Source organism: Centrocercus urophasianus, unplaced genomic scaffold (genome assembly GCF_019232065.1).
Source record: "Centrocercus urophasianus isolate 14NV4802_14NV808 unplaced genomic scaffold, USGS_Curo_1.0 seq_11, whole genome shotgun sequence".
Lineage (NCBI taxonomy): Eukaryota > Metazoa > Chordata > Aves > Galliformes > Phasianidae > Centrocercus > Centrocercus urophasianus.
This window is the reverse complement of record NW_024884253.1, coordinates 43,464,473-43,536,561: the sequence shown is the minus strand read 5'-3', so window position 1 is coordinate 43,536,561 and position 72,089 is coordinate 43,464,473. Positions and strand designations below refer to the sequence as shown.

Sequence of the window (72,089 nt, the reverse complement as noted above, 5' to 3'; positions counted from 1 at the left end):
GTCATTGCAAAAAAACAAGGTGCAGTGAAACATGGTCTGAAGTATAACAGGAGCTTAAGGGGGACATAATGTATTTAAATGCCAGACAAAACTGTTTATCACTTTAAATAACCTGCATAAAATCAGAACAGAGAGGAAGAAAAGCAAAATGCAATAGGAGAGAGCTAAAAATTGGTTTAGATGTCTTTCATTGTAGTAAACTTACTGCCACCTGTTTGCTTAGTAGTAAGTTGAATCTACAAATTAGTTTAAAAGGTGACTTTCAAATAATATTTAGCAGGAGGAGATGCTGTGGAAAAAAAATCTTAAATCTTTCAGAGTTATTATCTTTCTTGTGTGAGGGTGTTGTGTGGCCTCTGCAGCCATTCAAAGTGGCCAGTGGTTCCCAGCATGCTCAGGGAGAGCTGACACACTGAACTAATCTTTAATTTATTGATGCTCTACTTCGCTGAGAGACGTAGTATATCGATAAATGGCTTTAGTTAAGAAGTGAAGGTCTAAGAAGCAGTGGTAGGAGCTTGCAAAAGTACATCAAAGCTTACAGAAAATAAAATCGAGAGCTTGTGGGAGAAAATTGATGTCTAGGAAGGACAGAAAGAACAAACAAACATCACAAACTTCTAAGTAAGACTTCTGTACAAGACAGTGTTGTTGGCCATCTTAAACACACAATTTGCAAGCTTTTGTGTACTTCTTGGTTGCCCAGCAGCTTATAAAAATATTGTTATGGAGTACCTTTCAGTGATGAACGATAACAAAAACAGTAGACCTAAACTGAAGGAAGAAATCACTGTCCTGTCTGGTAACTGATGGGTTTTGTGAGATGATATACCTCGAATCACTTAACCTGCTACTGCAACCAGCAGCACTTGGAGGTTTGTTTGCCTTGATGGTAAGCTCAGCACACATAGAAAGAAATAAAAGCAAATCTGAGTCAGTATTTGTGGCCTTTTCTTGTAACTCCTGTCATCTTTTTTTCCCTCTAAAACGGTTAAAAATACAGGATGTGCACATCCATGTCAGCTGCAGAAGCAGGGACCTACCTGCAGCTGGTATCTCTATATATAGCTGGCACAGTCCTATTTTCTGCGTGTGTGAGCATTGCAGATCATTCCCCATGTCCAGTTTGTGAAGAACAGAGAGCCAAAGAAGTCAGAAGGACTGGACAGCAGGCGGACCCAGCAGGTCCCTCTCACAACCCTGGGCAATTGAAGGTGTGTATCATACAGACATACATCCTTCCTGGCACAGAGAGAAAGATCTCCCTTTTAAAGGTTGTTACAGCATTGTTTCTTAAATCATCATCTGCAGATGTCAGTCCTTGAATAATACGTCATCCTGTCTGCGTAAAATGCATGACACTGAGTGGTGACTGGTTCCACATGGCAGCTTTCCACCAGATGCTGCTGCCTCTGAAAGATCCCTTCCCATCCTGGGGAAGAGGACCTGATGGAAGAAGGTGGTTCATGGAGATTGCCTTGCCAGAGAAAATAAAAATGTGGTAAAATCAGAAGCATTGATTGTCCTGGGGTCCACTGGTGCTGCTGCTGTTGGCATTGCATGGAAAGCCACTGGAGATAAAGGGGAAGCTGCCTCAGTGGAGGAGCTGGGCCAGGGCACTTGAGGAGACAGGATTTACTAGGTCTCAGGTTCTACAATGATTTCAAATGCCCAGCATTTGGTTCTTCATCTTCTTGAGGAACATGTTGGTGTGTGGGAAAAGCAGGTAGTAAAACAAGCTGGAGAAGCTCCGGTGTTCCAGTGGAATTCAGTCCAACACAGCCCAAGTGACCCTTCTGTGTTTCAATGGAGATGGACCCCTACCTGGGGACAGGAACTCCTGTGTTTGTGGCTGTCCTCAGCCCAAAGACACCTTTGTGAAGATGCCAAATGTGAAGAGCTCACACCCTCATGCCACATCTGTCCGTGCTTTTCATTAGTCCTGGTTCAGTGTGTGAAGACACTGAGATGGTTTCCAGAAACATTTAAATTCCCCATACAGCCCAGATAGCAGGGATACACTTCAGAGTTTCATGCATAACCATCTCAGTGATGAGATCTTTGATTTAGCAAAAAAAAAAAAAAAAGAAAAAGAAAATAGTGGTTGCTCTTGGTTTCTCTTCTCCTTCTCATACTTCAGTGTCCTCTAAATGTTCTTTGAGTTTCCCTTCCCTCCCTCCAGCTTTTCCCCTGACATAGCACTTTTCCCCCAGCCTGTGCCATCTGGAGGATGTTCTGTGGTCTCTTCTGGGCTTCCTGCTGCTACTCCAGCTCTCTCCCTTCAGCTTCTTTTTTTGGTAGTTTTTTCTCCAAAGGAGCTAACAGAAGTGTCAGCTGGGGGAGTGAGATGTATCTCTGTTAACAGCTGCTCCTGAAAAACCTTCAAAACTGGTTAGTCTTCAAAGGTTGGTGTAGGTTGTTCACCCAAGGATAGCAGCTCTGGAGAAGCCCCAGCCCTGTCCTTTTTCACTCTGATGATTTCTTGAACTCCAGAGAAAAATCCTTCACTACATTAATTTTCTATGCCAGACACATCCCAGCTGATGCAAATCACTTATGCCCCAACACATTGTTTTACATTCAGAAATGCAAAGGCACTCATTTATTGCAGATTTCACCTGTGCACTGCCTGTGTTAATGCTGCAAATTCATTCAACACGTAGCTCTTAATGTCACAGTCTTCCCTTAGCATTTTAGGTAGGACGCTGGCTCAGACCTGAGGATGCTCAGCCATGCACTCATCTGACTACAGAGGTCTTGGCTGTCTCGGGCTTTCAGACACACTGCGGTGTTGCTGCTCAGGCTTTCACTTTGAATCAAGTCAGCAGTTATAGATTTCTGCAATGTCTTTGCAGTTTCAAAGCTTCCTCTTGAATTTCATACTCAAGCAAAGCTGCCAGTGAAAACAATGAGCCGATTGCCTGAGTAATGAGCATAAAATTGGAGCCGAGGTCAGGAAAAATTACTGTGGGAGAAAGGCTGTGATGGCTGAGTGTATGCAGCACTCCTGTTAGCTCCCTGTCAGAAGACTAAACCTTTCATTCCATAGATCTTTTTATAAACCCCCCTAGCTTACAATTTTCTCTATAAAACAACCACGGATTAAATGTGGCTTTTAAAGAACAGAAGGAAAGGAAACACCCAGTACCTGATCCGTGTCTGAAAGGCAAAGAGGGAGTTTTATATGAAAAAGAGAAAGTAAAAACTTTTCTATTTCAGTTTTTACTGAGGTTCTGATTTTAAGTCATAGAGTATTTCAGAGAATCTCATATTCAGCTCTTTTTTTTTCCAGTGGTACCTTTTTAATCCTGGATTTCACTAGTAGTTCATCACTCCTCTCCCTCACTGCCCACCCCAACTCACTGTCAGTGCTTCTGGCTGACTCTGTTCACAGTCCTCCCTTGCTAAGCTCCATTCTGTGCTGAGACTTCTCCCCACTGCAGCAGAGCCCAAAGCCTTAATGTAACCTGGAAGCCAAGCAAAGTCAGCTGCGAGAGACCAAGTGGAAGAAAATAAAAGGCACAGGCCACGTGCACTGAGCACTTTGCAGATGGTCATAGCTGGGGTGCCAGCAATTGGAAAAGCAAAAATGCACCTGAAAACAATGTGGTATTTTAATCACTACGTACATATATATATTTTAGTATATTATATATTATATTAATTACACAAGATCTGTTGTCTGTATTAACCATTATCATAGAATCATTAAGACCTCTAAGATCATCCAGTCCAACCATCAGCCCATTCCCACCATGCTCACCAACCATGTCCCTCTGTGCCACATCCACACAGTTCTTGAGCACCTGCAGGGATGGTGACTCCACCAGCTCTTTGAGCAGCCTGTGCCAGTGCCTCACTGCTCTTTCTGAGGAGAATAATTTTTTCTTAATATCCAACCTGAGCCTCCCCTGGCACAACGTGAGGCCATTCCCTCTCGTTTTAACGCTGTTACCTGGGAGAAGAGGCCAGCACCTGTCTCACCACAGCCTGTTTCACTGAGTGGTAAGGTCCCCCCTGAGCCTCCTCCAAACTGAACAATCCCAGCCCCCTCAGCTGCTCCCCTTAAAACTTGTGCTCCAGACCCTTCACAGCTTTGTTGCCCTTCTCTGGAGACACACTGGAGCCTTGCTGTAATGAGGGGCCAAAAACTGAGAACAGTACTCAAGGAATGGTCTCACCAGTGCCAAGTAGAGGCAGAAAGTGATTCTCACAAATAATTCTTGCTTTTTGTTCTGAACGTTTAATCATGCCTTGACAGAATTTCCAGGAGCTGACTGAAGAGCCTGAGTGTTTGTCAAAAGTAACATGAAATCTAAACCTGAAAAAAATGAATGTCCTTGTAGTGAAGGGCTTTAAAACCATTACTGTCCCCTCACAGTAACTGAAGTGTCCAAAACAGGGAGGGAGAAAAAAAATTTCTTTTGTTATTCCGCATCAAAATTAGAAGCTGATAAATCTGATTGCTGCAAACCATTCACCTTTACACAGATGAGATGATCTCCAACCAAAATGAGGAAGTTGTTTATTCTAGTCCTTAGGAGCCAAGTGAAATGAAAGACAGATATTAAGAAAAACTGGAAATTCACACCTACTATTTCATTATGACAATAGTCCATGCAGTCCCTTTTTTCCCATATTCCAGGGCACTCCCTAGAATGCCATTTGCAGCACTTTCTGAAGAAGGGCGCACAGAAATCAAACAGATCATTATTTTTTTGCAAGAAGACTGGAGGGAAATAATGCCTCATTTCAATAGTAGTAATAATTATAATAATTAATACCAATAATGATTCAGAACAACTCCAGCAGAAATGCCCAGTGTAGGAAACACAGGAAGCCACACTCACTTTAGAGATCCATGAAAAACCTCTGCTGAAAGTTGGTGCAAATTTGACTTACAAGTCTCAAAAAACTCTATCTTTTATCCCTGATAATGTTTTCTGAACAGCTGGAAGATAGGCTGAACAGGCTGCAGATTTATGTGCAACTAATCTAACCATGTAATAAATGTCTGTACTCCAAATGTGTATATTAAATAGGGCAGGGATCCCAATGACACACAAGCAGTCCATATCAGAAGAGGTGACAGAAGCTTTCCCACCACCTCATTGCTTTCAGCGGAGTTCCAGGAGGAAGTGAGCTTTCCACAATCACATTGTCTGTCAGTCAGTCCTCCCCTAATAATTCTCCAACCCATTAGCAAGTTTCAGACAGATATGAAGAGAGCCATAAAACTCTCAAAGATATTAAGTTCCTATGAGTTTCATAAAAATGAACTGCTGCATGGAGGAGAAAAACACTGCCTCCATCACTGCAGAAGGACATGCAGTGGGCACAGCCTCTTGAGCCAGCCTCAGCCCCAAACTCGGAGTCCTCCCTGAGCTGGGGATCGTTTGACTTGGAAGGGACCATGAATGCCATCAGGACCAACTCCCCTGCAATGAACAGGGACGCCTACAGCTACATCACGTTGCTTATAGCCCCGTCCAATCTGACCATGAGTGTCTCCAAGGATGGGGCATCCACCATCTCTCTGGGCAACCCATTTTAGTGATCCACTGCCCTTATTGTAAAGCACTTCTTCCTTATATCCTATCTAAAATCTTCCTTCTTTCAGCTGAAAACCACTTCCCCTTGTCTCTCACATGGCATGGAGGCCAGCCTGCCTGCCTTCAGAAACACCTGGGCAAAATTTGTTTTTTTAGTTCCAGTCCTACTCAGCTATATTCATGCAATGAATCTCAGCTCTGGACAAGCCATAACAGCATTTTTCAGTGAATAAAGTGGATTCAACCAAAAATCTCTCTTAACTTTTCTTATGGTACTCGATATTTCATGCGGAAGTCTATAAAACAACGTTTTACCCTAATCTTTTCAGAGCCACCAGGAAAAACAGCTGGGACATCCAAAGCAGGCATACAAGAGGGAGCTAGGGAAATTCTATTAAAGAGTTCATTAATAATTGATACGTAAGAACATTTTCTTGTGGAGGCAGATTAATCTTAAATTCCTTGCAGGAGGAGCACAATTCTGAAGAACGATGAGAACGTTTAGGTGACTTCCCTCAAAATGCAAAGGGCAGAGTATAGGTGCCTCACCATAGTGGGTTTTATTAAGAAGTGGAAAGGAATAGAAACTGTTTTTCAGAAGACAGTTATGCAATATGTCTCATGCAAACAGTTGCTGTTACAGAGGAAGCCTTTGGAGAGAAGAAGGAAGGCAAAAAAGACCAGCAGCAGTGGTACTGGCAGCAACAGGCTCCCTCTGTCTGGCTGACAGTTCTGGTGAGGCAGGAACCCCACTGGGGTTAGAATGTCTTCAGCTGTTTATGGGGATTTGCTAATTTATATATTTCTTTTTTGCTCTTTGAAGGGGGTGAACTGCACTCTTTCACTGTTGACTGTAGGACCCACTTCTTTAAACAAGCCTAGGCAAATTTTGATGCCCTTACAGCCTAAGCAGACAATTAATAGGACGTGTATGTGTAAATTCTTTTCCTCATTCCTCATTCAAATTCTGATCCCTTCCCTCAAGAAATGTGATTGCTGAGAGGTAAGCGCTATGTTAGTGTTTTCTTTCCAGGTAAGACAAAAGAAATATTCCAACCTGCTGGCTGACAGGCATTGTCAGCCCCTCACTGACCTCTCTGCTGTGGCATACCCGCTGCATGGAAAAACAAAGCCACCTTCTGAAACAGGGCTGCTTAAGGATCATGTGTGGGAAAGGGGACAGGGAAGACTCTGAACGGACAAATGTTTGTTCCTTTCTAGAGATCTCTGTGCTGCTCTCATCAAAACCAACTGCGTTGAGAAGGCTGCTTTTTTTGCACCACAGGAGGTGTGGAGTTTGCTTGCTGCTGCTCCCCGTGAACAGCATCACCACCACAGAACAGCTGGCTCCACAGCTGGCTGTGTGTAGGCTGCTACTCACACCTTGCTTCTCTGTGGTGGCACCTTCAGTGGTCACCATGTCACGGCTGTACCACAAATGGCCAAAAACACTGGAACAGGTGTGAGAGTGCTATCCGTGCTGATCCTGCACTGCCTTCTCTCACCTTCTCTGAGAACCCAAATTCGTTTGTATGTCAGGATGGGGAACAACTAATTTTATCACATGCAAATGTTCGCTTACAGTGCTAAAGAAGGGGCGGGCCCGCGGGGGGAGGAGAAGACAAAATATTAAAGGTAATAAAAGGAATATAACCAGTTGGAAAGGGAATAAAAGTACAGAAAGGAAAAGTAGCACTGAACAATCAGGGGAACGGCTTCCCAATAGTGAGCTCTAATAGGCCATGAAGGTGTCCCACAGGGAAAGGCTAAGAGCCATATCGCCTGGGACATTCAGAAGAAGACGTGATGAAACAGCAATAATTACGCAGCCGAGAACAATGCTCTGCAGCTAAGGGAGCGATAGGCAGAGATGATCCAGGAGATGCATTCCACCTTCAGGATCTCTGATTCACCTGTGTTTTGCTTTTAAAGAACTCACCTGACATGGAAGTGCTCCCTGCCGCAGCCTCGGTCTGGGATGCAGAGAGTTTGTGTAATGCCTTATATTTCATTACCATTGGTTATAATTTAAATGCTGCATTGTTCCATAGTAGCTATGTGATGTATGACAGACTAATAAACACAAAATAATACAAAAATGAGTATTTTATGTCGTATCTTCCTTCCTCAAAACCTTGCAGATGTTTGGGTCCCAGTGATATTTCTTAGAGGATGGAGCTTGCAACTGCTATAATTAAGCAGTGCTGTACCATTAAGTCACTCGAGAGGAAATTAGGAACTAAACTAGCGCTGTGTGCCGAGGAAGCCAAAATTGTAAGCTGAGATCTTTATTCAGTGCCTGAAAGTCTGCCTTTTTCTAGCTTGCTTTCAAAGAGGTGTTATTCCTATTGCACACCATCAGAAGACGTAAAAAGTGAATTAAATCTGTATTCAATGTTTATTTTGCATGTAAAGTGGGATCTTAGATGGTGGGAAAAATATGTTTTTGTCAACAGCACTTTGTTCTGCTATTACTGTATTAGTTTTTAATGGGCAGAAGAAATGTGCTGATTTGGAGGCTTTCCAGGGGTTTGGCAGTATTCCATTGTGTCAGCACTGAGTAAAAAAGATGTTATTCCTTCTTGTTACAGTAAGAACTGGGTAAAGGTAATGTCACTTCTCTGAGTCATGCTGGCAGAGCTCCATCTGCAGAGAGGCAGTTTGACCAAAACAACCAGAGTGTGAGACGTAGAAATAATATGTGATGGGAGTGAACTCCCAGTAACCTGTTTGGGACAGATGCACTGACACAGCTCATACCCACTGGCAGAGGAAAGGGCTATCTCCCAGACAACACTGAGTGATTAGATCTTGGATAATCCACTGTCACAGGAGCCTTGAGTCAGAGGACTTGCTAGCACATATGGAGGCTTACAAAGCAGAATAAAGGTTTTCTGATTGCTGCCTTCAGTGCTGATTCTAAGGCACACAAGGTGGCCTTTCTTCACAGAGTTCTGTTTGAACATTTGCTTTTGTTTCCTACCACATCTCTGGTAGACAGCCATCATCTTTATTATCCATTACCTGCATCCTCATACAAACTTTTACTTTGTCTCTTTGTCTTTCACAGCCTCCACACAACCTTTCAATTGGACCCTTGACTTTGAAGCTGTGGCCATCACCCAAAGAACCATAGTGCTTTTCTTATTTCAGAAAATCTGTGTAGACCCCAACTTGTCAGAGCATTGTCCTTCATCTCTCCTTTTCAGGTGACGCACTTTTTACTCACTACAAAGAGGAACACCAGGAAGGTATTGATGTACATTTTCAATTTAGTTCTTGGACTGATCTTTCTGCACCTAAATTGCCACCTCAACAAATTGCTCTTCTCACTGCTGTTGACATATGTCTCCCCTGATCTTGGACTTGGCTACGGTTTGGCAGGTTTTGTAGATGCAGCTATGTATTCTGCTGGTTTCCAGGTCTACAGGTACTCTTCTTTCCTCTGCACTTACCTACTTTGACTGGATCGGATTTATGTAAAGGGGAAACCACCCATTTGTCAGTGTGTACAACAAATAAATAATTATACCTTAATCTAAGTGATCTCAAAGCTCTGTGCGTGCTCACAAAGCTACTCATGAATTCATGAATAAGCCAAAAGAAATGGAAAAGGTGCCACTTCTCTGTCACAGCACTCCTGAGACCATATTTCAAAATGGGATTTTATAGAGCAAACTAACTGCATATCAACATCAGCTTCCAGCCACCATGAACATCATCCCATTGTGTACATTGCTGTGCAAAAATATAAAATATAACATAAGAGAGTCCTCTTATTCAGGGCTATATAGATTAAAAAACAAACAAACAAACAAAAAAACTTAACAGACAGAGATACAGCAAAGAAGTCTTATTCAGAGGGTTGAGTCCACACCCAGATTAACCAGTGTATACTTACCTGCTCTGTCTTCCCTTACTGGGAAGTGGCACTGTCATTTTGACGTGTTTCACTAACATATCAGCACAGTCAAGTGATGGTGCCAAGTAAGTAGTTAGAAAACTAAAGCAAGAAATGAGAGGGGGAAGGTGAGGACCTGGACCTCTCTCTGACAAGCAGTGCTGCAGGCCTTCCAGCCCTCTCCTCCTAGGACGCATGCATTTCTCCAGAAGAAAACAAGTCTTTGTGTAGTTTACAGCAGGACACAAAATACTCCATTATTTGGTAAAGTCAAATTAATCACACCGGTGATTAGAATGCCAAGCACTGCTCAAAGAGTTTTGAAAGGCAAGAACCTGCTTTGTCTCATACAAAGTCTCTGCATAACGGGGGGAGGAAAAAAAAAAAACAGTTTGTCAGCTGCTTCCTTGATTATGTTCAATAAGAGTACACAGGGCTGGTTTTATTTTCACTTGGCAATTTCTGTGTTGCTATGACTTCACTAATCTCCAGTCCATAAATCATTTGAGTAAACAATACACCAGCAAGCTCAGATCCAGAGGAAATTTCTCCAAGGCAAGTTTTTCATCTTTCTGCTTTTCAGGAGAGAGCTCAGGAGACCCTCCTACATGGGATGTCACCAGGAGAAAAAATTCCTGACATTCTCGAGGTTTAGCTTTAAATCATATCATTAGGTGTAGGTATTAAAGTGAATAGAGAATAGCACAGTATGGTCAGCTGTATTTCTTTCTCACTCTGAGTTCTGCTCCCTCTTGACCCTTACATGAGGATCCTTCTGTTGACTAGAGGGTCTCTGTTTCTCTTCCCACTTCAAAACCCTTCCTCCTAGCAACAGAAAAACTATCGATGTGTGCAGGCTTTCAAGGCAGCCTGTAGCTGTGCTCCCTTGAATGTCAAAAGGGGTTGGTCTCACAGCTACAAATCAAATGTCATTTTACTTAATAATGTATTTCATAGCGGTCTGTATCTCGTCCGAGTTATTTAGGTGCACATCTATCCTTTGAGCTTTCTCTACAGCTGCAATCCAGTGCAAATAACCCTGGGATAGGGGAAACGTGCATCAGCTTTATAACACAACACAACTAAAAAAATAATCCTACTGGGAAACACACTTTATAGGAATCAGAGGCAGAAAAAGCAACATGCAGAGATGCCTGTACACGAACAGATACTCAGCTGGCCTAAGTCTCTGCTGCCTTGTATCTTCCTACTAACACAGTGAGAATGAGCACAGAACACACAGAAAACCATGAAAGATCCAGAAAGGGACAGTCACACCATTGCCCACTTTGTGCAAACTTCAGTGGCTACACGATGTGAAAAGTGGAAACAAAGGGTGTACCCACTGCTTTGTTCACGAGGGAGCTACATAATGAGAGAACTCTGGGATATAATCAGAATTTGAAAAATCTCTCTCGCAGGCTAGGAACGAAGCTTTTCTATTCCAGCCTTTGGAATTCCTCACGTGGATGGACCAATGGTGCAATGGACTGACTGGAGAAGGATGGCATGGCTGCTTTGTAATCGTCTTCTGCTGAGTGAACTGCGTATCTTTTCTTTATAATCAAAGTATGCTCTTAATAACTGACGTGCAAATTGACAGGGGAGTTACTTAGTTACTTGATGTATACAGATCCATGCTTTGTTATGATTGGTATATAATGGTATGTCAGCCAGAAGCTTTAATCTCTCAATATTTAGTTTGCCCACCTGGAAAACTTGCTTTTATTTTTCTCATAGTCGGTAGTGAAGAAGTCTAAGGAGCTCCTGACACATTGTGCATACCCTTCCTGCTAATAGAGATGAAGTAACTTTTGTTTTTAAATAAGCACTTTGCCCTTTATTCTCAGTCATTTCAGTAGAAAAAATGTCTTAGGGTTATCATGTCAGGATCAGTGGTTTCTTTCTGACCACCAGTTTTCCTAATTCTCTTCCATCAAAGGATCTGTCTTGATTTTTGCAGGGCATCCTGATTGTTCCTGGCTGTATGCTGCCTCTTCAGTGCAGCAGGAGGCAGACACCAAGACAGCCTGTGTGCGGTTCTGTTTTCTTCTCGTCTGCCTGAGTGCATGGCTCAATTTCCTTCCTTCTCAGCTCTTGGCTCTATTCAGCATTGCTCAAGGCTCACCACGCACAGGAGCCAGCGAGGCTTTCCGGCCTGTCAGTTTTTGAGAGAGTTTGCACAGACGTTTCCTTGGGAGAGTCTTCACTTCACTCTAATAACAGTGAGAAATCCCCTGTACGGAGCAATTTAAAGGATGCTAAGAGGGTGGAGACCTGCAACTTAGAAGTCCTCGCACAGAACAGGAAGCCCCAAGACGCAAATCTCTGTTAGGCATATTTCCCTTTTGCTTCCCTTCTTTCACATGAGATGATCTGCCAGAAAATATTTCTTCAACTACCTTCAAATGTTCATCTTCTTTTTGACTACCCCAAGGGCAATCTCAGTCCCTGTTTTATTATCACCTTTTCTTTATGATTTTTTTTTTATTTTTTTATTTTTTTTGCCGCAGAGGCAGCATAGAACACTCTCCAAATAAAAGCACTGTTGTTTCATCCAAGGTTGCCAAAGGAGTGCTTTAGGAAGAAAAACAGGCAACGGGGGTCCCACTGCAGAGCGAAGCTAAGTGACATGCCTGCAGCCATGCAGTGGTGCAGCACGGCTCACACTCACACTGTGACTCCTTGGCTTCCAAGCTGAGATTTGTAAACTAAGCCAGAACAAGCAGGAGAGCCAGGTGGGAAGATGGTTATCCTCAGACAGATGACTTCAGTGTTGTCAAAATACCCACTTCAGGAGGAAGTTCCATGTAAAAGATATGAGCTGCTCGTCCTGATTTCAAGAAAGATATTACATGGCCTCAAGTTGTGCCAGAGGACATTCAGATTGGAAGTTAGGAAAAATTTATTATCCAAAAGAGTGGTCAGGATCTGGAATGAGCTGGAACAAGGTGCTGGAGTCATCTTGAGTTACCTGGAGTCTCTGGAGGTGTTCAAGAAGCATTTAGCTGCTGTACTAAGGGACATGTTTTAGTGGGAAATGGTGTGGTAGGTAGACAGGTGGGCTCGATATTCTTTTCCAACCTTGGTGATTCTGTGATTATATTGGTATTTTTTCCCTTCTTGCCATCATCCTGTTTCTCTGAAGACAGTTTCTTATATGTAGTGACTTTTATTGTGGGAACCCTATACAGCTTTGCTTAAACAGGCACTGTGCTCTGCATCCCCTGGGGAGTCAGAGGATGTAAGCAGGATGGAGATGCTTAGATGCTATGGGCATCAGCTATGGGCACCAGCCGGGCTAAAGGAGAAAGGAATCTTTCAATGAAAATGTTGAGTGCTATTCTTTCCTTCGGGTTTTCTCTCCTGTTCTTTTTGAATAATTCCCCTGAATGCTGTCAGTGTTCTTTTCACCCACCTCTCTCAAGACTGGCTCTGTCCTACCAAAATAAACCAATGAAAACCAATTTAAAAGCAAATGAAAAATTATTGGGGAAAAAAAAAAAAAAAAAAAAAAAACCAAAAAAACAAAAAAACAGAGAAAGATGTTTATTTCTGTAATGAAGATAGGATGAGATTCTTCTTCCCTAGAAGTCTTCAATTGGACAAAATTTTACTGCATGAATATTTTTTTGGCATTACAAGAATCATTCATAAAATGTCTATAGATCTGTTGGGGGATAATATATTTCTAAGTTAAACATGAAGGTTTCTTTTTAAAAAAAAAACTGAGATATTCTTTCCAATATTCACTTTCTAATTGGAATCTGTTGTAAGTAAAGATTTGTTTAAAGCTAATTTTAAGGCAGAATTTTGCAAAATTAAAAGAAAACAAAACACTTGCTTGAAGTCTTGCTTAAAAGACTTATATCCTTCTGGTTCATTAGTATGACTGACAACTGTGTACAAGTGAGAGGGTTGGTATATGTGTACAGTCAAGTCTTAGTCGTATTGCTGCTCACTGCGATGCCATTTGTAACTTACGTTCCTCTTCTGTCTACTGTTGTTTGAAGCATTTAGGTTTAATACAGTCAAGGTACTCTCAAGAAGAAGATGCCTGGTCTGAGTAGCTTGTGAACCAAGACCCAGAGCTTTACCCTACCAAAAGGCTGCACCTTCTGCCAGTCTTGCTCACTCCTAAATGATGAGTAGTTGCACTGCAATCAGTGGAGCCGTGCAGAATACTGAGCTGTGGTGGCCTTCCCTGAGTGTAATCCCAAAGTGACAGCCAACACAACAGCACCATTCTGGGGCTGAGGGTGGCAGGATCCCATCCCAGCACCAGTGAGCAGCTCCTGGGCAGCAAGGTGGGAGGGAGAATGCTGGAAACTGAGACAGAAATGTTGTGTTGGACAATTAAGCACCAGATTTAAAGCAAACCAAATGTTGTATAATCACCAGCTAATTTAGATATTTGTGCAGTTGATTGAAAATATGCAAGGAAAGCAGCATTATTTAAAATTATTTTTAAATGTTTGGAATTTATTAGGGTTGACTATGGAAAAGAGATAATTAAGGATTCTAAATATAATTAATGTGCCGAGTTATAAAAAGCGCTGCTTAGGTTAGGAGTTTTCCAGCAGTTAGCAAAATGGTTGACACTGTAATGACAATTTTACATTTAAAGATGTTTGCAGTTCACATAAATATGTATTGAAAAATAATTTCACAGTAGGTACATGACGAGTATACCGCCGTCTTCATTTTAGAACTCTTGCACGTGAGCAAGAATAGAGAAGAGAGGCCACAGAACAGAAGAAAGTCCAGACCATCATGTGACATGGATTTCCCTAATCTTTGGCATGGGCAGAATCCCTGCTTGAACAGGCAAGGTGAGATGTTCATTTCTAGATGTGTTAAACGTTTCCTTTTCGACTAAAAGGTGACACACAAATAGTGCAAAGGAAGCAGAGAAGTGCTTGAAAAAACAATTTTATTATTACATTTTTACATAATATAATGACTAGGTAAATAACATTTTTTTAACTTTGATTCTCTTGAGAAAATCTTACTCAGAATTTTTGATCATTCACAGTTTACAGCCCTAGAGGAAGGGAAGCATCCTATAGCAAGAGGATGTCCAGTTTAGGTCCAAGCAAAATGGACCAGACATCTTCCTGATGGAGGTGAAGTGACTTCTGTTTGGTTCCATATACATCCAGTATCAGCCAGCTTAAGAAATATTTGGTTTTTAGACCCTTTGCGAAGTTCACCACTGTGTTCTCTCCTTTTCCAGTGCACCTGAAGATGAATAAGGACAGGGAGACTGTTGTGCCCTGGGAGGGCAAAGTCAGTCTGGGCTGCATGATGGACTGCATAAGAGCACTGTGCTATCCGGGTTCCAGGCATCGTGGACCTTCTGGAAGGCTGTGAAGCTCAGCTGAAGGTCTATTATGATCTTAAAGTCTTCAGACTAGACTTTCAAACCATCTGCTGGCAAAACCAATATTTACTTGATAAACCATCTGAAAAAATGCCCAAAGAATTGCAAAGATGAGAATTGTATGGAAAGCTCAAACTTCTCCATCCAGCACTGATTTCCAGCAGGTTATAGGCACCTCAATGTTTGTGCCACCTTTTAAACTGGCATTTAACATATAAAATTATCAAAATGCGAACTTTCTCATCAGGTACAGTGAGATATAGTACTTCACCCATCAGAAGGAGTAGGTTTACCAAATTTCCCCAGCACTGTGCTATCTGGTCTTTGTTCAAGTAGGATGCTCATCAGTTCTCTGGAAGAGTAAATTCAGACTGCACAGAATGTAGATGGCACGCTGAAGTCTACAGCAGGAAATTCACTCTCCTCTAAAGGGAAAATGCTAATACTGTAAATAAGGTTTCTGTTTATCATGTCAGGTAGGTAAAAAAAGAAAATAGAACTTATTTCTGGGTGGGTGGATCAGAACTGTGTTTCCTTGGTTTTTGTTTGCATGTTTTTCAGGATCCTGAGTCTTTGCTATTGCCTGGCTGACTGCTGCACCTGGAGAGATTCCCCCACATTTAGGGTAATCACTTGGCTTCCTGGAGAAAAAGAGCAATCAGGGTGAGACTTGTGCAACCCTAACAAACTGAAATCAATCTCTCCAGTTGTGGCTTTCCGAATTCTTTGTTTTCCTTATTCTCCAAGGCAAGGAACATGTCTGAAATCACAGAAAGTGGATTTGATCCACAACTTCGCTCCACAGGCATTTCACTACTATATTTTGGTGGTGGTTGAGGGAACACAAGAGCTCAGAAGAGCGCCCAGCAGCACAGCCCAGGCCCTTTGTCACATGCAGGTGGTGAGATTCCAAAGAGTCACAAAAGATGTTCAGTTCAGAAAGGATTTTGTTCCCATTTGTATTGGCTGTACTCCCCTTCTGTTATCCCTATCCTGCTTACAATGATACTGATATAGAAACCAATGTTTGTTTGGTGAAGTTCTTACTTCTTACCTATTTCCCCTCTGAAATCACGAGGTGAACTATTTGTAGAAACAATATATTTGATAAATACACTCCTTTTTCTTTTTCACAAATTATGTAGGAACAGACATCGATTTTTTATTACTTTGTTCATTATCTAAAGTATTTGTCAAATTGTTTACAATAATATCACATGCACTGTTACCAAGCGGCGTGTCACAGCCATCATTAACAATTTTGACTTGGTGATTTACCTTCTGGAACTGAATCTTGAATAATTCTTCATGTCACTTCCAAATCCCTAAGACACTGTTAATTTGGTTTGTGGAAGAATCTTCTGCTCCCTGCCATGAATAAGGATGTCACTGTGCTAGGTGCTGCATAAACACAGCTCAGAAAAATCTTAGCTCAACGCAGAGTGCGAGTTTGCGAACAGAGGGGTATCACCAGAAAGCCTCGGCACAGAAAGAGGCCTTATGGGTGAGTAGGATGGACACCGGTTGAGCGGCCAAAGTGCTGCCAAACATTTTGTAGGCATCACAGCAAAGAAGAGTTCTAAGGAGAGACTAGAAAAACAATGAGGTATTTTATGTAGGTACCTAAATCATTTTGTTTTATCCATTTATCTGATCATATTAAAAAAAAAAAGTCCCTTTTATTATTTAGCATTGCTTGAGTTCTTCCCAGACCTCTCAGGCTACCCGCACGAACAACTCTGGTATCAAAAGATCCAGAAAAACAGATGGTACAGATGTTTATGATCTCCACTACCACTTCTTCTAATTACATTTTCAGAGAGTAAAAGAAATCACAAGCACAATCAGAGCGAATATGAGAAAACGTATTTTCTCAACCTTTACTTCAAAAGTCAATTTTGTAATTGCAGACAGAAAACATTCACAGCTGTAATACCAATGCACTTACTGTCCAAAAAGGAAAGAGTCTGCATAAAATGACAGGGAAAGGATCTACAAATGAAGAATCTTCCCCATAGTTTTCCACAAGGAGTTCATGGCTCTTTAAAATCAATAATCACTATTTCAATATATAAAATAGAGCTTCATCAGAATCAGGCCCTAGCCTGCCGTATGTGACTGCTAGGATTATATAATGGGAATGTTCTTATAGATTTTTGTAAAGAATCGGATCCCAGAGATCTTTAAAATTAGGCACTGAGGTTGACCCAGTTTGGTGGAAAATGCTCGCCAGATCCCAGGGAAGAGCACTGCCCAGGGAGAAGCCTCAGGAGGTACAGTTATTTTTAGCCTTCCGGACCTACACAACAAAGAGGAAATTCTGGAAACCCCAGGTAGAAAAGAGGTATTCAGCCTCAAGCTTTTAGAAGTTTCTCCTCCACCAGATCTTGACCCCAGCAGAAAACCTGTCAGAAAACTTTTTTTTTTTGGATTAAGAACAACTTTTGGTGTAGATCAAAGCTGCCATCTCACTCTTCCCTCCGCAAGCATTCAAGACAAAAGGAAAACAACATTTCAGGACATAATTCAACCAAAAATTAGAATACTGACTGCCAGTATAACAAGACAGAAAAGGCCTTTCATTTTAGGTAGAATTAAGAAAGTTAAACTCATAACTAACCTCAGATCACAGAGCGGCTTGAGTTGGAAGGAACATAAACAGCGGCATACCCACGCTGTTTAAACAAAAAGATTCATTATGCTCAGAGTTGGCTTTTGGAACAGTTTTCTAGCGATTGAGTATGCATTGTCAGATGATTCAAACAAAATTTGATCTGGGCAAGTATTCTGTTGAAATTGTAATTGAATTTTCTTTTAATCTCATGCAGGTTTCAGCCCTTCTTATAAATGTGACAGGACCATTAGCTGAATAGGTTTTATTGTACATGCTGGACAGCATTTCAGATACAAATTTAATATTACTCCCTTGCAAGTAAACAAACAGGCATTTGTGTTTCAAATCAGGTGGGGATGAGATGCTTATGTTGGTATCTGATCTTACCATATGAGTGTGTATATTTTTAGCTGCTCTGAAATAGGAAGAGGGCTGAGTACACATTATATGGACAATCTAGTTATATTGTACTTGCCATTTATGGATTACAATCCTCACTACTGCTCCAGCATCATCACACCATACCAAAAAAAAGGCTAGACTAAGGCTTCAGCAGTCATCCTTTCACTGATTCCTAAGGATGGAAAAGCCAGAAAGTGCAAAGAACAGGAGAGGTGGAACACAGATGTGTATCATGGGGCTCATTTCTGAAGACACCTCTAAAACCGCAGGGACACACAGGATGGGAGCACCCAGAAAGTCCAAGCTGGCTTACAGCCCGGTGGTCTGGCATCTCATGCAGTCATTTTAAGGCCACCCTGTACTAGTCAGTGCAGAAATTTTACAGCATGAGACTTTGGAACTCACAAATCCAGTGGTGCAGCACAGGAGAGAACATCTGGAAACTGATTTCTCCCCTCCTCAATGCTCTCCTGTCCAGCACTGCCCCAGCTGTTTGCTCCTGACACTTAGGGTGCAGCAACCCAACAATGAGCAGCTCAGCGCAATTGCACCCAAGGGAGTTCTTCCCACTGCCATCTCCTGTTATTGCTGCTCATCAGGACTGTCAGGTATCCCAGGACACTACATGGGACTGCTTTGTGAATGGGTGTGGACATTTGTTGTTCCATAACAAACAACAGATAAGCAACACAAGTTTTTTCTATTTTCTGCTAGAGAGAGATTAATTTCCTGGTTGTGTTCAAGCCTTGGCGCAAACAAGAAGGCGGCAATGCACTGTGATACTGGCAGTAAGCAGTAATGCCTTCAGCTGGTATTGCCAATGAGGACACGGACAATTTCTCAGATGGAAATCATTGGCCTCACAGCCATGTTTTGTTAACAGAGCTGAACATTTCTCATTCATTGCTAACTGGCTTTGTTTGAGTTCTTATTTTCAGTGGAAGAAAAATTATTCTACAGTCAGTGCCTCAGACATTAAGTTTTTTTGTTCTTTTTTTTTTTTTTTACATAATAACCTTTCCTCTTACAAACTTTGTACCTACAAATTTTAGTGTTGCCATCTTTGCCTGCAAGCATGAGGTACAATCCTGTCCTGTTGATCCTCTGTTGCTTGCCTTTGGAAAGAACAAAAAATGTACATGACAGCAGAGAGGATCATGGGCAAACTTCATTCTAAGTCAAGAAAGAGTTAGGTTTCATCGATCTACAGCTTGGCATTCAATTCCTGCGTCTGAATAGAAAAAAGGCATTTATAACCTATTAAAAACCCAAGGAAGATTTTAGCCTTTTTTTTTTTTTAAACCATGTTGGAGAAATCAGTCTTTCAGAATAGCCTGGGAGTTGTGAATAAAGAAGAACTTTGCTATGTTTATTTAGAGAACCTAACCCCTTGGAGCCAGCATTTTCACTAATGCATTTTACATTAGCAGGCTGCATCAGGAAATCCTGACTTTTGGTGCCAGGGGGGTAATTAATATCAGATCATGTTTGCAAAATGGTTGTGTTTATGTGGGAATGAAGACTGAGCTCTAACTGTCAGGATTTGAAGTACTCAACTTTGCTATGGAACTTCAACTATTTGCTAGAGAGAGAAATGCTGAAATTGAAGTATGAGGTCTTGGCAGCTCAGCTGCTGAAGGCAGTGCAATCTCTAGATTTATGAAGAGAATTCTACGAGTGTCTGAAGTGGTTTTCTTAGAAATGCTATGGAGTTGTAGGTAACGTGGAAATGGTTGTTTTGATCCTGGTCTTGGATGTTTCAAGGAGTTCCAAAATATGCATAACGTGGTTGTGCCACACATGTTGTCCCACACCATTTCCAAGTTCCTATGTTTACTAGCTAGGCAATATTCACCTATGATCAAAAAAAATTTTCTAGGTATTCTTGAGAAGATGTGCTTGCTTTGGCGCTTGCGCTAGTTAGCATGGTCAAGGCAGTAGGTGCAGCAATTAAGTAACTAGCCTAAATGCCTCCTGTTCAGCTGAAAATGGAGAAAGGGTATCCAGTGACCATCCATTAGGCTCTCAGTAACAAGAAGAGAAAAAAAACATAGAAGATAGTGGTGCTTAAGAACACTCTGTTAAGTAGAGAACTTGGATTCTCACATTCTCTGAGGGCCTTTTTCTCAACACCAACTGGGAAATGTGCACTGATGCTCAGAAAATCATTCAGGAGTATAGGCCCTGCTGAATCATAATGACCTCAAAGAATATTTTGAGATTAAGAACCATATAATAGTCCATCTGAATATAATACAATTCACTTACTGGTTTCCAGGCTCTAAAACATCCATTTCACTGGGATGTGGAGCTGGCAGCTCCTCTGCAAGACCATGTGTTTACTCCCTTCCCATCAGATCCTTTGCTGGAAATTCATGGTTCCCTCAGCGGCAGTGGGGATTAAAAGTAAAGATGTAATCTACGTTAGAGCTAATATATGTTTGGTACAATAATGAGCCAATATACTATTATGGATCTTGTGGTCAGCTCACTGTGTTTCATAAATACAATCAATACATGTTACTCCCCTCTGACATTCACCCACCGTCATTTCTCCATGCTCACCTCTTGCCAGTAGTCATCTGGGAATAATCATCCCCACTAACAACCTACTGCTAACGTGCCCACTGTCTTTCCTCCCGCCCTGAATTGATCCAGTATAGGCACTAAAATAACAAATCTGGACTGTATCATTATTATATTACCAGCTCCTTGATCCTAAAACAGGAATGACAATCTAATCACGCTCTGCAAGTATAGCAAATGTGTATGTATCTAATAAATTGTTCCTCATCAGGTATTTGTGCAACTGATTTTACTGAACTCTGGGATTTATGCCCTAAATTTGAATACTCTGCAGCAACATTGCCTACAGCTTTTATTTTCTGTGTAGTAATGGATCATCCCTTCTTTATCTAGCAATCTCTCTGGGTACCTACATTTCATTGTGCTCTACTATCTTTTTAAATTTCATCCTTATCCTTTTGGTGCACTTCCTCTTTTGTTAGAAGATGCTGATAAGCACTTCATCCTCCACATTGGGTAATTTGCACTCCTACTTGTAGTATAATTTCTTTAAGGACTTGCCAGCTCTCCTGAACTCCTTTTTCTTCAGACTTTTTTCTCTGTATCGTGTTTCCTTTTCATCACCTGAGATTACAGAGGTCTTCTTTGAGGAAGTTTGCTATTTCTTAGGCTTATTAAGGAGAACTGAACTCCGTGATAAATTTTGACCAAATTTGACAAAATTCTTCAAATGCTGACAGAGTTGTTTCAAGTCACTACATTCCTGTAAGGGTCACAAACCTACCTACCTAGGAGAAAGAAAGTTTTGATAAGTACTTCAATTCAGCAAAGCCTGTTGTTATTGGTCAGTAGGTATCAGAGAACTCAACCATAAACTTAATTCCTCATACTACTATGTAAAAATAAGCAACATTCTCTCTCTTCAAAAATTATTTGCTTCTCTCTCCCCTTCAGTTTCTAAGAGTGAACTCATATCACTTCATGATTTCTTACTCAGGCCACACACTGAGAGATGATTACTATTCACTGGTGAGAAAGCACACAGACCTTTTCCATTTAGTTGCTTTCTCCATACCTTCCATATCAATGCTCTGCTAAGAACCTGCCTGTATTTTGCTGAATTCACTTCCTAGGAGATGCTTGCATAGCAACACTTCTCCACTACAATCAACACAAATGATTCAGCATGGTTAGTCACAAAATAACCTCGTGCACCTCAAGCAGGTCTAATTTGAAGTCTATAGCAAACTCTCACCACAATGACAGCATTTGCTCTCTTCCCATTTATTACTGGCACAAATTCACAACTGATCTATTGTCTACATACCTCAGAGAAGATATACTGCCTAATTCACTGGCAAAAAAATGTCTTCTTATTACTTTCTTGTCTTTCCTGGAGAAAAGTTCTCTATATATTAATATTCAAGCCTTATACATAAATGAGAATCATAAAACGGCTTGGACTGGAAGGGACTTCAAAGCCCACCCAGTCCCACCCTGTGCCATGGGCAGGGCTGCCACCCAGCAGCTCAGCTGCCCAGGATTCCATTCAACCTGGCCTTGAGCACCTCCAGGGATGGAGCACCACAGCTTACATGGGCAGCTGTGCCAGCGCCTCACTGTCCTCTGGATTAAGAATTTCCCCTTAAATCTAACCTAAATTTCCCCTCTTTTAGTTTATTCTTCTTTTTACTGCATTTATAGACAAGCATTTGGAATTTTAAGCATATTGATTCACTATCCTCATTCTTGTTCCTCCTCTATCTCCTTTTCAGCATCTTTTATATACATAATCTGTAGTTTCTAATGCTTTCTGTCTCCAGGCACCAACATCTGAGTCAGCAATGTGCTTTGTCACTAGGAAGACTAACAGTATTCTTGGCTGCATCAGGCAAAGCACTGCCAGCAGATCAAGGGAGGTGCTCTTTGCTCTCTATTCAGCACATCTGGAAAGCTGGGTCCAGTTCTGGATTTCTCAGTAACAGAGAGACACAGACACATTAGAGAAAGTCACACAAAGGGACACTAAAATAAATGATGGGACTGGGGCACACCTCTCTTGTGAGAAGAGGCTGAAGAGCTGGGGCTGTTCAGCATGGAGGAAGCTCAGGGGTATCTCACCGATGTCCACAAATACCTGGAGAAAGGGAGCGAAGAGGACAGAGTCAGGCACTTCTCACTGGTGCCCAGTGCCAGGCCCAGAGGCAATGAGGACAACTGGAACACAGAAGATTCCCTCAGAACATCAGGAAGCACTTCTGTGCTGAGTGAGAGACAGAGCATTGACACAGGCTGTCCAGAGACTGTGGAGTATCCTCCTTGGGGACCTTCAGCAGCTACTTGGATATGTGCCTAGGCCCCCTGTTCTGGGTGTCCCTGCTGGAGCAGGGGCTGAACTTAATGGACCCAGAGGGCCCTGCCCAGTTCAGTCATTCTTAGATTCTGTGACTTTCAGTAGCCAGGGACTGACTGTGCATTGGGAACTGTGTGGACCTGTAGCCCTGTATCCACTCCTGTTCCTCAATCCCTTTCCTCAAAGGAAATCAATTGAATGGAACACACAATGGAGGGCTACCACGATGGAACATTTGCCCTTTCAGAAGAGGCTGTGAGACCAGGGCTTGTTCAATCCAGTAACAAGGTGGCTTCAGAGCAGTCCTAACAGCAGTCTCTTAGCACCTAAAGGAAGGCCAGCAAGTAGACCACATCAGGTACTTCATAGTACTACATAACAAGAGGATGAGAGACAACAGGCATAAACTGAATCAAAAGTTCAGATTGGATAAAAGCAGAAAGTTTTTACTCAGGGGAGTCAGGTAGTGAAATATGTTGCTCATATAGACTGCCCACAGTCTTCATCCATGTAGGTTTTTCAACATCCGAATTAAGACATAATCAAAAAGATCCAATTTCATAGTCAACCCCGCTTTAAGCAAGAGGTAGGACCAGAGATTTCCTTCCAATATGTCTCTTCCAATATGTATTAGTCTATGATCTGACTTTTAACTTTCTGAGAATGCCAACAGACACCGAAATCTTGGTAAACCATCAAGTTTTCTCATCTTCTCCCACTCTGGTGAGCACTGGTTATACAGACCCTCCCTTGTTCTTATAAATCTCCTGAGTTACAGTAAGAAAGCTACTATGATTACGGATGGTTTTAAACGTTGTTATCTCTTCCTCTGCTTTCTCATTTGCTCAACTCTCCCTTTACTCAAACACTGTACATACGTATTTTGCTCTCAGTTGCATCAGTGTACAACGACATGGATACATTGACCCTTTACATCATGCATAGTTGTCTGCACAAGCTCACGACCCTATTCCAAAGGCTGTTGCATCCATGTACGAGGAGGAAAGGGACTATCAGTTTCCTGCTGTTAAGATGTTGTTAACACCTGCAGAACATGGTGGAGGACATGGTTGTCACAGTCTGAGACAGTGAAGCCAGTCAGTACATGAAAATTCATGAAGTCTCATGAAAATTCATGTAAGAAAAGTAGTAAACTCTTTTCTTGATGCAATCAAAGATGCCTACAGTGACGAAAACTGAGGAATCAATGCTGAGTGAAGTTTCACGCGACCTCGTGCATTTTGCCAGAAGGCAGATTTTGATACCCGTTTTCCTTGCAGCAGACCTTCCCATCTCAAAGCCATCATCCACTGAGCAGCAGTAGCAAGCCTTTCCTGAGCAATGGCCTGCGTCTCCCCTAAGCAATGTTCCTCTTTTAGAAGTGGTGGGGAGCAGTTCCCTACAGAGACCTTCATCCAAAAGTCCTGTTTCCAAATGACAAAGAAGACTAATATCTAGTTAATATTCAGTTAATTCTTAGGCTCAGAGGTACCTCATAACAATGGAGAAGCTGGTCTCAAACATGTACCAAAGGAGGAACTATAGACGAGCTTATGAACTTGGGCAGCTCCATAAACAATTTCTGTCATCGCAGACATCTTGTAGCATCTTCATCAGCAATTGCACCTTTGTGACTATATCAAGTTTTGAGGTTATTCTTGTCTGCTGCCCTTCTAGAAGACATGCATGGACAAAAACTGAGCTATCATGGCTTACAAAACATGGGAAAGACGACTGACATGGTCTCATGGTGAGAAAGAAGAGAACTGTTCATTTTTCACCTAAATACACAAATTGTCCGTGTGGCCAATGGCATAACGTGGAGGCAATCTACAAGTTAATAACTTTTTGGACCCATGTGTTACAGATGCGGGAGCCAGCATGACACCCCACAGCAACAGCTCTTGGTGGAAACAAGCAGCTCAACAACAGGCACCAGCTCACTTCAAAGGCTGCTACAAATTGGTAGTGCAGACATTCTGCCAAGTGTTCGTTTCAAATGGTGACCAGCTGTCAGTCAATCTAAATAACGATAATAAGGTAGAATATCAAGAAAACTCAGTTGGCAGGTCACTACTATTGTGGCATAGCCCATGGACCTCAAGTCTGCTATGTTTTTAATCGATGAAGCAGTTGCATTTGTTCATCTCCATGTTCCTCTCTCCTTCCTCAGCCAAGTGCAGCTCATGGAAGACCCCTGGTTTTCTGCTCTCCTTGCTTGCTGCCCAGAGCAGGAAAATGCAAACCCATGCAAAAACAAAGGGCAAGTAATACAGGCAGAACCAAGATTCTGCTGTAATAAAGTATCAGTGCTGCCATTATAGCAACAGTCATAACAAGCACCAGTGAACATCAGGCTCCATTAGGCACCTCAGCCTGCACATTGGGTATTTGCAGTGGTTACAGATTTCCTAGTGCCCACCAGGCATCCATTCATTCACAGTCCTACAAACAACCACTTGCCATCAGCAAAAATTTGGGAGGTACTCACACAGTTGCCTGGCTTTTGCTCCGTTCTTCTCTTCTGTGCCTACAGGAATACCAAAGCAGGGGATAAATGTGAAACCAGCATCAAACCAGTAAAAACTTGGTCATATTCAGATGGATACCCTCACTGGGATTAAGGAATTAAACACTTTACTATCAGCAGAACTCATTTCACCCAACAGTATGATATAAATAAGGTATTTCAATGTGGAAGGCAAATGTTTTATCCAGTTGGAAATAGCCTTTGGTGGAAACGTATGGATGGAGTTATGTAGGTGCTAGACCCGTCTGAAACATCATCATTGCAGGGGGGGGAAAAGAAGATTTAAAAAAAAAGATACACAGATCATTAATCTTTGAGACTGACACCTTTTCAACTTGACAAGAAGCCGTCTTAACAAGTAAGGCCATTAACAAGTATTTAGATAGAAGCTCTGAGAACAGTGGCAGTTGTTTGTATTGTAGCCCCGTGGAAAAGTAGTGGGAGGGCTCCCAGGTGAGAAGCACTATTGCTGGAGAAGCATAAAAAAAAGGCTACTGGACAAAAATTCCTCACCTGACTTGAAGTTCGATGAAGAAGAGTTTGGATATTGAACCGATAGAACTTAATTTCACAGAATCAACACCGTAGCACATGGCATTTTTCTAAAAGCCTATCTGCAATGGAGATGTGTCAAGGTGCCAGCGCACTTCTGGCAAGGCCAACCGCAGCAGGTGATTCGAATTTATGCTGTGTAAAATTAACTTGTAGATGAATAAATGAAAATTACGAACCAAAATGGAAAAGCATTTACATGGAGATCCACCTGTACCATTTGTTTAAAAAGTGTCAAGTCCAGTCCAGTGAATGTAAAGCAATGTTCTGAAGAATTCACAGACATAATAGCTCTACTGTTCCAGCAGCTGCCTTCTTGTTCCCAGATCTTTCCCACTTGAAACCTAAAGTGTGAAAATTGCAAAGGCACCTACATACTGAACTACCTTTGAAAAAAAATTAAGAATATACAAAACAAGTGATGTACTGAGCAATTTCCCACCAGCAGCTGACTGATGCTCAGTGAGTTCCTGTCAAGCAGCGCTCCCTTCCAGCAGCTCTCCCGTTTTATTGCTGATCACAGTGCCACGTGGTTTGGCATATCCTTTGCCCAGACTGGGTCAGCTGTCCTGACTGTGTTGTCCCCTCCCAGCACCTCATGCACCCCCAGGTCATCTTCACAGGAAGCACAGCACAAGAAGCTGAAAAGTCCCTTAATGTGAACACTTCTCAGCAACAACTGAAGTACGTTATCAAAATCATTCTCATCCTAGATCTAAAACAGAGCACCTTCCCAGCTTCTAGGAAAGTTAACTTGATGTTGGCTGAAACCAGGACACACTGTAATGGGAAAAAAGTTCCAAACAGAACAAGACACTTCCACTTCAAATGCACATTTCACTTCAGTTCTAACTGAACTACACTGAACAGTCTAACTGAATAGCTAGTGATACCTGCTACCTGGCTTTGCAGAGCAAGGTTCTGAAAATTAAGACAAAAAGGAAACTAAATACATTCCCAACATTTACGGTCCAACAGAAATTTCTTCTGACCTCAACATGCTGCTTCTTGCATAAAGCTATGAAGCACAACGTGTTAATATTCTTCCAAAATAAGCCATTTCATTTGATCTAATGCGACTGTGCGTGCTCTAATATATAAATAACTATGCAGTAGTTATTTGTAATCCTACTTAGTTCCTAGCTTCAACAGAGTAGACTGAGTCTGCAGTTGTGTACGCACAACTGTGTTCCTCGTTATTGATTTTGAGGCTGTCGCCTTCCATTTTCATTTCTTTGCACCCTTGCAAAAAATCAAGACTGCTTATTACAGCTCTGGTTTTCTGAAATGAAGAGTACCAACACTTGCTGCAGTTTACTGAACTGAGATAAGCTGGTATTACCCACAGAATTTCTCCTGACATGATGAAGACAGCATTATTCCACCCCAAGCCTACTGTGTTCTGTTTATAAACAGATGTAAGTTCTGCTACAGCCCATTCCATTTTCTCCAAGGTTTAAGTGCTGAACAATTTACTGTGCTGAACTACTTCCACCTCACTGTGACACCTGAAGATGTATTCTTTTCTCCACTTCATTTGGCATTACTCAGTGGTCCCAACAGAGCTCTGGCATAGTTTGTATCAATATTCACCTTTTTTGATATTTAATACTTATTCCTACTTCCCCTTCCTCCCATCTTATCTGATTTCCAGCACTTCACAGTCCACCTTACTGCACACTTCATGTTTATGGCAGCTTCTCAGAGAACTTCAGGATTTGTGAACATAAAGATCAAGATAATTTCACTTGAATGTGGATCTCCTGAAGTAATTTTAGTAGATTAATAGGTTTACATTTTTTGTCTACATGTGCATTCTTTTGTACTTAATACATTTAGTATACTGTTTTAAAATATAAACACTTATCATCTGGCATAATGTTTTATATAAATATATATTTAATTTACTAATGCGCCCAGTTATCCTTTCATTCTAGAAGGGTTGTTTGAATCTAGAATCATAGAATGGCCTGGGTTGAAAAGGACCACAATGATCATCCAGTTTCAACCCCCTGCTGTGTGCAGGGTCACCAACCAGCAGACCAGGCTGCCCAGAGCCACATCCAGCCTGGCCTTGAATGCCTCCAGGGATGGGGCATCCACAGCCTCCTTGGGCAACCTGTTCCAGTGCATCACCGCCCTCTGAGTGGAAAAACTTCTTCCTAATAACCTAAACCTTCCCTGTCTCAGTTTAAAACCATTCCTCCTTGTCTTATCGCTATCCACCCTTGTGAACAGCCATACCCCCTCCTGTTTATACGCTCCCTTCAAATATTGGAAGGCCACAATGAGGTCTCCCCAGAGCTTTCTCTTCTCCAAGGTAAGTTTGGACTCATTGCATAGGATTTCACTTTCATTTTACAGTACAGCAACAGTTGCCTGTGTAGGAACATCAGCCATTCCCTCGAAATTTCTTCAGGGCTCCCAGCTGAATTCCACCTGGACTTGCTGCTGTAACAATTTCCCCTCATTTTATAAATTCAAGCATTGGCTCCTTGTTTGCAATCATTGTTTGGCCATTTATTTATTTAACCAAATGACAGTATGTTTCAGCATCCTCTGTGGTGAGAACTGCAGAAATACGGTACCTTTGCATCAAGTCCCTGCCCTCCTTTATCAGCAATACTTTCTCGAAAATTAATTACTTTAAGTATTTTGAACTAATTTGAGGAAGGCTGAAGTAGGACTGTTTGCAGAGAGAGCATTTGTCCTGCTTCATAAAGGAGCATGTTTGCTTCCTTAGGTTAGAACACTGTGAAGTCAGTTTCATTTTGAACAGCGAGCCAACTTCTCCCTCTTTTGAGTCATTCACACAGCAGAAAGGGAAATACAATCACCTGAAAAGAAATATGATGGCAAAAAAATCACAGCACTACAATAATTGCAAATCATTTAATTCATTAAGTGCTCCTCTTTACTCTTCGGACATTTGTACTGTTTCTGCACACACACTGCTCTGTCAGTCTCTCTCTTGGCTCTTACTTTCTATACTCTGTATGCAAAATGCCCAGTGTAAAACCTTTTTTATTAGTTTGCCATTGGTTGGATTTTATTTAGTAAATAATAATTACTAAAATATCTTGCTGTTTTTCGTCACCAGGCTCCTGTTGTGCATTCCTGCTTTTTGTTGTTTAGGGAAAACTGTTTCTTTTTTAATATATAACTTTGGTGGAAACACTCACTTTTGAATGGAGCGACCTCCTCTTGAGTTGTTCTGCTGGCATAATATCAGAGGAATAAGGTAATTTTTGTCACCGCCAATTAAAAAGTTTTACGAAACAGGACTGTTATAAAACAATTAAACCTTGCAAATGCAGTAGTCTCTAGGAGGGAAACCCTGGAGGAAATTCTGCTTATTAAAATTGCAATTTTAGTTTCCATTAAAAAGGAGAATAAGACAACACAAGATGGGCTGGCAAGACAAATTATTTCTTAATGTCAGTTGAGCTTATTTCAAATGAGATAACATATCTACACCAGGTTGGGTTCAACACATTGTTGCCTCCTCAACTCATTTATCTAATTCAGTCATCTTGATTATAGCCTCGTGGACCTACATTTTCAGAGGAAGAATTTTGTAACAAACAACCTACACAACATGCTGATTACTGAACAGTTAATTCTAATTAACTTGGCTATGGCAAGAGAATTTTGATAAAGTCCTAGAATGCAAATACAGCTTGGCTACCCTGGCCAAATTTCTATAAAATAAAAACTCACAGCAGAGTCTCCAGATGAGACATCAGAGTGATAGGGATCTAATTTAAAGAAACAAATGAGAAAATTAAAATCACAAATAATTTATTCTTCTGTTAGAACTGATGGAGTACAGTTTTAAACAGCAACAAAGTACACAGTGGTGGAAAATTGGCACAGAACCTACAAGCATTTCATTCATAATAATGCTCCTCATGCTGTAACTGTTCAAAACTTAATGTGTATTTTTTAACAACCAACTTTAAGAAAATTGTTTTCCCTTAAAAAATGATGAAATAATTGAAAACCTCGTTTTCCATCTCTATTGTCAGAGATGTCAGGAATATCTTTTTTCTTTTTTTTTTTTCTCTCCTCAACATCATCTCTAAGTGAAAAAATAAGGTTTTACTCCTGGGCTAATCTTAAGTTTTCTCATTTCTATAAAAAGTTGCCAGGAATTCTGAAGGCATGTATTCCTGCACAAAACAATATTCATTTATTTATCTGATATACAGTTGCAGGACAGTCCCCAAACCAATTTTTTTGTGTACTATGCTACTGATCAAGGTGCTGCCTCTATCTTGCATGCAACACTATAAGCGTTAATGCAGTTCAAAACAAAATTTGGCATTGACCTCACCAACAGGTTTTTATTTTTTATGTTATAAAACACCCCTTGGTCTCATGTTAACCAATAAGAAAAACGGACACGCACAAAAAATGCCCCCTTTTCTAAAGATATTAACTCCCAGTTAGGAAAGTTTAGATAGGTTTTACAAAGTCTTCTAGGCTAATTTGATACGTACAAATTATAAACTAAAGGTTAAAATACACTTACACAATACAGTCCTGTCCTCCATACTCTTTTTCAAATTCTTTGCATATTTAAGCCAGGTAAAATTAACACTTGTCATTTCCTTTGTTATTGCAATTATTAAGAGGGATTACAGCTTGCTTATGCAAAGCTGTGACAAAACACCTGATAAATACAACCCAAACGTTTATCCTGTTACCCAAAAAATGTTGCAGAAAATTGTCAAACTATGTTAGAAATAGTTTTTACAAAAACGCTTCACTCAGAAAAATTGGAAAGCTTAAAAAATTAATCTTTGCACAAGACCATATTATACTGTCCTCACTTATGCTCCCATTTAGATAACTGGGATTCTCATTCTTTGTACATGAACCTATCAGTGATGTACGATGCTCTCCATCTTTTTTCACCGTTATCTTTATTGTACACCATTTTGAGACTTACAGAATCAAGCACTTATCATGACCCTACCCATTTTTAACAGTAGATTTCTTATCCTGTCCAGCGAGTAGTGTACTGTCTTGCATATTCACCACATGAAAAACATAATATACAAAATATTGCTGCTGTAAAAAGTGTGCATATCCCCTTCCCCCTACAAAAAAAATCTGTGGAAAAAATATTAAATTCCCATAACCTTCATAAACATACAAAGCTGTTCGCACCTTTCAGTCTGTAACAGTCTATTTGATACACAGTTCTCAACTCACTGCAAATTGCTATGTCACGTATTTTCTGTCCAATATTGCCACCTAGAGTAGAGACGTGAAACCAGCTTCTGAGAATCTACAGTCTTTTAACAATTAACCCATGAAGACCGTATACTGTAAAACAGCCACAAGATTTTTTCCAAAAACTAGATGGAATGGGAGGTTTTCATCTCAGGAAGATGTCCACAGTGCTGAGAAGACAATATGGCTGCTAATAGATATTGCCTACCGGAATGTGAATACTTTTCACTGTTGGTAATTTCCATACTGACCCTAAAAAGGAAATTCAAAATAAATAATTAGGCCACAAGCTATATTTCCCCGTATTAAAAGCTCAAATATCTTCCAAGCAAACTATGACATTAAAAGCTGAACACAAACAATAACAAATGACAAACCAAGTTGATGAGGACAGAGCTTCATTTCAGTTAAAATAACTTGTGTTTTAAGGCAACATGGTATCCATCTAAAGCCAGCAATCAAATCTGATCAGAATAGTATGACTTTGAGCTTAATACACTACTGTGAAATTTGCAGAACACTACAAAAAAACAAAGACAGAAATTGCTGCCCACCTAGACTTCAAAATTTATTTTAAAAATTTAAGGTCGCCTAAATTCAAGTAATTCAAACGGCCTGTTTTTGGTGACACTTAAAAATACTTATCTATCAAAAATCACAGAAAAAGAATGATACGTGTAGCTCAAAAACCAAGGAACAACCCGGTGAACACAGCTAGAAAACTTATCTTACAAGAATCAATTATTATGTACATCCAATTGACAAAATTAGCTGATTCTCTCTATTTGTTTTGACAGAACATCACATAATTCAGAGAAGGCAGAAGTGAAAGCTTCTCTCCTACAAGCCTAACAGGATCCTTCACCATAGCATTCAAGGTCTGCAGAAACAAATATTGCACTACTGAAGTGGATGTCCTCCGTAAGTGCAGTCTCAAGGCTATTTCATGTTAAGTACCATCACAATATGGCAATACTTTCAATTTCATTTTTATGTTGCAATGTCAGTTTTTCCATTGTAATATACCAATCAGTCAGGAAGAAAAATTTCACAACAGCCGCCAGAGGAGAATTTAAGCAGCGGAATTCCTCTGGGAATGGCGAGCACAGAACTGCAAGGAGGTCTTCTATAATTGAGTTTTCCTGTCAAACTTAGACTGCGCATACAGCATACCTACACAGAGATCTATCTGTTATCTGTTATCTCAGTTTCTAAGAAAGTTGGAGGAAACTCAGCAAACTGAACCTCAGTTCCCTTGACCCTACATGTGCCACAACCAAAGCATATTCATGCAGCTAACACTTTTCGTGAGGGAGTTACTGCTTTAGTGCCTAAGTACTTAGTTTATCTTTTAAATAATTAGGAAAAGTAACTGCATCTCTCAACTACCCCAGAGAAAGAGTTTGCCTGTTTCTTCTTCCTTGTCTTTTTCAGTTTCTGTAGGGAGGGAGCCAGCTGTCCTCCACTAGAAACGCAAGTATTTGGGTTTATCTCACTTCCAAACAAAGTTCTTAAGAATTCGATTCTTATTCTACTGACATATCAGGATTTTTTTAAACACTAAGATTTCAACTGGATCTTAAATATATTTTGCTAGCTCAATTCTATTTATGCCAAGGAAAATAATGCTGTATGTTTCAATGACAATTCTGAGCTTTTTATATTGCAAAACTTTTATTTTTACAGTTGTGTATGTTCTATAGGAATAAAATCTGTTTCATTCAACAGTAAGATAGCAGTTTTTTTACAAGAGTTCTCTAGTACAACTCCAGCCTAGAGTTTTGATGGGGTATTCTTGTTTGTTTTAAACTTATCCTAGCAGAGATGGGAAAGAAGCCAGTAATTTTCACATTACATTTTTCTCATGTATTCCTTTTTACTCTTTAGAGGAAACCTGTGCAAAAATGGTTTCCTACCTCCCCACACAGCTATACAAGTAAGACGGACTTTAGTTGTACACGAGAGGTGCTTCTACAGCTGCGAGGATTACCAGATTTGTATTTGTGGAAAAATCAATTGAACAATTCAGCACAAGATTAAGGGATTTAGAAACCTCAACTTCCAGATTTGTCATTTCATAATCAGCTATGAAACAGATGAACTTAATTTTTAAGGTCTCACTTTGCCAAACTGCCTTAAACTTTGCAAGCTCAAAAAAGAATAACTAAGTACACTTCTAGACAAACATTTCTGAATAACTCTACAATTAATAAATTCTTGAGAACTGTGCACCCATGCCAGAGAGACTACATCCCTAAATTCATCAGTTAACATGTCACAAGAAACCAAAAGTATCCAGTGAATGTGTAAGAATCACAACTTTCTGACTGAGTGAAAGAATACCTGGTCATATCCGTAAGGCCTCTGCTGTGGTGGCTGTGGTGGCCCAGGCTGTGTGGGTCTGTATCCCCCATACTGCTGGCCTTGTCCTTGTGGATAATTGGGATACTGAGGTCCAGGGCCACCCTGCGAAGGGCCTGAAGAACATTAAAATGGAAAAAAGAAAAAAAAGGGAAAAAAAAATTAAGACTGCTTAAGGAATCAGGTAGAAAATGGTACAAGTATTGGGTTTCACAACTGAGCAAGGCTAAGAAGTATCTCTACCATGAAATCAGGTCTTCTATCTAAAAGCATTATCAGGGACAACGCTTCTCTAATCCCAGAAAGCACCTCAGCTGACAATGCCTGTTGTGCTCCAACTATAGAAAATTTACAACTTTTTTTTTTCTAATTACCAATGGATGCAGTTCCATACATAAGGTCTAAGAACAGAGAAAAAGCAAGATGTGACAAACCATGAACAAGAGCACTCTCCATGATTTAGGGAGGCTCACTCTTCTCTTACTGTATGCTACTCCAGTTCGCAACTTCATTATGTGAGGAGCAGCCAGATGAACAATTGCATTTAGTGTTTGGACTTTCTGAAGAGACCAGTAATGCTGGACTGCCATAAAGTCAGTTCTCACATCACAGCAGGCAATCATAAACGGGATGTGAGGAAAGCAAGTTACATGCATAAAATGTGTGATGTCACAACCGGTAAATGCTACTGTCAGAAGAAAAAAGGCACTGCCTACATCCCTCTCCTCTCATCACCTTAACTTTACAAGAACAGGATAGAAAAGAACTTCAGCTCCAGCCTCTGTTGGCTGTAAAAGGAAGCAGCTCTTTTGTCAAGACAAACTTTCTGTCACTGTTCACAGGGACTAAGCCAGTCAATCAATGGAAGCTGTATGTTACTACCATCAGGCACTGAAGACATCTTTCAAAGAAAATTAAACTCATCCCCTTCTACCTTAGGAGATGTGATGTCCTGTATATTTTAGAGATACTAGATACTTCAACACCACCTGCTAAAAACTGGCAGACTCAAGAAGACTGTAACTCCAGAGAAGTATTTTAGAAAAAACTGGTGTTTTTTTGTTTTTTTTTTTTAATCAGAAAAAACAAGTTCTGTTTTACCAATAAGATGACTCAGCACGAGAGAGAGAGGGCTGTTCAAGCTACAGGGACTGGACATTAAAACCACATCAGCCTGTAACTCTTTTGGTAATTTCGGATCTACGAGACAATCAGAAAGATGACCTAGCAAAGACAAGTTCCTTAGCACATTACCATTCTCCTCAGGTCTCAAATCTCCTTGAACTATACAGCTTCTGCTTTGAACAGTGGAAGAAAACCTTAAAGATTGATAATAAACCGAGATCCTGATTTATTTTTGCAAATTAGAAAGCAATTAAATATTAAATCGAGCAAGGGTATTATATCCTAAAAAGTGCTGTGTTCATCTGACAAATGAAGCTTGGCTTTTATTTATTCATGGTAATACTTTATGATTGAATTCTAAATATTCAGTAATAAATTCTACAAAATGAAGTGGAATCTTAATTTGGAGCTTCAGTGCCTATTTTTACTTATTAAAAAAAAAAAACTAAAAAAGCATGATTTTTGTGTTTACAAAAAAGTAGCTCCCACAGACTTCTTCATCCTTTTGTTCTAGTATCTCTTCACCTAAATTTTCAGAACATTCGACTTCTTTACTTAATCACAATAGAGAGCTAGACAGACTTTCTTTCTAATCTTCATTCTGTTCCTATAATAAGCTTAGCAGAATGTAAGTACACAAACATCATTTTGGAGCTATAATTTTTTCCATAACATTCAAAAGGAGGAAATTTTATAAATGTTAGTGGATCTTCCTTAAAATTGTCTCAGTGTAACTGGATTTGGGGCAAACCTGGCATTTATCTACACAGTAGTCACCTATGGACTTCCACACATTCCCACAATGCCGGAAGTCTTTAGCACACAACCTACTAGAAAGCTAAAGTTAAAATATATGTGATTAGATTTCAGAGATCTCTTCCTAGATGTTGCATCTCTTAAGACAAATATGTACAGCAATAAGCAAAAACAAGAGCACTATTTTTAGTACTATCTGCTGTCTTACAGTTATCACAAACAGTGCACAAAAATCGCATACTACTACTTTAAGTTTCCTGTTCGGGTGTTCTCCTTGAATTCAAAGAATTCATCATTTAACTTGTGGCACATTTCTCATTCTTGCCATACATTACACGGTTTGCACTATTAGCACAAGCATTTGCAAGACAAATCCTTAAAAACATTACAGATAGTGCTACTGCTCTTTTCTTTACTTGTGAGTACAAGAATTCCAATAGAATGATTTATCTATGTTGGATGAAATTTAAAAAGAGGTTTTGTTTGTTTGCTGTTTTTAAAGATTTTGTTGTAAATGCCAAGCCCAGAGATGAAGTGGTGCAAGTGGCTCTTTGCCAACTTTGTGCCCTCTAGACTGTGTTCACCAAGAGGACAGAATAGAGTAGAACTTTTCTAAATTACAGACACTTCTGAAAATAGTATCTAGACATTGCTCGGCTTTCTGTGTAACCACTTTGTCCAATCTTGCCAACAGATCTACTTGCAAACAGATGCTGTTCTCTACACTTTCTTCTTTTGCTCCATTGAAATTGAGAGCAAACAGCTTTCTTGCACAAGCCCGGCCTTTCAACGCAGTACAACCAACATGCAATAACATATGAAGACCTCTTAGTGCTATCTCTGATTTCTGCCTGCACCATCAGGTTCTTACCATAACCCTGCTGTTGTCCAGGATAGCCTTGTTGGCCTGGATATTGCTGCTGTTGTGGTGGATAACCCTGTTGTTGGGGTGGCCCTTGATATGCATCTTGCTGCTGACCATACTGTGAGTTTCCTGTAAGATTATTGTGAGAAAGAAGAAACAACTGAAGGTGCTTACTTTATTAAATATTTTTCCTTTTAAGATGCACAGCCAACAACACAAGAACAAAATGAAAATGCAATATTGATTTCAAAAACTGAACAAAACAAAGAAAACTCAAACCAAACAGAAGGAATTCGGCCAAACAAACTGCAGTTAAAGCCAATTTTGCAAAGTTGAACTGCAGCATTTTCAGCATCTCTGCCAAAGGAGCATTGCATTTACTGGAACATCACAGTCATAAGATCATGACTATACTAAATAAAATAAAAAAGACAAAATTAAGGACAGCTACAAGAGCACAGACTAGCTACACAAGATCAGCAAGCTGTTTCCTAACGGCACTATAATTACAGAAAATATATACACGCACAAAAAGATTTAGAACTGAACCAACAAATTTATGTTTAAATAAAAATTTCCATTGAGATTAAAAAAAAAAAAAAAATCTCTGAAGTGTTTTAGTCATTTTACTGTTGTTAGAAATGGCAAATTATGGTTATATATTTTAGGTGTTTGCAAGAAATTATTCTGAATGCTTCGAGTTCCCTGCAATTCTCAAGACAGCCAGCAACTAGTATTCTACAAGAGCTTTGCATGGGTATAAGTTGTGTTGTGCAAGAATTTTTGATCCCGTTGCGGGTGGGGGAGGAAAGGGAATGTATGTGCGTATGTGTGTGAAGGTATATAGATACCTCCTTCGTAGTAATGTTGTGAGGAATCCTCATAAGGCCTATCGTAGCCTTGTTCAGGATACGACGGTTGCTGATAACCGTAATCATTATGACCTACATCAATTCGACAAGAGACAGGAAGAAACGTTAATGGCCTCTGAGTGAAAACCCTAAGAATATTTCATTTCTCAGAAAAATGAAAAAAATTTCAACTGGATATACATGAAAAATATTTTTCAATTGTATTAGCTAAAGTTTTATTAAGATGATTTTCTTTCATATTGAATTAACATGTGACAGGAAAAAAAAGCTTAAAGCAGTAGTTTTAGCAACATCACAGCAAAGGATGATCTTAACCTTCTGCTAATTCTTGTTGGGGAAAAAAAAAGTACTTTATCTTTCACTCAAAAAGGGGAAAAAAAAAGCATTTAGGCCTTTCACATGTAAATAATCTGAATTAAATTAGAATGAACAAAGAAAGCAATTATCATACTTTGTCTAACACCTGTTCTGCTGATCTCCAATTCGAAAGCATATGCTAAAAGCAGTGTGAAATAAAACAAATAAAGCTCAATGAAGTTATGAATTACAGTCTACATTAAACTTTGCTTTGAAGTGACAGAAAAATAACATTCTCAAGGTCGACGTTTCCCTACAAACAGAATTTCTACAAGCCTTAGTGAACCTTTCCTCTTCCTCCAGTCCTGAGCAGAATCATTACAAATGTACTTTTCAATCAGAGACAGTAGGTATCTCCAATCGTGAAACCAATACATGCAGTCAGCATCCCACTTGTTTGCTGCTGTAGGAGTAAGTACATCTTACAGATGAAAAAAACATACTGCGTTGCTACTCTGGTCAAGAAATGAAGCTGAAATTTTGTTTAAACTCTGAATAAAATTAGATCAGGTAGCTAGTATAGGAGAAAACAGTATAGTGGTCTTTGTAATTAATTCTGGAAGTGTACAATACTTCATAGATGTAATCTAATAAAATACACAATCATTAAGTTTTATAAATCACAAGTTTTATAATACAATCTATTTCAATAGAAGTGTGATAAAGAGGTAGCGATAAAGAATGAATCTTTAGAAGGAATAATTCTCAGTGATTTCCTCTGTGCTGCCACAGATCTGTCAGTGGTAATTTCCAATTGCCTTCACTATAGTAAATATACTGTAATCATTTAAAGTTCACGTTTATAACATGCAAGTTCAAAAATGAAAGCTTAATAATTATGAATTATGCACACTGTAAGAAAACTTTACACATATATCTCCAAAAAAACCACATGTAAACTTATATAAGCATGGCTTGTTGTATCTCAAAATTAATTTAACAGAAATGAAAATTCGGATAACTAACTTGTGCCCTTTTATTTGCAATGAGCAATGGCTTTAACAATTACACTGCTTAGCTTTGTGTATGTTTTTTTTTAAAAGACATTAACATCTACCACATTCCTTGAACTTCTTACAAAAGCATTATGTACCACACACAATTCTCACAGTAGTCATGACTCAACATTTTTGTTCTCCCAGTCTCTGCCAGTCTAAGAACAGGTCAATTGTAACTTTTCTAACTTATAACACAATACAATAGCCTTCAGCATTCTAAATTCCATGAGGTAGGAGGACAGATTCATGCAATTCAAAGTTTTGGTCTTGCCTTGAAAGCTCTGGGGGGGGGGGGCTTTTAAGGAAGAATCACAATTACAAAAACCTCAAGGCAGGTACGATTCCATTCCTTTGTGAAAATTACATTGAAGGCCAAGACAAATAAAAAAAAAAGGAAATGGGACATGAAAAACAAACACTAAATTAAAAAATAGAATATTTTTAGAAAAAAAAAACCACATTTCTTAAGCAGCAAGTTCTTCCATTTGAGTAGAATCTTTATTAAAAGGATATCACCCCCTCTTTTATTTGTAATGAAGTTATGTCTTAATTCATCTCAATTATACTAGACATACTAAAGAGCCCTCCTTTTAGATACACCAATTACAGATTTTTTACTCTGAAATACTAAACTGTTGTTATAGTTTCAAATGGGAGTATTACAAATTACATACTCTAAACTTTAAAATTGACTACTCATAGTAACTTAAACTGTATAAACGATTCTGAATTTGGAAGCTTTTGTAAATGTGAGGTACGACATTCCATTACTACTTATGCCCCACTCCCTAATTGTGGGCATATCTGCATTAATATTGGGCAGGTATAGAAAATGGGAAAGTCAACATTTATGAGAGATTACCATCAGGGTAATATTGCTGGTTCATGCCTTCTGGAGGACCTTGTCCACCATGACTGTATTGGTCCCCATAATAGTCTTCCTGGCCTGAGTACTGCTGTGGTGGGCCTGAAAAACCACAACCAGTCAATACGTAAATAACTTGTTTTCTCTATTATAAAGCCTACTATTTTCTGATTTTACTATGAGAAATATTTCTCAAATGTACTCCCCACCCATATCGTTGCATTTCAGACAACATATGTAATCTCTGTGACTTAAAAAAAAACAAAAAACAAAAAACACATCTGTATATAATTTTACACACACAAGCATACAGTCGTTTGGCTGCATCAGATTGAGCACACATATACCAAGCTTCAGTTCTGAGATCATTTTAGGAACACATGTATAATAGCACCAAGCATTAAAAATAACGATACTCTTTTTCTAAAAGGACTGGGGAGAAAGAAAAAAAAAAAGGAAAAAAAGGAAAAAAAGGAAAAAAAGTAGAAAAAGAAAAAAGCAAGGCTGCAGAACACTGTTCCTTTTTTGTAACCGAGCAAATTCAGAAACAGGTAGGTACTTGGCTCTTTTTCTCCTATCATCTTAATATTGAAACAGTATCTGAATCAGCATGAGATGCATATGTTTAGATACTTTCTGTCAGAAAGAAAACAAAAGAAACACTTGTATTCAAGTTAAGTTGTGATACCAGTAACCTGTTGCTACAAGAAACAAAAAAAAAAGAGTCTGCAAAGTCTGTAACTGGAACACCCAACGATTTCACTGAGATTTGGTGTAAGCAAGAAAGTGATCTAAAATAATTTCAAAGATGGATATTTAAAATCGATGTAAGAACACTGAAGTGAAGTCCTACCTTGTTGTGGAGGTCTGTATGGAGGAATCTGTCTCTGACCCATCATGTGATTGCCTTGGTTAACTTGGCCCATCATTCCCATAGGTGGTTGCTGTCCCTGGTAATGCTGGCCACCAGCTTGTGGCATATTGTATTGCTGGGAAGGAGGCTGCTGGTGCATCATTGGACCTATGAAAGAAAAGTAACAAGTATGTCTTCTGTAACTCCACCATAAAAAGCAGATCAGAAGTCTCTATCTTCAGTTCTTTCATGCAGATTGGTTGTTTCTGCACCTATGCAAATGTACACAATGAATTCAGCAACTAAGTCATGAAAGAGGACTCACACTATGTAGGACTGCTTTCTAGATGTCTTTTTTGAACTACAGACACAGTTTTGCTCATAGACAAATAACTGAAATGTTCTTCACTTTTCTATGTTTGTTTAAAAAAGAATCTGCAAAGAAAATGTAGATTACCACCTGATGGTGAAACCTCAACAAGTTGTGGAAACATTATTTAACATTATGAACTCCTTGGGGCATAGTTTTAATACATGTTTAGTTGTTGTTATAGCCCATTAACAAATCACCTACCTGTTATCACAAAATAAACAATTTTATTAAGCCTGTAAAGACAAACGACTTGCATGACTAAGTCAGACAATATGCAAAAAGACCCACAGGAACATGTGCTCTGACCACCACACAATAGTCCCACATAGCCTAGTATGAAAATCTTTCAGTACCAAGCTTCTGAAAATTTCTATGCCCACAGAAAAAGAACAGAGATCAAGTACTGCCTATGTTTTATCAACCAAGAAAAACTGGTTAAGGCTGAACTTGTAGTCATGTTAACGAGTAATGAAAACAGACAGTTAAAGAGTGACCCACTGACACAATATAGCAAATGAAAATGATGACCAAGCCATTTCATATGAATGTAGGTTACACTGATAAAACTTCTAACAAAGAATAGCTTCTTCACTTCCTCAGAAGAGTTATTTCAGTATTAAAATATGAGAAGAGTTGTGACAAGGAGCTAAAAATTTTCAAACAATCTACTTTTATAATACATCAACTGAAAAAAAGCACATTGTACACTGTAATTACACACAAAGAAGAGAAAGTAATTGGTCTCACTGAAAAAAAAAAAAAAAAAAAATCAAATCAAAATATCAGACCAGAACAACCACACTTTGTCTCCATTCCAAGAGAAAAAGGCTGCCATCTACTTGTACTGTATGCTAGTTTCTGCCATTGCATTTCTTTTTTATTATTTCTGTTATGAACACAGTGCTAGAGCACTAGTAAGTCCTATGTTAGACCTAAGTGCTACAGAACTAGCTAGGTACAGTCAGTACCAACAATGGGTTTACAGATGGAATAGAATACAAAGTCACTTGCGTCCTCTCCATGTGGGGTTACAAGAGAAAGTTAAGCCAAATTAATGGTCTGAATTCAAAGTGTGTTAGTTAAAGCCATTGAACCCCTGTGTGGAATCTCTCAGTGAGAAGTGAAGTGGCCTTAGTTCTGTTAAGCTTAATTTTCCTCTGAAGATAAATACTGGCCACTCTTAAAATGATCTTGTTCTGCTTGTACTCTTCAGGGTGACAGTTTCCATGTTCTTATATTAAAGTTTAAAAAAAAAAAAAGGTTTATATTTGGGTACTATAATTATGTTTTACTTAAAAATAAGTTTCATTTTGATTTTCTGAATAAGGAGGTAATTTAGATCATTTCGTTTCACTGCTTTTCCGCTTAGAGATACTGAGAAAGATGAGGCAGCCTTCAAAAAAATAAAAAGTTCTTGCCATAATATTCCTAGATCAAGAAAGCTTGTTAATTAACAATATTAATATTAGTCACAATACAATGTGATAAAATGTGTTGGGTCCCCATGGTGCAATGTAGAGGTTTTCTGTTTGCTTTTTAAATTAGAACTTCATTAACGCTTTGTAGAGCCACAATGAGAATTCACTGCCCTGTATCAGACTGTGTGTTGTGTTAATAACTGAGTGCCTGGCTTCCTTCCAGTTTGGTTCACAACTCCCTCTCACTACGAAGATAGCTAGGAGAACAACCACGGTCTCCATCATCTCACACACCGGAAACGTTTTATGTAGAAGTTTTGAGGGGCGGGGGGATTTTGAATTTGCTTTTTCTTTCGGAAAGACCTAAAATGAAGCTATATTTATTCATCATACAATGTTTATATGGCACAATTGTAACTAAGAGAACCCCTTCACAAAGCTTAAGTCAAAAGCCTAAGATCATCAGTTCACGATCTAAACATAACTATCATGACTATTAACTTCAGGGAGACAAAATATCTTATTTGCACAGAGCCCAAAGAGAGTGCAAGAAAATACTGTATAGAGCTTCCACTGTGAATATGCAAGAACAGGGACTGACTATGGACTTTCCAAGAAACTAACTTGGCAGTAAAACCTCAAAAAACTACAATGTTTCTGTATATTAAGGACATCGCCTTCACATGCTAATACACTGGAAACTTTCTTGGGAAAAAAAAAGCCTGAATAAAAAGATAAAAGGAAATAATAATATTGTAGGGTCTGTGAAGAATGTGGCTAATTTGAAAAACGCCAAATACAGATCTATATCACGCGTATAGAGTGAGTGAATGTATAAGGGAAGTCAGACAAAAGGTGGAAACCCAACTATTCCTTGTAAAATTTGATTTAAAAATTTAATCAAAAATAGTTTATGTTATCACGCTGGCCTAGCGCTTGGCAACCCTGAATGCAGCAAGGGGGTTGAAACTGGATGATCACTGTGGTCCTTTTCAATTCAGGCCATTCTATGATTCTGCGATTCTAAGATGCTGCTCAGCTCAAATAGCCTTCTGCACCTACCCATAAAAAACCCGTTCCTGTTCCAGACACTGTTTCATAAGAAGGACTGATATACAACAAAGAGAAGGTATGACCATTTAAGTAAAAATAGGTTGGTTCCAGATCTTTTTAAAAATCATGCTAATCTTGGGGCAATTTCCTGACAAGAAACTACCTAAGGAATCCAACAACGTAGCTGTTGGACGCACAAAGCAAATAGAGAGAAAAAGCAAAGTGGGCTCTAGATAAACCTAATAAATTTAGGAAATGCACTGAGGATGAATGAGCTGCTCAAAAGTTTAGCAGTTTAAAATGTCTACTTAGCCTTGTCTTCTGCTGAAACACGACAACTGATGGCAAATGCTACAAGGGGGCAAGAATAACTGCTAGCATAGTTGAAACTTCTGGAGGAGAAGCAGAAAAATGAGAATCTACACTCCAATGACTCTGTGTTCCAATTCAACAGCTAAAGGCTGGCTATAACAGAAAAGTAAAACAAGCTGTTGTTTCTCTAGTCTTCAAAACTAAACACTTTTGTTGCCAAAAGTGTCTCTTCTTATGGCATCAATAAAGCTACTGGATACTCTCATCCAGAGTATTAACAAAAAACACTATGCCAGGAGCTAAATCTCACCTTGGAGTCCACTGCTGGACAAACAAAACGTAAACCTAGCAATGCAGCAGCACTCAGCAAAATTTTGTTTGTTGTCACTGTTTTCCTTTAGGATTAAAAAAAAAATACAGTAATTACTTGCTTTAAAACATATATGTTGATAATTCTTGCAAAAGTGAGGTGAGGAAATCTAGCAAAGGGCAAATTTAACTTTAATTTTTCTCAAGATTATTGACAGTCTAGTTTTTCTATGCCATAGGATAGTTTTTGCTACTCCTAATAACAAGCTGTAATAAAGGCAATGGAAACTTCTCCATACTTGCTTTCTCCATGAAATTTTTCCTAAACTGAACCATTATTTCAGATGTCATTTAAGGCAAATAAAAAAGACAAAAATGTAAAAAAAAAAAAATAAAAAAAAAAATCCACTAGTTACCACTGTTGCCTTTCATGTCTCTTAAGGAACAAACATGATAGAACTGTGACATTTGTTTGTCTTCTTTTATTTTTCATTCATCATTTTATTTTTCATTCATCATCACCTTTCTATGATAGGAGAACTGCAGTGTCATCCACAGCTAGACAAGCTACAAAGCCAGCTATAGCACACCAGCACTTCAGAATTTAGAAGCAATTTTCTTTTTCCTGAATACCTTACATGTCCAAAACTTTATGACTGTCCTGCTTACTTGATGGCACCTGTAAAGCTACTGTAAAGCAGTTCAGGTACTGAAACAAACAGACTTTTCTTCCATGGGAATGAACAGACAGCAAGAAATTCATAAAAGATCCTCAACCTCACAAAAGATTTTATCCTGATCTGTCATACCCTGAATATGTTTCTATTTCAGATAATACTGATGTTCCCATCCTTCTGTTCCTTTCACTCTATGGTCAATGAAAGGAGACACAGGATTCCACACCAGCCTAGTCAGCTGTCTCTGTGATCCGTTCATATTTGTTTGTAATACAAAGAGCTCTGAAACTTCATAGAATTTTCCTAAAGTCACATCAATGAAATTGTCATTAAAAATGTCGCAGCATCAGACTACACAACTGGTCTTCTGCAAGTAACTGAGTCAACACAACATTCTCACGTAGGGTTCAGCTGTTAAAAGGAAACCAGTCTTGCTCCCTCACCCCAAGCAATGTATAATGCTCATTAAATAATACCTGAAGGAGTCTGGCACTTGCTTCAAGCTCTTCTTGCATGGGAACAGGATATAGCAAGATGATAAGAGAAACAACAATAAGAAACAACAATTCTGAGATTGTCAAACTATTACTTCGTTGGTCCTTACTCTTAAAGCATTTGAGATATGAATCTATGACTGTGAAAGATCTTTTCAATATAAATAAAAGGAATTTCCATATTACAGAATCACATAGAATCACAGAATGGCCAGGGTTGGAAGGGACCTCAAGGATCATCAAGCTCCAACCCCCCTGCCACATGCAAGGCCACCAACCTCCACATTTAGTACTAGACCAGGCTGTCCAAGGCCCCATCCAACCTGGCCTCGAACACCTCCAGGGACAGGGCATCCACAGCCTCTCTGGGCAGCCTGTTCCAGCACCTCACCACTCTCTCTGTAAAGAATTTCCCCCTGACATCCTACCTAAATCTTCTCTCCCTCAACTTAAAACCATTTCCCCTTGTCGTGCTGTTATCTACCCTTTTAAAGAGTTGATTCCCCTCCTGTTTGTAGGCTCCCTTTAGGTATTGAAAAGCTGCAGTGAGGTCACCCCGCAGCCTTCTTTTCTGCTGAACAAGCCCAGCTCCCTCAGCCTGTCTTTGTAGGGAGGTGCTCCAGCCCCCTGATCATCTTTGCAGTTCTCCTCTGGACCCCTTCCAACAGCTCCCTGTTTTTCTTGTACTGGGGGCTCCAGACCTGGACACAGTACTCCAGATGGGGCCTCACAAGAGCAGAGTAGAGGGGGATAATCACCTCCCTGTTCCTGCTGGCCACCCCTCTTCCTCCCTTGTGAAAAGTCAAAAATTGACAAGAGTTAAAGAATTGCATTCAACATAAGTAGCTTCCCATACAGAAGCAAAAATGCATTTACAAAAAAGAAGCTTCCCCCTAGTCAATCAGCTCTTGTTGCTTCTTGTCCTTTCTGAAAGGGTAGCCAATATTTAATGTGGATGTCCCAGGCTGCTACAGCAGCTTTCTCAATAAGTCACCCACAGAATATTCTGTTTCTTAAGTGCAAAATGACTAAAACTCTATTGTAAGTAGACTGACCACATATGTGAAAACTTTTTCTCATTTAACACATTTCTATGGCTAGCACATCATAAAGCTAGTGAAAATCAATAAAGAGTAGACCAAAAGAAAATCCCACAATGGCTTCTGTACTAAGTATTCAATTCCTTAATTAGCACTTCTTTATGTTTTTTCCTACTAACCGCGTATTTCTCAAAATGTGTACATGCAGTAAGATGTTTTGCTAAAGGCTACACAAAAAACATTATGTTAAGAACACTGAAAAGTTAGATCAAACCTTTTCATGCATTATAGTGTCATCTTCTATTATATGATAGCAGGCTTTTTTTCTACAAGTCCTGTCCTCATTCAGTAACAGATATTATTCACTGAAAAGCTATTCAATATTTTGTTTCCTCCTAATTGCTCAGCGTGAGATGCCATGCCAATTCAAACTCTGAAGACAGAGTAACTAATTTACTCATGGGCTTTCTTATAGTATTAATAACTAAAATGCCTAAATCTTCATAATGAAAATACTTTCACGACACTCCTGTGAAATCAGATGCTATTATAATCTCACCATTCAACTCAGTCCTTTAACAGATCAGGAATCCATACAGGGAAAAACTATGGTCAAAAATATCTACTAATTTCTAATAGCCAACTTGACATGCTAAGATTTTATCTTCTGGAATATTTAGCATTATATTGAGTTAGCGTTGTTATTAACTGACAGAACTAGTAGAATGTCTTATTTGCAACAGAAAAGAAGCAAAATGTGATTATGAGTTCACAAATGCTTCTTAGCAGCAATACCAAAGTTCAGAAAATTTTGCCTCATTTCTGCTTCTGAACGGCAGCATGCAGTCCTAATGAAGAAATCAGGAAGTCTCAATCCACTTACTAACTTGCAGGGGAACTGTTAGGTTGCAGCTTTAACTGGTGATTGAGCACCCAGGCACAGGGAGCACACTGCTGGCACTTGTGCTCCGCATGTGACCAGAAGGGATGGACCCAGAGTGGAGCCAGGCTGCGCTCATGTAAGAGCCAGCCACTGAAGGGAAAGCAGCTCTTGTACCTGGGATACTTCCTAAGAAAGAGTTGTGCACTAGAGAGATCCTTCACTAGTTGCGTGAGTTTAACTCTTCTTTCTGCATACTGACATGCACGTGCTGTAACACACATAAAACAATACATGACTGCTGCCTACCTGCAGATATTGTGCCTGGTATCACCAAGAACCTACCAGAAGCACTTTTGATTCTTTGTGAGCAGAATGCACCTTTTGCTTTAATCGCATCCCAATGCATTTCCTAACTGCTCATTCACTTAAATCAGAAGCCTGCAGTGACTGCATTTGGCTGAGTCCCTGTGCTTAGCCAGACTGGACCTTGGCCACCTACTTTTTTTATTACTATCTCACCACTTATAACAGACTTGACTGCCATTTTTTTCCTCCTGTCTAGGAGCCATAAGAGAGGGAAAATACAAAAAATGCTTCCACTAATTTGCCACAAAATCTCAGAACAAATACAACAATTAAGAGAAGAAGATAGAGAAAAGGGTTAAGTAAACTTGTCTAGGAATATTCCTGTATCAAAAAACTTAACTACCAGTACATTACAAGCATCCACAACTTCAGACAGAAGAGCATTTTCTCACTGTTATTTGAAAATTGACTGATTTAGAACAGTATTTTCATTGAAACAGCAAAACAAACTTCCTGTTAAATTATCCTCCATTACTAATGAACCAGTTTCAAAGCCTTGCCCCAAAGCAAGGGGGCTGGACAAGCTGATCATTAAAGGTCTCTTCCAACACAAACCATTTCATGGTTTACACAAGAAATGCTCTACTTATTAATGTTTTTTGTTTAACATTAATATTTTAAAGAATGAGTTTTTCACCCCACTCTCCTAAATGACTCTCCATTTCTGTTGAGCTTCCACAAAAATTACAGCCTTAACTAAGATGTAAAACCATGAGCCTAAACAGACAGAAGGAACTCTTGTGACGTTATGCACAGGCAACAGTATTAGCTCATGTTCTAACAAGATGTTTTGCTCTTCTTCTTGAACCTATAATTTGGTTAGACGCTGCTTTATTCCCAAAAGCCACTTCAGTGTTATTATTCGTTCAGAACAGAAATCTTTTAAGTATTTTTCTGCTTAACTTCTAATGAGCAACTTCCATGTTTGACAGAGTACTGAAAATACAACAGAGGAATATTACGAGGAAGAGTAAAGAGCACAGTTTTGAGAAGGAATAATCACTAGTCCTAAACTGTAAGACAGTCACACAAAGTAAGTTTTTTTTCTGTGGAGCAACTTAGTTGATGGCTCCTTCACAAAAACAGCTGCATATTTATTGCTAACTCTCTGCAACTAAGAAATTTCAACAGAATATGCAGGTCTTTTATAAAGCATCCTACAATGGTTACAAAACGACTCCATTGTGTATTGCATAGAATACACAGGTAACTTGAGAGTTGAGAATAAAAAATATTCACACTCATAATGGTTTCCTCTGCTACGTACCTACCTTTTTTGGTTTACTATTAAAATTTAAGAAAAATGCCAGTAAGAATGTGGGCAACAGAAGATTTATCAGACTTCCCACTTTCACTACTGGTAAGAAAGCTGCAGAAATAGCTGGTTTAGCTTGACTCATTTTTGGTTTCATATCATCTTCATCTTTCCTCTGTTTTGAACCTCTCAGTGACGTAATGACCAAACAGATCAGTGCAAATTGCTCTATTTGTACACCTCAGAAAGAAATGGCATCTATCTAACAAAGTGGAGCCTATATCTCCACTATATCTCCAATAAAACCATATTGTGAGAAGAACCTGTATCACTGCAGTACTTTTTTTTTCCTCCAAATGACTAGAAAGAGAATCCTAAAAATAGGAAAAAATGTTCTACAGCATGAGGAGACAAAAAAACCCAAATCATACACTTCAGCTAATAAGTCTGTGTAAACTCATACAGATTAAAAAGGGAAAACAACACACAAAACCCAAACCCAACTTGCTGTAAGCAGAAGTCTTGTTTCTGCAAGATGTCTTCTATTGGGTTGTATGTCTAGATTCAGTGTAGAAACAAACGAACAGCTAAGCAGAAAATACCTCTTTTTTGCTGACTTGAAGACATTCATATAAATAAGTAGTATATATACATTTTAATAATTTGGTCTGCTGTGACTCTAATACAATATTTTAATTCTGTGATGTCTTTGCACTTCACCAAGGAGCATACCGTCAACAGTTTCTGCTATGTAAATATCCTAGATACAAAATTAGTTTTGAATTTTACTATATACACAAGGACATCTTCTGAAAACAGAACCAGGAACAATCCTCTACACTCTACTGAATTTTATTTCTTACAACTAACAGATATTCTGAGCCAAAACAGCATGCAGGAAAGAACAAAGATTAATTAGGTACAAAAATGTGAAGACTTGAATTTTTCACTTCGCCCAAGAGACTGAAGAGCACAGATATATTTTTATCAACTCAAACAATAACAACAGTTGGAAGTGTAAAGTCTGGGAAAGTTAAACCGTAGTTCAAATTTACAAGCTGTGAAAACAGATTTAAGCCCATCTCACAAAACACCAGAAAACAGTGTCTGCAAATATAAAAATTCATCGGCACATTGGAGAATAGAAATGTATAGTCCTAAAAGATGGGTCATGCATTTAGGGAAGGAAATCTACAAGAGAAGTTCTGTTAAGAAAAGTCTGAGTGAGAAGTTACTTTTTGGTAGAAGCAAACAAGCACCTCATTTACCTTGGTTTGGTTGCATGTTCATGTTTGGTCTGGGCCCATAGTTGCCCATCGGCTGTCCCTGGCTCATGGTCATCTGATTCTGCACTGGCATACTCTGTGAGGATGGCACTGAGTGATTATAGCCACCCATCGACCCGTGGCTACTTGAAGGCATGTTCATGGAACTGTTTGTCATATTGAGTTGGTTAGGCCCAGGTCCTTGCATAGGCATATGGTTAGGTCCTTCAAAAAGAAAAGCAGGGGGAGAAAAAGGGTTCTATATTAAGCACTGTACAACAGACAAATGCAGTCACACCAAATCACAAAACTAAAATAAAGCTATTAAATACAACACGTTTAAGAATGTTTATCCTCTTGCACTTTCAAGACACCTTGCTGAAATAAACAAGCAAGCTTATCTTATCAAGGAAAGTGAAAAGAGTAATAAAGGTTTACTGCTCCTGCAAAACAAGACTAAGCAGAGATTGCTGAACTGTACAAAGACAGATCCACCACAAACGCAGGAAAGTCAGTAAATAAAATGATAACCATGACAAAGAACAACAGTCAGCAATACTGTCCATGAATACTGTCCAACTGTGTTACACAGACAACAGAGAGGGAGGAGATCATCGCAAACCATGTGATTATCGCGCTGAAGTAAAGCTAAGGTGAAAAAAAGCTCCAGACTGTGGTAACAAGCAACTATGACAGGACTGCAAGAAGACTTCTTCCTCTGTTATTATTTCCTAAGGAAAGGAAGATGCAGGATTAATGTCAGAAAGTAAGGGCATGGAAATGGTTTTGCTTTTGTTTTTTAAATTTCTTCTTAAAGGAAGAAATTGTCTACAGCAGATACTAGAGAGCTCACCAAGTACACAGTAGAACATGTTTTTGAAAAACAGTAATACAGGAAGTGGAACAGGGAAGACAGAAAGAGAGAAGCTGTTGAGCACATAAACCAGCCCCTTAGGGAAATTATTTTACACTTAATGTCTAGGGCAGCATCAAAACAGAAAAAAGCACTCAAGAAGCAGTGGGCAGAGGCAATATCAGCATGTGTATTTTCTGGGATCAAAACCAGAATTTTGTTAATGTGGAGCTAGAGGAAAAGGACAGAGGTAAAGCTAAGATAATAGTATGGAAAAAACCTTGCAAATGATAAAGAAGAACGTATTTGAGAAATCACTGCCAATACACTCCAGTAGGTTCTCCTGCATATAAGGACACAACAGTTATTTTTTCTTAATGAAATATGAAGAACATGAAAAGAGGAATATGAATGAATGAGACAAGAAGTGCTTACCTGTCATTAAAGTAACTGCTTTAAATACTTTACTAATTAGATCCCGTGTTAAAACTAAAGTTAGTGGAATAAGTATCTTACCTAACTGATATTGAAGTTAACTCTCAAATGCTAACAGATAGCATCTTAGTCCTGAGACTAAGCTGTAAGTGCATTTGAGACTACATTTGTAGGAAGCAAAAAAGAATTTGGAAGAACTTGCTGGAGACATACAAGCACGTATTATTCAGGAAAGATACCTACACTGCCAAGGTAAAGGTCACAGAACCTTACAGCTCGTCTTATCTTTCAACTTTTTACTTATCAAACAAACTGAAGAAATCAGGGAGAAAATTTGACATCAGCAAGAACGTTTTTATCACCTCCTTCTAAATCCATGCCCTACCCTTAGTCTGCATCATAAATTCAATGAACAGAATTCTTCACACAAGGTTGTTTTGGTTTCTTTTTTTCCAGATAAAACCTATCATCTGTCACAGGTACAGATGCATCGAATTCCACTACAGGCTGAAAAAGGCTTGTCTTGACTGTCTTCACCAGTAAGAGGATACAGACACTTATCTGTCAAGGGAAGCAATTAAGGGTCTCAACAGTACTTCAGGCTCTTTATTAGCCAGAACACAAATGTAAGAAAAATCACCCTTTGCCCTTCAGGTAATGGGAGAGGTCTGTGGCAGAACTTTTCAGCAGTTCATGCACTGTTACTAGAGAGCTCTTTTAATCATCCCATCAGTCCTTCCACTCATACTTAGTCCTCTGGAAGCACCTACTTGGATGAGGCCTACCAGAAATCCTTAGCTAGCAATTTTAAAAGCCTAAAATTTATTTCTTCCAGGCAACTTGTGATTTTTGACCCTGGATTCTCATGCCTTGCACTGAACTCCTTCAGGACAGATAATCTCTTCAGTTATTTAAAGTTTTGTACCTGACTTCTATCATAAAGCATCTTATGCAATCTTACATTAAGTGCCCTATAAAGAGAAAGCAAATGTATACATCGAATAAATAATTGCAAATATGTGTCTACAAAATACAGAAAGACTCGCAAACAGACAAACTAGTAAACACTAAAGGAAAAACAACATTCAGATATCCACTTAATGAGATGATTCTCCTTCCCCTTCTCCAGAGTGTAACTATGAAGCAATTTTAGCATGCTTTCCCAATATTCGAGATGCCCTCATCCTAAGCTGTTTATCTTCACATCCTCAGAGACAACCTTAAACACAGATGGGAAAGAAAAGACATTCAAAAAAGGTGTATGTTGGGAAGAAAGGCTAAATTAAAGCTTAGTTGGAAACTGTTTTTAAGCATTTGTCTAGGTGAATACCCAAACAAATCTATTTACCTTTCACATATCTTCATAAGCACTCTTTTCTTATTCTATCTAATTACAAAATATGTGTGTTTAAGGAGTGACTTTCCTCCCCTGTGGCTCTGCAGTGAAGACATTATGCTCACATTGTGACTTAGTAATCCTTCTCCTTGGAAAAGATCATTATAATAACAATAATATGATTACACTAGAGGGTCAAAGAGACTGATTTGTGAGAAGCAATGTTATTCTCCATGGGAGCTGATGGTTCTTAGATGGATAGAAGACTCCTCAACCATAATATCTCTGCCCTATTTAAGGAGCTAGCATATATTGTTCTTTCTACTTCCAAGCACAAACAATGACCAACACACACAATGCAACTGACTTCTCCTCTAGATCTTCTATTATTCACTTCTTTTACAAGATCTTTTGATGCTATTTAGCTACTCTTTTTACAAAAGCTGCCACTATCAGGATCCATTTTATCAAGATTTGAACACAAATTAGAAACCATAGCTATCTCTATATTTTTAGCTGAAGTTTTGCATAGTTATAAGCTGTGTTGATTGTCATGGACCTTATCCTTGTGACCAGTGAGAGGTGAATATACAAAGATCCTTTGATAGCACTTTCCTTTCCTGGAAGAATCAATACCCTGAAGAGCTTTCGTATGAAAAGTTCCTCTGTACAAAAAAATAAAAGGGGTCCTGAACAAAAGCAATCTGGGGAATGTAATTTTAAGTTGAAAGCCAACTCTCACCGAAGAGGCAGTATGGCTTTATGAGTGGAAATTCTGGAAAACAGCCTCTCTATAAAGAAGCATGCTTTTTCCAGGACTCCCTCCTTTCTGATCTGACTGCTGAAGGGAATAGTTAGCCCAAAGCCAGTACTGGCAGACATAATGTGGAATTTTATCATCTTGTTTCACTGCTTTGTTTTTGACTTCTCAAGCACTTTTTATTACAAAACAGGATGGCATAAAAAAGACTTAAAATTTATACCTAGAACAATAATCTGGAGGCTGTTTCTTTACAAATCCCTTACCATTCAACATGTCTTCAATAATAAAGAACACAGAGGATTAGTGGCAACTGGTGACTTTCTGTACGAAAGTGAACTAATTATTTTTTTCCCTTGTATTTACGGAGTGAGTTTTGAACGTGGGTAAAACGAATCTATTTTATTATTATCTAATTATTTACTTGTGATGATTTCACATTATCTTTTTATGGAAGGATTTGCATTCACTCAGCCACAGGCCAATACCTTTCCCCGGTAAGCCTTCTAAAGCCAGCTGTACTGCATGGTTTCAAACAGACTAAATTTAGCCAGTTCTGTTCATCAGAGGAATGCTGTGTGTCAGCTACATCAAAGCCCAAGGGCAGCCTGATAAACACTGAATACAGGTCACGTAGCTCTGTAGCTAACAAACTCTAAGAGAGCTCGTACTCGGGGGCATTCAAAGCAGTTTTGTCATCAACAATCTAGTATCCCCTGAGCCCCCATGTCGTTCCAGTTGCTAAGCAACGCTGGTGTTAATGTCTTAGAGGAGAAAAACTTACCAGGCATCTGGCCGTTCATCTGGTTCTGCATGTGTGGCGCAGGAGGGCCCCCACCTACCAGTCCATCTGAAGACATGTTGTGCGAGCGCGGGGGTGGAGGGGGGCCGCTCTGACTCATCCCTCCTGGACCCATAGGCATATTCTGTGTGGGTGGCTGGAAGGAGACAGTTTAGTCAAACAAGAGAAGCAGTTAGGCTGACAAATATATTCTATGTACATATGGTACGGTAGTTGCCTATATCGCTAAGCGGCGTATGAAAAAGCACTGAAAAGCGTTCCTTGCTTTTTCCGGTACGTTTAATTCAGTATTAATTTGGGCAAAACCTTTAGCATATCCATCCATTTTACATGAACTATTGCAAGCGGGCAGCACCACGGTACCTTCGAGCATTGCTTTAAAATAAATAAAAACCAAATCAATGCCTCATTAAAAAATTATATCGGAACAGCCTAAGACTGCTAGAATTAGTCCTTCCCACACAAAGCTTTCCCTCGAAGCAGCGTTTGCTCAACAGAAAAATAATTCTCCCATTACAATTCCCTCCTATCAACAATTTGTTGCTGTTAACAGACCTTGCACCAGGACAAAGCAGGTACAACCAGAGATGAAAGCCCCTGAATGCTCATAGACGAGCAGAAATTTGCACCTGGGTGTGGTAAAATGCTTGAGATCTCTTCTCCTCTCTCCCCTGAAGCACTGAAGGCCTAGTTCATAATTTTGTGCCAAACACCCCCTACAGACTGGAAGCACATTAGTGCTGGCCTCCAAAGGTCCAGAGACAGCTGCCTAGAAAGGATGTTTTTGGCAAATTTCCTAATGAAATTGTGAGGAAAATAACTGAATAACCTTGAGAGTTCAAAGAGGGAGAGCAAGAAAAACAACAAATACAAGGGGGAATTTACTATTAGGTTCTACACTCAGCAGTGTAAGGAGGCACAGAAACTGCCAGTAGACAGTTTCGTTTTCCTATTAAAATCTCCTGTGAGACTGCACTATTCTCCTCATGCACCTTAGCCAAATGCTTCCAGGGGAACAAAAATTATCCGAGTCAGTGAAAACACTGGCCCCTGGCTTTTGAGCACCCTGTCTGAAAAGTTTATGCAAAACTCCTTCCCGTAAGACAATGATGGGAGGATTTTCCCCCAATTCACTTCAAAGAAAGGACCAGAGAGAGAAAATAAATCCTTACTTAGTACAGCCCCACTTATCACTAAACCTACTCATAAGGATGTTCATAATGACAAAGAACATTATGTTAAAAAGAGCAACTCTTTACACCTGAGTGTAAAGCAGGACCTGTTTTTTTGCCTTGGAAATGGCAAATCTGCAGTAAGAGCACTAAGCAGGAGGATTCAGATCTCTCTGCTGACAGCAACAGGACTGAGGGAATAGCAAGGAGCTGCATCAGGGAAGGGTCAGGTTGGGGGTTAGGAAAAGGTTCTGCACCTGGAGGATGGTGGGCACGGCCCTAAACTGCTGGAAGTCAAGGAGCATTTGGACAGCACCTTCAGAAATATGATTTGAATTTTGGGTGGTCCTGTGTGGAGTCAGGGGATGCCTCAATGATCCTTGTAGGTCCCTTCCAACGTGAGATTTTGAATGGCTCTAATACACATGCATTACAGAGACATGTAGTCACTTCCTGGAGACAGGAAAGGAGGGAACAGCGCTAATTTATTCCCTCAACATTTCTTCAAATACCTCAAGCAAGTATTATTTTCCCTGCAATATTTTTAAAAATACCTCAGGAAATCAAAGAAAGGCTTTTCTGAAGAGGAGGAAGGAAGAAGATGAAGAAAAATGTAAATAAGTACATAGGTTGCTCTGAAAGTAATGCCTCCTATTTACTTCCATGGAAACTACAATAACTACAAACAGCACAATAACATTCTTGACAGAGCAAATCCTCAGCTACGAAACACTGTTTTTCGACAGTCATCACTAATAGTCCTCCATTTTTGCCAGTGATGAACAGGAGCCTGCATGCCTTGCACGTAAAAATCTACACCGGTGGAGGTGACCCACTGTTTCATAGCTGGTGTTGTTGGTGTATGATGGTGTTGATAGGAAAACGTTGCCCATAGGCCCTGGTGTTATTGTGTTGCAAGAGAAAGTCTGTCTTCTTCTGTGGCCTGACTCCGTAAGTATGAGCCTTCAGCTCAGGTTGGTCAGAGTTGACGGTTTGCTCGGGTTCTAGGAAATATAGAAAGATTGCTCCTTTCCTATCCCAGAAGACAGAGAACATCACTTTACAGACTTATGGCTGCGTCTTCAACATTTTCTTCAGTGGGGAATTCACATCTCATCACTCCGTGGCCTGCTGTTTTGACTCCAACTCACAGTAGTGACACCACATCTCATCTCACGGTAAAGCGATGTGATCCACAAACAGTGATCTTCAGCCTTGCATTGGCTCAACAGGTTCTCACAAACTTGCATATGGTGTTCTTTCTGTTCCTGTGTGAACATTCTTGGGATCACCTGGCACAAACTTTCTAATATTCCAAGGTTGCCACTGTTGTTTCCAACAAGCTGAAGTGGACGTTCAGCTCCATGCACAGTTTCCTGGTCATAATTCAACAATTTATGTAGATGAATTGATCAAGGCACCCTTCATTTAATGGTGTCACAGCTCTGCATGGCCATTTGCAATAATGCCTTGTCTTGCTGCATGTGGCTGTCACCACTGCTGAAACATACCACCCACTCCTCACTGTGCTCACATCCACTGTTTGGTCTCCATAAATATTCAGCAAGCATCAACAAATATCAGATATGCCATTTTTTCTGTATGAGGGAACCCAAGGACACACTTTTGTTTCAGACGCACTTCAGCGTCAGACACCATTCTGTCAGATCAACCCCTGCTGCTGTCTGTGACACAGTAACAAAATGTAACAGAATACTGGTGGAAAGGTTCAATCCCTACCAAACAACAATATCACCAATATCTGCCTCTGATGCTACTGGCGAACATATTTAAATAGGAGGAATTAATTTCAGTGCGGCCCTCATAATTTATCTAGAGCAGCATCTGTGTATGTCAACAGCCCAAAGACCTGTGTGAATCCATCTGAGATTCCTGAACATAATGTAAACTATTATTTATATAATAAATAATATTATATAAAAATAATATGAAGTACTACATGAAATAACCAGATAGTGAACACTATACTCTTGCCATAAAAACTAGTAGGACTGATTCTAGGAGCCACAAATCCCCCAGATTTGTGAACCCTGCTCTCCAAGCTACAAGCATATTGACAAAACCAAACAGAGAACGATAAAATTCCAAGAATGAAAGAGATGAGCCAGTAAACCATCAATACAGGCAAGTTATGTCACTTTACTTCATTCAAATTCTTCAAAAATATAAATACAAAATGCTTAGTTGTATACGCAACAAAAACTTCTGAATACGAGTTTTTTGACAAAGCCTTTAGACTAAATATTGTACGTGGATATACGCTGTAATCGATCAGAAACTACCCAATGAGAAGAAAAAAGAAAATACACGAAGGTCAAAGAATAAAGGAACATACAGAGATCTCTTGAAAATATTTAATAATAAGTGCCAACATTTGAAGGTGTTACAATATTAACTGTTCAATATTATGAAAGAAAAAATAAGTAGAACAAAAAGTAGAACAAAAAAAATAAGAATGAGTGAAATTCAAATGGAAAAAAGTAAGACGATTACACCGAGTTTAGAACCACTTTTTCTTCTGCAAGAACTAACACTGGAACTGATCTGGGAAAAAAAATGACAACTACCTGGAGAGTTTTGTGAGACAAAAATAGAAAAATTCCATTAAAACCACTCAAAATACACAGATCTACTTTCTGATCATCTTCAATGCTCGATTTAACAAAAGTCAGGTATAAAACATAAAAAATAAAATGCCGTGGCATTTGTGATAATAACACATGTTTGGTTCAGGGAAAGCAATCACAAAGAGATACTATAAAAGCAAAAGGACTCCAAAGACAGGCAATCAGTGATTAAAGACTTTGAATTTCTTTTACCTGAAACAAATCAAAAATGACAGATTTTTATTTTTACAGAGAAAGGAAATGAACATAAGAGGATATGTCAGAAATACAATTTAATGTATGATCTACAGAAAAAGTAGATCATCCAATTTATGTTTTAACAACAAAGAAAACCCCAGGAGAACAGTCAATAAATTGAGGAATAACATTAAACATATGAGACACCGTCTAAATCACAAAAACCTGAGGAATTCATCAACACAAGACATCAGAACAAGGTTTAAATAGGATTTGGAGATAATTACACATACATGTATGTGATAGAGACAGTTACGTTATATATAATATTTTTAAAGGGTGCTGTAAGCTTTCATGTCAGGGTCATAAACCAATCAACTACCTGATAGCAATTAAAAAGAAGTGTCTCCAGCAGATATAATTATTCCCCTGTGAAATTCCTCTACAGCATCTTTCTGCTTGCCGCAGACGGAAGAAAAAGAAGAAAAAATTGTTTTAAAATGGCAATTTCCCTGTTTCTATCACAGTTATTCCAAGCTTTCAGAGGTAGAACACTTCTTTTAAATCATCTTTAATTAAAAGGAAGTAAACCTGGGTCACTTAGCCTTTTTTTTCTTTTTTAAATTGACAGTTCCTGGTAATATACAGTAACCATGATAAAGACCTTCTGAAGTACAAAATTACCACAACATTCAAAAGCTAAATACTTGAATAAAAACGAAAATAAGGAAGAAAAAAACCCCAACACTGTGAAAGCAAAGTGACTCAACTTGAACCCTGCACATTCAGTCATTCGGATAAGATCACATCCAAATGTCGTTAGGTTGAAAGAACCAGAGGAAAGGCTACTTTCTTCATTCTTCTGAATAAGAGACAGAAAGGGATGAATATTAAAATCTCCCCTAATTTTATTCCAATTATGAAGTAGAAAATGTTAAACAAATAAGAAGTAAATTAAAAAATTTGAAGTAAAATAAGCATTAAAAGTACCTTTGCTTGCTAAACACTGATTTTTGGGTCATGTTCCCAAAAACAGATTGCAATTCAAAGACACCATAAGCATTTATGATTTATCAGAGCATGACAGAAAGTTTAAACTATGTTGCCTAATTGCGAAAAGCTAAACTAGAGTAAGACTGAAACTGGCCTACAATTACAAGTTAAAAAAGAAGGCAAGAAAAATAAACACTGGATTTCAGCTGACAGTTTTCAGCAAACAAATCTTAGAAGTTATTTGAAAGCAAAAACTCGTAACAACAGTCAAACTGCTTTTTACTGGCAATTTTCTTTCAAGCAATAAAATAAATCAAATGCAAGAAATCAAACAAAAATGTGTCATGGTGGAATTGTACATCTGGAACTTTTATCTATCATTTCTTTCCTGCCCTGTGCCAAAATACCAGATTTTTCTTACCACCAGCAGTAGGTTGAAAGTTTTGATTACGCATCATAATGATGGAATACTAACTCAGTAGTCAGAAAACTTAAAGCAATAAAAATGTACAAGTCAGGAAATACAGTTCAGCATATGCTGAAGCAAAGATCAATACACATAGCAATAGATATTTAAAGGACACTACCACAAATTCAATTTTCTTGAAATTCTCTCAGAATAACAATTACAAGCTACATGCAGTGCCAACATAAAAGTCTTCTAATCTTTCTAACAGGAGCTCTAACTTGGGATTCAATCGATCACCTTTGTTTTCAGCTCTCAAATACCATTTTCTGCAAAGCAAAATATCCTATCCCAGGAGGTACTCTGGGATATCACATTGCTAATAGCACAGCACCTGTCCCAGCCTCAGAGAACAGCACCCTGCTGATAGATGGTGATGACACAGCAGAATACTTAGTGAGGTGTCAGAGTGGGAAATAAGATCATAAAGGAATACATCTCCAAGACTTGAAAACACTAAGATTCATTTAATTGGGTTATGACTTTTCTACTAGAAGCAGAGTATTCTTGTACTGAGAATATCTTAGATGGAAAAACAACAACAAAAAAACCTGCAACCTATATAAACTCTCAGAAAGCGTAATTCTTGGGGATAGAGACTTCCACATGAAAAAACATTTACAATCTGAACTAAAAAGTAAATTACAAATGCAACTTATATCGTTATTGGAAGTAGTTGTGACACCAGCAAAGGAATTCTAAATGTAGAATGACAACCAGTTCTTAAGTCTGAATTTATACAAATATCTTCAACAATCAGAAATACTCTGACTTAATATGTGAATCAAAAGTTACAAGATTTTGTAATGTAGCAATTATGCACTTTGTTCAAGAGAAAACTGGAATCTTCAGTTGTTTCAAACTGTGTAAATGACAGCCTAAAACTATTTCACTGTACAAATATACCTTAACTCCATTTTAAGTGTGTGTGGGAACTGCTGAATCACGGCCTGAACCTCTGATTGATCACCTGAGGTGAGCAATGAATCAGCCATGGGAGCACAGGTGAAGGCAATTCACCCGTGCTGCTGGAAGGGGTGAGCTTGGCTCCACCTCTCCTAGACCCCATTTAAAAGTTGACTACCAGAGGGGAAGGATTGTTTTCTGGAGATTCCTCCTTTCTGAGTTTTCCAGTGAGCCCAGGACAAGGGTAAGCCCCCTATCTATTCTTTTTTGGTGTAATAATCTGCTTAGCCAAACTCTCTTGTATATTCCTTAATTATAACACCTGTATATTCACTGATTATCCAAAGGGCCTGAAAATTTAACCTTAAAATACTTTCTCTATACAGTAATAGCTCTTCTGATACTCAAAAAGTAATCACACAGAATTCTTAACTCTTGATGTAACTAGAAATCATTTAAATAGAAAGCTAAATAATCTGGTACAAATTCAGATGATTTTGTTGTAAAAGACCAGGAATAAGTTGGGTGCGGGCATTCACTCAGAGAACCTTCAGCTACTGGGACCAGACAGATGAAGAGGTGCTCTGTAGCTGCTCCACAAAATGCTGTTTATATCAGAAGACTTCCATTTCATAACCATTAATCTCCTGACTCTTTTTAAGATGCTTTAAGACCTGGTCCAATATTTACAGGTTTTGCTCATATTTATTAATGTAAAATGGAAAAATTCCATCTCTACTTCAGCTAGCAGATGTTAAGAAAACTCAATTAAAGCATAAAGACTACTGCTGAACCTGATGTAAGTTTCATTAAGGAAGCAGCAAAGCTGTACAGTCAAAAGGACTTGCATCTGTACAAATAACATTGATATTACCAGTGTGCTTTGTACTACTCTCAGCAAACTGTCTTGGGCTGAGACAGAGATGTATTGTTCAAATATTGTACTGAAGGGAGGCAAATCACATCTTCAAACACAAGAATTACATTTTAGAACATAACCTTAATCAAATTGGTCATTGTGTTTTAGTGATTTCTGCATCAGCCACAGAAGTTGTAATTCTTCGTGCACAGTGCACTAGCTCCCCATGTGGACACACTTGATTAGCAATATATGCAGAGTAGCTTACAGAAGTCACAGCCATCCTCTTATTTCAAGTGCTCTGTGAATCCACCCATAACATGGAAACATCTCAAAACCCCACATTCTAGTAAGAACTTCTGATAAGTGCTGGTGGTGCTCCTTGCAGCTGCTCTCCATTTCCTAATACTACCCTACTGGTGTTGCTGACACAGTCATCTATACAGTCCTGCAGTTAATCTGATTTAATTCAGAATGAGACTATCCCCCTTTCTCCATAATTATTCCACTGACTTTTCCAGATAGGTTCATCAAACAAAAACAAAATGCAGCAGAACTGTATCTGAAGACAGTGCAGCACTGCTTATATCAGCTTAACCAGGTAAAGAGAATGGGAAACTTATCCAACAGCCAAACTTCTTTCCAACTTTCAAAAGCCTCTCTGCAGTAAAACAAACCACCTGGAAAAATGGATAACATGAGGATCCACAATCTGAGAATTCTTTCAGAAATGTATCGCATATAGTTTTCTTTTGCTTGAGAAGGATGACTCTACTGGCCCCAAAAGATACAGCACAACTTACAGATTTCTTGATATAGAAAGTCAACAAACCAACCAGGTGAGGAACAGCTCACCAAACCTATGCTACAGGAAATCTGACTCTTTGGCTCTTAAGTTTTCTAACATGCTTGTAATACTGATAGTTTTACAAGACCTCCTCCTCATAAAGGGAAGGTTCTAGTTGTATTCCCAAATTTTTCATTTAGCAACAAAGACAGCCTTACTTGAGACTATGGACATCATCAGAGGGGTCATACCATTTGCACCTTTGGCTCACAAAACAGAGAAAAGGAACAAAGCCCTTGTAGGAACAAGTTAGTTATTATCAATTCAACATTTCCACTAGCTTGGTAACTTCTAGTAACAACACAGAACACAAAGCTTAATTTAACTATGCCAAACAGAGCTGCTCTGGTTGCCTCTCATTCAAGGGGAGTTGGGAAATTGTTTTCCTATTTAAGTTACTTTAATGTGAAACTTCACACCAAGCAGAATCATCTAAATTTTTTCTTTTTAAGAGCACTGACAGTGACAGAAATCCTCCTTGGAGTGTACCTGTGCAGTATAAAGAATATGAATGCCACACCATTCCTCCTTTTTTCAGGGATTTTAGCTTGGTTACTATTACTGTCATCTCCTATCTAGAGTCTTGTCTTTCAAAAATACAGTACTTTTCTAGAATACTTTTTGAAAACTGTTTTTTAAACATTTAATAGGAGTGATTTTTTTTTTCTCCAAAAATTCATGCTCCACTCTAACTAATCACTCACTTGCCTCATGACAGGAAACACTGAATCTTTTACACCCTGTTGCCTATTAATTCAATTCACAAGTGAACTTGTGTTCTTCATGGACTTATGTTCTGAAAGGCTCATCCAGAGTAACACTCCTACTGCTTTCAGTCTCTGTTTTGAAAATAATTCAACCCTCTCATTCAGTGTGTGAAGAATTAAGCCCAAAGTTCAAAGACTGATGCCAGTAGTGATCATGAGGAAAGAAAACACCACTAACAGATTTTCCACATCATACAGAAGAGACAAGACTGTCTCAAACATTTAGAGTACAACTGGACACAAGTCTCATTAATTCAGTATCCCTTTCACTCTTAGGAACTTCAGTTACACTTGTAAATTTTACTTTAAGTTATTAAAATTGTTATGGATGGTATCTTGCTTTTTTTTCTAATTAGCATGTATTTAAGGTCAATTTTATGTTCAGAATGAAGGACTCTTTAAAAAAAAAGTGCACACCGAGGAACTTGGAAGTGCTAGCATTTCCTAGGTCTCCACATTATTTCTGTAAGCTAATAACATCCCCAAATATATCAGATGCATAGATTGAATAGCACCCATTTGAGAAGTACTTAAGTGTAGACTATCATTCAGCCACCTGAACTCTTCACTATTAAAAAAAAAAAACCCTCCCCTCACCAAAAATAGCAAAAAACAACTGTCTCCCACTAAGAAAGTTTGGGGTCCCTTCCACTCAAAGACATTTTGCAAATCTGTGAAGCTTAAGGAAGAGTTTAGTCAGGTGCTGGTAGTGTTACTTAATTTTTACCTCTTGATTCTGTTTCCTTGGAAGTAAGCATCATTTCAGTTTTTGTTGAAAAGGTGTGTTTATTTAAAAAAAAAAAATACGCCATTTTATATTAGAACTAATTAGTAAAAAATAATTTGAACTGTGACAAGATGGAACTACATTGTGAAAAACAGAAGAATCACACAAGTCCTAGAAGCAGCTTTATTTTTGAGAGAAATTTCTCAAGCAAGAAAAAAATCACTGCATTGATTTTTATTAATGAACTTCTCAATATTACAATAACAAGAAAAAAATTAATGATACGCATACATTTTCCTATAACTCAAGCACTGAGCTTTCCTGCAAGTCACTTCATATGCGGAATCTGGTTTGTCAGGGGAGTTAACTCGCTTTTATAAGAAAGTTAGTGACAATCATTAGCCTTCCTTTTCATCACAATCCTGAAGCATACACAGAAATCAAGAGCCCTGCGTACTGGCTGAAGGCAAGCTGCGCTGCATATGAGAAACTTCTGTGTTTAAAGAGAAAGTTTCCTACCTAATAATTCCTGTAGACCTCTTTATCTGCAGTTATAAAAACCACTAACATGCACACACATGCAGAACAAAACTTTCCCTCTATTTCTTTCAGGAAAGTTATCATCATGAGTTGTTCTCTCATGGATTCCTGGTAAAAAGCAGTAGGACAGGAGAGGAAAAAGGCCTGAGCAGGTAAGTCTATTTTCATTCAACAGTTGGCAATAACTTTTAATGCCATTCTCTCAAGAAAACATAAGAACTAAAATAAAGGTTGGAGAAAGCAAGATGTAATTTTAGGTATCGTGTAGTTCAGGACACATTATTTCCATGCACACTACTATTTGGGGGTGGGGGTTGTCTTAAAGTCCTAGTAATGACTTTTAATTGCATCTTTGTTCTATGCATTTTAAGGACACCAATATTTCCCTATTACTTCCCTTAAACTTAGACCAAAGGAAACCAAATACACGTGTAAAGCAAGGAACACAACACAAGCTCTTTTGGGAAAGCTTACCCAATGATGGTAAACAGATTTTCCACTGCTGTCCAAGGCAAGCACCTGTAAACTTAGTAAGAGGCAACAAAAGGTGGTATCAACAGCAGACTTAGCCACCACTCCCATCCTGTTCAGAAGACACTACTCTGAGCAACCCTGCTATTGACACTGCTGTTGCTTGTCAACTCAAGGAGATCAACCTCACGTTTCCTTTGTATTCTGATATGCAGGAAGCTCTCTTGTAACAGGAGTCACACATTGTAAATGTTTCTGTTGTATAATATTCAACAAGAAATTATGACATCGGAGCTTCAAAGTCTTTCCAGCTCTCTGTGCCTGCAATGCTTACTTCATCTGTTACAACTCTTCCTTATGTCCAGGCCCTTGAAAGCATTTATCTTTGCAACATGGTTGGTTCACTATAATTTTGCTTAACGTTAAGACTTATCTTGTTCCTTGCATGCAATATCAAGCTCATTTTAGAAAAGATGTACAATCATTCTATTACAATTGTGCATTCTGAAAGACAGTCAAGGAGTAAAGCAGCATTTCATCATTTTTATATAACATCCAATCTGTTTAATACAAAACACAGGAAAAAGGCAGCAATTACCTTTAACAGTCCAGGCAAAGTGTGAAAAAGAACACAGTGCAAACATTTTTGTCAAGTAATACTCAAATGTGAAATCCACAGACAACCATGAGAGGATAAAATGAAGTTACAAGGCAAGCCAACTTGGACCCAGAATTAAGTTTTCATTTAGATCTTTTGCTCATTTTAAAAGCGACAATATTGACACACAATATTTTATAGCAAGTAAATATTAAGGTCTGAAACTTTATGAGAGGTGCATTAAAAGATAAAATTTAAATAACAAAAGAAGTGTAGTTTACATCAGAGAAGATCCTGCAGATAGGAACAGATCAGATACAACCTAACTTCAGAAGTTGCCCAGAGGCTAGCCCTCTTAAATTATACGAGAAGCTACTGCAACTGCAATACCATGAAATTTTTATATTCTACTACTTAAAAAATGTTCACACACATTGTCTTGCTTCAAACTTCATTGGTGTCAGCCACAAAACTTGAATTTTATTAAGACTGTTTAAATGCTGCCACAAAAGTGTGGTGAACTGAAACGTAACACTTCATAAGCTTCCTTAGGTCTTAAGTGAAAAACCAAATGAAGCAAGCTTGAAGAAATTTATCTTATATTAAACAAGCAGTAGCTCACACGTACCCAAATTCTGCTGGCTAAAATTCATTGGAAAGATAGATTGTTTAAAGAATGATTTTTCCAAGAACTGCAACAAAAAGTTGTTCTTATCTGATTAAGTTATCCCATTTCAAGCAAGTCTTCAAAGATTTTACTTGGTAGGTGAAAGAGTCTACACTTCACTAAGACTGAACGTCTGAACTTAACTTTGTATTACCTTTGTATTCCCTATCCAGTTATTCAAAGGAGAAAAAACACTGTACTATTTTGTCACTGCTGAAAAATATTCCTTATGTTGAGGAGCAGAAATGCACTTCAGTCCTGGTCTGCAAAAACCTTTCATGGCCCTATCCTCACTTTTTTGTTAAGAGAATGTCACCACACTCAACGCAGCTGTGCACCAGGGACTAGAATAAGGTCAAATTCATTTCCAGTTGTCATCAGAACCAGGATATGAATTAAGCCTCCAAGAACATATTAGATGAGTAACATATACAGCCTTCTTAAAGGTTTCCTTCCCTTCCCCCACAGCTACAAGCTTGGATTTATAAAGAGAAGCCTCTACAGGCACAACAGGTTGGACATAATGAAGCACCATTTCTATAGTCCTCTAGGTACCAACTTGAAAAGATGCTTTGCTAGTAGCAATGATTGGAGAACACTTCTCCAGAGACCAAAGAAAAAGTAATTCAATTTCAGTTGGTAAGAACTAGTATCTAGGAATGGATGTTTTATAGACATTCTTTTTAGCTTCATATTACAGAAATGAATCAAGACTATATTAATTCAAGAAAAGTCTTATGACTAAAAAACAAAAGAACTTCCTTGTGTTACTCGCAGTGAACTCCCAGAGCTTTCCTATTAACACAAAACCACAACCAGATAGCAAGTTGTTTTAATGCTTATTGCATCTTTCCTTGCCACTCTACAAACAACAAAAATAGGGGAAAAACTGGTGGTATCTTATGAAATAAAAAGTTCAGCGATACAGATTCAGAGAAAATACAGATTTTTTAAAAGAAGCAAGCATTATCCAACAAATGCTTCAATTCTAAACCTATGCAGTGTTTCAATATAAGCCCACACAACCTTATTTCTCACAAGTTAGCACGATCAATAAGGCATACAGGTTGCTTTGTGACAAAGGAGAGAAGGAAAGAATTTAAGAAACTCACCTAAAGTACCTCAAAGCTGATATTTACCCAACCCCATTCCATGAAGGTTCAAGAATAGATAATATTCCAGCAGAAAACAAGAAGTAAAATAAAACTAAACACCTCACTTTTCTCTGATGTAGAGGGAAAAAGAGAATACTGTCGTAGGAGCTGATCAAGAGCCACACCAGGAGACTTCTTAGTTGAGAAAAATCAAAGTCATCTATAAGCCAAACCAGACAACCTGCACGCACAGCATGTTTAATCCCAGTCCATAAGCCTTCAGTTAAATAACTCAGATTGTGAGTATAATATAAGCAGTGAGCTAACGAGACTTCAAATTTGACAAGAAGAGACATTCTATCTTGTATTCGCTGTGTAGTAAATTGCAGACTAACTATTTGGACAGTTTTTCAAACATCTCCCCCTCCCCATGAATCTGAATTACACCTAGTCCCTTGGTTTTATGCTACTTTGTACTTACTGCTGGTAGCAGAGACTGCATGTTCTGGTTGGAGTCAGCTATAGTAGCTAGATAAACCAAGTTTGTGTGTAGCATCTGCTGGTATCTACCAAAACGAACAAAGGAAAAGAGGCCTTAAGTCACAGTGACAATCTTGGAATTCAACTCTATACATGTCAAGAAACAACTTCCAACAGCTTACAAGAGTACGGTTATTAGGAATCCTACATCCTTTCCTCACATCTCCCTACTGACCAACCTTTCCCAGTTTCTCTGCCAAGTCTGGCTTGTCCTCTACAGTTTCTGTACTGCAAATTAAATCTAAAACATGGTGACCTCGACTGCTTCACTTCCTACCCTAAGCAAAGTCACTAGGAGGCATTTAGAGTATGAGTGCGTCAGTTTGACATTATTTCCAACAGAAACACTGGGGAAAGAGAGCTCTTTCTATTATGTCCCTAGATACAAGGTATCATATCGTTATGAATCATGACCAAGAACAGCAATAACATTCCATCAGGATCCTGAGATCTGAATGTCCGCTGTTGAATTTTTTTTCTGCTGCAGAACCAGATTCTAGAGTACCAACATCCAGCCCAGAGTCAAATGAACAACCTTGTAAGCAGGAGCAGAGTACAAGTACGTAACTACAGGCTTGCATACAGCTTAATATAGTAACTGTGTGCTACACTTCACTCATATCAGTAGAAGTAATCCCCTGAAACAAAAATACCTACCATTTGTCACCCCAGCTTTCCCCCCAGATTACCAGCCTCTTAGAAATAGCCTCAACAGCCACACTGTGATAACCTATCTGTCATCACATGGAGGAATATCTGTCCAGGTCCACAGCTGTCTGACCCTCCAGAACCCCCACTAGACAACAGGTTGACATGGTATATTCTGGCAAGCCAAACTTAAGGTGGAGTTTCCTCTTGGGCAAGTGGTAAACAGCATAAATACTGTATCGTTCTGAAAGGTCTGAGAAGAAAGCTACCTCCTTCCCAAACTGTAATTACAACACAGAGGTAGATCTCTCAGTTACACAGTCCCCATTTTTTTTTGTTGTTGTTATTATGCTATCAACTTGCAGTACTCAAGCTGCAATGTTGCACTGATGGAAATGATAGTTACACAGCAAAGAAAAAAATTAACCACAGTATTTGCAGCAATATTTTTCTAATCTTCTCAGCGTGGTTCTCTTTCAAGGTGAGCTACATAAATCAACTGATCTAGATGGAAATTCACCCAGTCCACAGTAGATTTGGATTAATGTCTTACTGAGAGCATTCAGATGTCTTTCCTTTGTTTTGGTAGTCCATTATACACTGAATAAGGTGGTTATTTTCATCCAGCATCTGAAACAACAAAGAAGTCTGAGGTAAGCGTAACATTCTTTATGGAAAAAAATAACTGAAGACAATTATGAGTCTTACTCTTAAAGTTTGATTTCTTTTTAAAACTAACAAAATTAATATTCCAGAAAGCCCTACTTCAACCAATTACTTACATTCTTTCGCTCTTCCTCCTTAGTTTTATAGGTTTTAGTATAAGGGTTTTAAGTCACTATTATAACTACATTTATGATGTTCCCTATTTAAATACCTATATTCCATCTACAAGAAGTTCATGGGAAGTATTCTGAGTTTTCATGTAATCTCAAGTGAAGAACAAACTTGAAAACTTGGGGCATAAATTCTTCTTCTCCCTCCGAAACCAACAATTCAATAATAAAAGACATTGCAATGGTTAATTGATAGAAACTGAGCTTAACAGGCATGATTGTTTCAAGGAAACACTTTGAAAAGTTAGGCCATATTTACATTATAAATGTTCTGTGTAATTACTCTTAAAACACAGTTTAACTGGCACAACAGACAATATTTCAGAAGTGTCTGGGGATATGAACGCATGCTAATTACTTTTCTGGGGAAAATAAAGTTCTAAAACCATGGGAAATTGCAGGTCTCATAGCCTTCTGCAGGAAGTACAGGAAATAAAGATGTTCTATGCCAACAAACAGGAAAAAATATACAGCCTGGTTTCCTGGAGTTGCACATTCTCACGCTTGTGTCTTTGTTTTAATCCCCTCATCTGCTCTCTGATCAGACAGGAATTAAGTAAAACCATGGCAAGTCTTAACTACCAACAAAGTTACCAAGTCTGCTCAGCTAAATGGAAAATATTACATCAATTTCTTGGTTCCTCTAAGTGGAAAACTGGTTTCTATCCTTGCAGCCTACCAAGTGCCACATCCTAAATCTGCAAATCTGGCCACCTCTTTCCTCCCCTTATGTTTTGGACATGACACTCAGCTACTGAATTTCACAAAGCTAATACAATCTTAATCATCTTCGAGGCTCTTCCCTTCTTCCGTACATCAAATCAAAACATCTCAAGTTTGAACGTGGTTGAGATTAGCCAGGTTTATAATTCTACAAGGGAAGCACAAGCACTGTAATTACATCATTTTCATTTCCCTAGGAATCCAACTTCAGCAAATTCTACAAAAAAAACCCAAAAAAACAAAAAAACAACTTTTTTTTTATTCCTTTTGACTAATCCACCTCTATTACAAAGAAGATCATAAACCTTACAACCTTAAGCAGTTCACTCAGGATTTACATCCAGATAAGAATAAAGCAAACAGTTCAAACAGTTGAGTCTTCCCAAATTCAAACTAGCAATTCACCAAAATACAGTAGAACAATCAGTGAGAAATTGTTCTTGCCCAAAATTGCTGGACCTGGAAACATTGTCCTTAAGTAGGAATCAGACAAGAACCACAATACCCCAAGTTTCTGAACTCCTGATACTAAGCAGAATTACATTTGCACACACCTAAGAGGATCCTGGACAGGCTTGTACACTGGCATACTTCATATGTGCTAACATTAAGTGTTAAGGAAACGCAGTGGCCAAATTCAACAGAAAAAGAGCTGGGGAAAAAGCAATTAGTACAATTTATATAGTATATAGAGTACTTGCTAGGGAAGTCTTGAATGAAGGCTCTTCTCAAAGACTCCAACTGTCTAGAGAAAGGCAGCATGTCAGCACCTGGGGTGGTGAGGCGCTGGCACAGCTGCCCATGTAAGCTGTGGTGCCACATCCCTGGAGGTGCTCAAGGCCAGGTTGGATGGGGCCCTGGGCAGCTGAGCTGCTGGATTGCAGCCCTGCCCACGGCACGGGGGGGACTGGGAGGGCTTTAAGGCTCCTTCCAATCTGAGCTATTCTACAATACAGGTAGAATTTGGAAGTGCCAGCGAGATGGTTGTTCTCCTCAGTGCTGCCATGCAGGCTGTACATCTTTGGGGAAAATAAATAAATAAAGCTAGGAGGAAAGAAAAGGAAAACAAATAAGAATACAACTGTATGCCTGACAGGACTAAAGGCACTGTTTGATACAATCAAGCTGTTGCTGATGGAAAACCAAAAAAGTTCTATGAAGAAGTTACAGATGTCTGCCATCACAAGACAGCCTTGTTTCTAGCTGGATGAAGACACCTCCAAGACTTCTGACAACTTACATGTGCCAGTTACAACAATTCTCCAGCTTCAGCTACAGCAGAGTTGTGCCAGTACACTAACACTGAATTAGTGGCTTGACTACAGCACAAGAAAAACCTGTCTACATTCAACACACAGTGACCTGCAGCCTGCAGACAGCTTTCTACCTGGTGGATACGCATTTCCCACCCTCACTTCTGAAGCACAGACTTCTGTGGTACTGTGTAAGGCTACACCGTAGCCCCAGGTCTTCCATGACACCCTGAGCCCGCAACACCTTGCTGACTCCCACGCTCTTTCCTAAGCCAGAAGCTGATTGTATCTGATGAGCTCCCACACAAGGAGCTTGCCACCGTGAGTGGGAGAGATTTCAGAGCAAGAGTTGCACTGGTGACAGCGAGGGCCTATGGTTAAGTCCCAAAGCACAGCACTGAACCGAAGCACACTCCCTCACCTCTGCCAACACGGAATACCAAGTTTAGAACACAGAATCACAGAATGGCCAGAGTTGGAAGGAACCTCGAGAATCATGAATCTCCAACACCCCTGCCACAGGCAGGGCCACCAACCTCCCCATTTAATACTAGACCATGCTGCTCAGGCCCCCATCCAATCTGGCCTTGAACACCTCCAGGGAAGGGGCATCCACAACCTCTCCGGGCAGCCTGTTCCAGCACCTCACCACTCTCTCTGTAAAGAATTTCCCCCTGACATCCCAACACACCACAGGTACGCTTCCCTCTCGCCGCTCCCTCCCGCAGCAGCCCCGTCACGGCCGCCGGCCATAGCGCTTCCCTTTAAGCTTCAGAGGAGGAGCAGAATGGGAGAAGGCCTTATTTCGCGGCGGCCCCAGCACTCGCCCCGCGGAGCCCGCAGTTACGTAGGGCCCGGCTCGTTTTCCCTGACGGCCTCGCACGGCCCCCATCAGTGCGGCCGGGCCCTCAGCCCGCAGCCCTCCACCGCACCGCAACGAGGCCTCAGCCTCGCTCCGCCCGGCCGTCCCCGCGCGGCGCGAAGCCCCGGGCACTCCCTCACCTTCTGGATGGCGGCCGGCGTGATCTCGCCCTTCCCCCGCTGCCGGGGGGCCGCGAACGCCACCGACATGTCGCGCCGCTGCCGCCAGCAGGGCCCAACCCGCGCCCGCCCGCTCACGCGCACCCCGCGGCGGCGGGAGGCGGCCGCGATCCGGGAACGGAGCTGCGCGGGGGGCGGGGCGGCACAGCCCGCTCCCGCCGGGGAAAAGCTAAGGTGGGCCTGGACTCCTCCCCGCTTTTCGACAGCGAGAAGGGAGCCACGAAGGCCGCTGGGCGCTTCTAGGAGCTTGGCCGAAGCAACGGGACCGAGAGCCGGTCGCGCCGTTCGAACGCCGCCGCCCCACGCCGCGCCGACGTGGTCGGCCACCCCTCTCTTTGTCGCGGCGTTGGTACGTTCCGACCCCGCTCTGCTCAGCGCC

General features: G+C 39.5%; 1 protein-coding gene across 3 annotated transcripts; it reads right to left on the bottom strand.

The window, feature by feature from the left end:
* Positions 1-29,597: 29,597 nt before the first annotated feature.
* Positions 29,598-71,764, bottom strand: SS18 (SS18 subunit of BAF chromatin remodeling complex). Of its 3 annotated transcripts, XM_042838726.1 has the most exons (11): positions 71,672-71,764; positions 68,411-68,487; positions 67,151-67,235; positions 53,720-53,873; positions 49,555-49,776; positions 40,107-40,274; positions 39,251-39,355; positions 37,013-37,105; positions 36,168-36,290; positions 33,398-33,531; positions 29,598-31,306 (listed from the first exon to the last, which is right to left on the bottom strand). In XM_042838726.1, the coding sequence occupies exons 1-11, from the start codon at positions 71,738-71,740 to the stop codon at positions 31,280-31,282; spliced, it is 1,257 nt and encodes a 418-aa protein (XP_042694660.1). In that variant the 5' UTR covers positions 71,741-71,764; the 3' UTR covers positions 29,598-31,279. The 3 variants fall into 3 exon arrangements, with proteins under 3 accessions (XP_042694660.1, XP_042694665.1, XP_042694671.1); XM_042838731.1 differs by lacking the exon at positions 37,013-37,105; XM_042838737.1 differs by lacking the exons at positions 37,013-37,105; positions 39,251-39,355.
* Positions 71,765-72,089: the final 325 nt, after the last annotated feature.

What these genes read in the sequence shown, in the direction of transcription:
- SS18 (XM_042838726.1), bottom strand. Translation starts at nt 71,740, where the DNA reads ATGTCGGTGGCGTTCGCGGCCCCCCGGCAGCGGGGGAAGGGCGAGATC. An exon ending in GATGAACGGCCAGATGCCTG is followed by an intron (nt 49,777 to 53,719) that starts GTAAGTTTTTCT and finishes TTCTTTTTGAAG; the next exon opens with GACCTAACCATATGCCTATG. An exon ending in GGCCTTACGGATATGACCAG is followed by an intron (nt 31,307 to 33,397) that starts GTATTCTTTCAC and finishes TTTCCTTTTTAG; the next exon opens with GGTCAGTATGGAAATTACCA.